Source organism: Staurois parvus, unplaced genomic scaffold (assembly GCF_062004578.1).
Source record: "Staurois parvus isolate SC_StPar_1 unplaced genomic scaffold, SC_StPar_1.0 ptg000118l, whole genome shotgun sequence".
NCBI lineage: Eukaryota > Metazoa > Chordata > Amphibia > Anura > Ranidae > Staurois > Staurois parvus.
Window position 1 is genome coordinate 5031439 of NW_028317914.1, and position 72089 is coordinate 5103527.

The 72089-nt window shown below is 42.1% G+C and overlaps 1 protein-coding gene across 2 annotated transcripts; it reads left to right on the forward strand.

Moving 5' to 3' along the window:
- The first annotated feature begins 759 nt into the window (after positions 1–759).
- On the forward strand, positions 760–48175 carry GRHL1 (grainyhead like transcription factor 1). 2 transcript variants are annotated; one of them, XM_089672033.1, is made up of 16 exons: positions 760–867; positions 14341–14527; positions 17283–17353; positions 19149–19536; positions 20328–20404; positions 21143–21299; positions 21826–21937; positions 23489–23583; positions 32433–32591; positions 32758–32845; positions 38739–38878; positions 40181–40218; positions 40941–41029; positions 42994–43079; positions 44183–44247; positions 45739–48175. In XM_089672033.1, exons 1-16 carry the CDS (start codon positions 848–850, stop codon positions 45851–45853), a joined length of 1887 nt encoding a protein of 628 aa, XP_089528159.1. In that variant the 5' UTR covers positions 760–847; the 3' UTR covers positions 45854–48175. The 2 variants fall into 2 exon arrangements, with proteins under 2 accessions (XP_089528159.1, XP_089528160.1); XM_089672034.1 differs by having other exon boundaries at positions 32758–32809.
- Positions 48176–72089: the final 23914 nt, after the last annotated feature.

Sequence of the window (72089 nt, forward strand, 5' to 3'; positions counted from 1 at the left end):
AGGATGTCAGGGTGACAGACAGCTAGCAGTTCCAATAGAAGAGATCAGCAATGGCAGGAGCTTTGACAGGTGAAGACAAAGTGATTGCAGTAAGCAGCCCCAGCATGATCACAATCTGTGCCACCCTTGATCACTGTCACCCCTGGACAGCTTGGTCTGCATGTAATGGTGGGAAAACAGAAATCAATCCAAGAGAAATAAAAAAGCAAAGGAATGAACATGTATGATGTGAATACAGTTCTCAGAATACAGTGGTGGTCCTCTGATGGCAGTGCCAGTCCTGCAGAAGACACAAGGAGCAGATCCTTCCATTCATCCCCTTGTGCTGAGCTGTGATCCAGGAGCAGTGACAGTCATGATGCCAGCATTGTAATAATACTCCTGATGCCATGGCACCCAGGAGGAGAGCCACCATTCCAAGCCAGGGGCCATGTGATGCCAGGCGGAGTAGTCATCCCCAGGAGCAGATGATTGCAGGGGCCGGCTGTGCTGTCCTTCCTTGGGATAGGGAGCTCCATGATATCACAGGTACCCCAGACTTCCCTCCATCCCCGATCACCCCGATCTCTCTGCAACTTTCTGACACCTTCTACCCCAAGACCAGTCCTCCCTGCAACGGCTCACCCTTCTACCTGCCCGGCCCGCCCAATCAGAGCGCGGCGCTACCTCCCCGCCCCCCGGCAGGGGGAAGTGAACGGCCAATCGCAGCCTTCCGAGCACCTAAACCTCCCTCTCAATCACAGCCAAGCTCAAAAAGCGAGAAAAGCCGACTAAACCCGTTTGTGCGCCCGGGCTCCCCAGACCCAGGAGACAGATCTGTCCCAACTAGAAAGTCCAGTTCACCGACATGACACAGGACTACGACAAGTAAGTCAGCCCGGACCGGGGGGCCCTCACTCATCAACATCGGGGGGCCCCTAGGAGCAGGGGGTCATCAGCTGGGGGGGGGGGGGCGAGGAGCGGAGCCCTGAGCTGGAGGAGAGATCGGGACATAGGAAGGGGGGTTCCTAGACTGTATATGGGACATCTGTCTGCAAAGGTGTGTGGATGTGTGTGTGTATATATTTATATGTATTAGAGGGCAATCTCTCTGCACAGGTGCATATCTAACTTTTGTGGATATATTTACTATTTATTATACTGTGATCCTTCTGCACAGGTGTGTGTAATCAATATAAATATAATACTATATATCATTGTGTGTATAAAACACACACAGGTGCATCTCCCATTAAGTCCTAAAAAAAACACATTTTATGAAATATATTCACATTAGTAGTAGTATTTATTATTAGTAGTGGTATTATTTTTATTATTTGTAGTAGTGGTATTAGTAGTATTGATGGACCAGATCCAATGTTCCATAGGTGAGACGTTTGTTCCTAAGCCTCGATCGCCTCTAGTACTTGGCTCAGTGTTGTGTAATAGTCAGGTGGGGGTCCCAGCAAGTGTCTGGTGGAGCTTCCTCAATGATGGTTGGTAGACTCTGGTGGATCCTGCACAGTAGGGGTAATGTAGGTCTCTTCCTAACGTCTCTGGATGTGACACATGGTGGCAGCTGGTGGAGTTCTTTTTATACAGACATGAAGAAGGATTGGAGGGTTGATGTGGCAGAAGAATGTATCTAGACCTCTTGCTGGTTCTACAAGGTTTTTTTTTTTTTTTAGTATTTTTTTTGCTGGTCATCAAAGTTTGACCATGTTTCTGAATTTACACACTGCTACATTGTATTACACCTGACTCCTGATCTCCATCAACAAGTGTTCCTGTAGGGTTGTAGATTTCCATATTGCAACAATAGCTTCTAAACAGGGTTGGCCAAGTGTGATCCTTTTTATTAGACATTGATTTCCTAAAGGAGTTGATGGTTCCCTTCCATGGTGTAGTGATTATTTATTTCATCTGCACATGATTGGATGATTGAACTGTATGTTCTCCTTTTCTTGACACCTTTAGTAAGTCAGCCTAATTGTGTGTATGTGTATAGATAGATATATAATATAGTGTGTGTGTGTATATGAATGTACAGGGGGGACTGACAACTCATGGGGCCCCCGGGCAATAGGGGATCATGGGGCCCCTGTGTCCTTGCCCAAAATCAAAAAAGCCTATGAAAAAGGTACCAGGGGCATCTCATGGGGCCCCCTACTGCCCCTGGGCCATATATATATATATATATATATATATATATATATATATATATATATAATTTCGTTAGTGTGCTTTATATGTGTAACCTAGATTTGTGACATCAAAAAGAAGACCAAGTGGTCCATCCAGTTGGCTCCGTTTTTGTTTTGTGTTTTTTTGTTTTTGTTTTTTTTCTGGTTGCGTTTTTAGTCTGAGTTTACAGTAGATTTATGTTTGTCCCGAGCATGTTTGAATCCATTTACTGTTGACTGACATACCACCTCTGCTGGAAGTCTATTCCAAGCATCAACTACTCTTTTAGTAAAATAATACTTTCCAAGATTAGTTTTGAACTTTCTTCCTGCTAGTTTGAGGTCATGTCCCTGTTTTCTTGATCTTCTCTTCATATTGAAAATACATCCCTCTTGAAACTTGTTCACTCCCTTGATGTATTAAAGTGTCATTATGTGCCCCATCCCTTCTTTCCTCAAGACTCTACATTAATATTGTTTGCTGAGAAATATGTACTTTTTTTTTTTTTTAATTATAATTATTCATTATTATTATTATTATTATTATTATTAATACATTATTTGATTTATTTTAGAAAATCTGTTAAGGTTACAAGGCCACTGTCTGCCTTATTAGCCATTCACCTTTACATTTTTATTGATGTATCATTAAGTCTGATTCCTTTTAGATCTCCTTCACTATTTCTTGGTGCTGATTTTTTTTTTTTTTTAATCCATATTAAAAACTTGTTAAAGGAAAATCAAGTTTCCTTGAACTCCGCTTCTAAGTTGATGAAAAAAGGCAGCAAGACAGTTGAAGGTGGATGAAACCTGAGCCCTGCAAGGCGTTGGTCATGGTGAAAAGAATTGTAGTTGAACAATTAGTGTCTGCCATCAGTCCTCTGTCCCCCAAATCCTTAGAAACTGATACAAACACAAGCTGGGAGTTGAAGGGCTCCTTTCAGCGAGAAGCCACCCTCCACTCGGCTTGGTGTGTGAATTCTGCGGAGGCTGTATGGGCAGAGAGGGGACTTTCCCCCATCCACATATCCTGACCCAACACCGGCAGATAGATGTGATTAGACCACAGCTACACCTACTCCACTTATAAAGGATCCGGTCCTCCCAGCCCATCTTCTGACTCACTCCTTGGATGGATGTCATATGTGGCAACTTGCACCAATGTAGAATAAAAGCTCCCAGTCCATCAGTTTTAGTGGCTGTAAAAGGTTTACAGATTCTCAGTGGTGGATCATTTAATTGCAATAAACCTCAGACAACAATGGCAAAACAAACTTGTGTGTTACAAGCGCCATGCCTGAGAAAATATATATAGATCCTGTATATGGAAGAGAATGTTTCCCCTGTAGAACATCACATTGACAGGAAGCTAGACTTTTGTAACCTGACTTTTTTCTTCATGCGCTGCCATATTGATAACTTTCTATGGCCAACTATAGAGCGTTGTTAAGAAATACAGCTCCCTATATGTTGCATTAATAAAGTGTTAAAGATTTAGACTACACTCACATGGCCATAAAAAATGTACTGATCGTTTGGCAAGGAACAAAAGTTCCTGCATAAATTATCTGTAAATAGATGCGTTTTTTTAATGAGAATAAAATAAAAACTTTTTTTTTTATTATCTCTCAATGGTATATGTGTATACGTATGTCCTCGGAAGCAGATTTTTAGTTGCAAACCTGAACGCAGTGTGTTTATGCACCTGTGTGAATGCTGAATGCAATTGAAGACAATGCAGCTCCATTCTGATCCATAAATAGAAAAATGGTTGTAACTGCATTTTTTTTTTTTTTTTTTTTACGGCCTTCAGTAAAATCCTTCAAATCACATTTTTCCATTGCTGATTACTCGGCAATGACCGTATCCATTTTAAAAGTAGGTGTTTATCACTGCCTGATGTGCACACGGGTGACCATGGCACAAATGTGCTTTAACATAGCATAATTTAACCTAAGAAAAAAAATCAGCATGTGAGGTGTCTTTTCATTTGTATACAGACGGTACTTGATCATGGAGGAAAAAACACCAAAATTTACTTTGGGTGTTCTGTGAAGTTAACTGTTTCAGGCTTGCCGTTGTGGCCGCAGTATCCTCTTCTTCTTTTTTTTTTTTTTTTTTTTTTTTTTCATTTTTAGGCTCCAGTAAATGTAATATTTTTTTCTTATACATACACAGGACCAGCAGGCTCATCTGGGGTGTCTTAAGATCTGTTTTTTTTTTTGTGAATGGACACCAAGTCATTTAGAGGAAAGCCGCAAATTGGGAGATATGATGTTAGTACATAGTAGTTGTCTTCTTCAGTTTTTTTTGTACATAGCAGTCTTCTTTTTTTACCCTTCAGTTTTTATTTGTACATAGCAGCCTTAAAAAAAAATTTTTATACTTGGCAGTGGTTTTTTTTTTTCTTATTTATACAGCTACAGAGGCTAAAATCCAATGAGACAGCAGTTTTTTGTTTAATACACAAAGAAAATAAATATATAAACCCAGCATTGTAGACCATCTTACCCATGGCACAGTTCCAGATAATCTCCTAGGTAAACAAGAAAGTTGAGGTTAGTATCTGGATAATGCAAATAACGCATTCCTTTATGAAAAACATTCAATAGTTTATGTATAAAAGTTTTTCAGATGCTTCTTGGCACAATAAGTTTTTCTATTTATATAGAGCTGGTCCTTTAAATCTCATAACCCCAGCGGTGTGTTTTGTGGGAAGGGAGTTTCTGCCAAGCCGTAGTCTGAGTTCAGCTCTTGAAATGATCGTTCTGTCTTCATGTACGCCTTTTAAGACAGCAGATTACCTCCAAGGCATTTATGCATTTCAACTGCCTGTTCCAATGGGAGGGACCATTGCACAAACACCTGTTGTCTCGGGAGCACTTACAACCTCTTGTTCAGTCTACAGCAGCAATGAAGTCTGCTTAGAAAGGTGCTCTGTACTGTGTCTCAACCTGAGCTACGAGCACTTCTCACAGGTGTCACACTGTTTCCAGTGAGTGACTCACAACAGTTTGAGGTGTATGTACAGCCAAAACATTTTTTAGTTGTGGATAGTGTATGTCAGCCCATAGGCGAGTCAGTTCATCCAGAAAGTTGAGCAAAAAAAAAAAAGTGACTCCATTCTCCCATCCACACGTTGGATTTAGATAGGGGTATCCTCCCCGCTGAGCTATTGTAGTCTGACAGTGGAGGGACTTACCTGCCATCAGAACAACTCTGATCAGTGTTACCAGCTACAGCCTGCAGCGCTGATCGAGCAGGAGAAAAATCTGGCAAGTTGTACAGATGTCAACCAGAAGATCGACTTCTGTACAACCTCCGTGCCCATACATGCTGCTGAACTGGTCGAATTTTTCGTTCCATGTTATGGCTGGTTTTAGAAAAGGTTAGAACCCCTGTCATTTCTTCCTATCTGTGTACTATAGGGGAAATTTCCCGACACTCCGGTACTAGAAATGCAACAGAAGGTTAGGGGACATCTGTCAAAGGGAATCTCAACTTGGACAGTTGTTCCTAGTGGAAGATTTCCCCTTCCTTCTTCCTCCTTCTTCTTCTTCTTCTTCTTCCTCCTTCTTCTTCTTCTTCTTCTTCTTCTTCTTCTTCTTCTTCCTCCTTCTTCCTTCTTCTCCTTCTCCTTCTTCTCCTTCTCCTCCTTTTTTTTTTTTTTTTTTTTTTTTTTTTTTTTTTTTTGGGGGGGGGGAGGGGGGCAGCTCTAAAATGTTGGGGTTCTTTGTAATTTTTTTTTTTTTTTTGTCTGTGACCAAGATCACCAGTATAAATAGAGGAGCACATCTCCCCAATGTGGGTACAGACAGAAATAAGACTTGACAGAAGGTCTTACTCCATCCAAAAGTGAAAAAAAAAAGTTTGGTCTAGAGATACACTTTTTGCTACAATTGTACAAATATAGTGTATGCAAAACCCTATTTTTAGTATATTTAAATGTTGTAGAACCACTTTAAAATGGACCTCCAGACAACCTCTTTCTTCAACCCTGACAGAAAAACAAAAATGTGCTGGGTTTTTTTTGTTTTTTTTATTGTGAAGGCTAGGAACTTGGCCAGCTATGGGTTTTGCCACAGTTGCAGATTTCTCTTAAATTCCTATCTGGTGGAATCCTTGTTAGCAGGACACGACGTGAGGGGAAATATTTCTAAAGCAGGTCAGAAGAAAAGTAACAACCCAACAGAGGTTCAAACCCTTCCTCCACTCCATTCAAAACTATAAAGAAAAGTTTTGGATGGACAGACACTTTAAAGTAGTAGTGTGTTTTTTTTTTTTTTGTTTTCTTTTTCTAGTTTTGTCACATAGACCACAATAAAATGTACATTCCCCAGTAAACTATTTTTGTTAAAATTCTTACCAACACACTTGCAGTTTACAATTTCAAAACTGTTGGCTCCTGCTCTCTGTGCTTCTTTCCTGAACTTTCAGGATTCACAGGAAAGAGTTAGCAATGGATAATGCAGTCTGGAGTTGGCCTGTTAGCTTGGAGAGGACAGGAGGAAGGAGAAGCAGGGGAGTGCCTTGGCATCCTAGTCTATGGGGCTGTGTGTTTCTATTGATGCACACAGTGTAGGGAGACACAACTCTAGTCCCTGCATGGAAGGGTGACTCCATAGGACACTGCAAGACAGAGCCATCCTGAAACAGGAAACCTGGGACAGCGGTTATGGTATCGGCTTAAACTAAAACATGGGCAAAAATTGAAAGGTAAAGAATCTGCATACTTAGTAGGTGATTAAATCAGCTGCTGGAAGTGATTATAAAAACTGAGGGTTGAATATTATTATTATAGAATTATGGGGGCTGTTTCAGGAAAACATTGGAAGGCACTTAGTTAACATTAAATGTCATAAAGACAAAGATTCTCCCCACAAAAACAATTGTCACAGAAGCTTGTTACAAAAAAAAATCCCACAATGACTTATTTTTATTTGGTTTTAACGTTTTCCAACCTTTGATATTGTTCAGTGGTAAGATGGCAATTTTGGCCTTTACCCAAGGAAATGCATGGGTTAGTGTTGGTGGGTCCCTAGTTATTTTTAACTGGAGCTCTAAAGCAGACCTAAAATATGCAAATGATTTGCAGCTCTGTAATCCTTTTTTTCTTTTTTTTAAAAGGTGTTTATTTTGCATTTATGAAACACAAACAAAAAAAGAACAAGGAAGAGACAAATAATAGCAAGAGTTCAAACAAAAAATAAGGGTACATAATACAGAAAAGGGGGATCCAAAACAAACAAACCTCAAACTATCGTAGGCAAGAAACCCAATACATATGGCAAAAAATAATCACAAGACAGCATAATAACATAACAGGTAAGCAGTCAGAAACACACCAAAGCAGCCAAACGCATACAACAGTTACAAACAAGCACAAACACCCCCACCACATACAACAGTCACAAACCAGCACAAACACCCGTACCACATACAACAGTTACAAACAAGCACAAACACCCCCACCACATACAACAGTCACAAACCAGCACAAACACCCGTACCACATACAACAGTTACAAACAAGCACAAACACCCCCACCACATACAACAGTCACAAACCAGCACAAACACCCGTACCACATACAACAGTCACAAACAAGCACAAACACCCGCACCACATACAACAGTCACAAACAAGCACAAACACCCCCACCACATACAACAGTCACAAACAAGCACAAACACCCGCACCACATACAACAGTCACAAACAAGCACAAACACCCGCACCACATACAACAGTTACAAACAAGCACAAACACCCGCACCACATACAACAGTCACAAACAAGCACAAACACCCGCACCACATACAACAGTTACAAACAAGCACAAACACCCGTACCACATACAACAGTCACAAACAAGCACAAACACCCCCACCACATACAACAGTTACAAACAAGCACAAACACCCCCACCACATACAACAGTTACAAACAAGCACAAACACCCGCACCATCAACTCCATTACGAATCAGAGGAAATCATTAGCATGTAAAATCTGTCCACTCAAACCATAGAACCCTGTGAGAAGAGAACATCTCCCCAAAAAGAATCCGCTATATCTCTGCCAAAGCTGCCAGATTTTTGTAAATTTTTTGGTACAGGCCTGTCCTTTATAGATGAGCTTATAATGGGGCAGTGCCAGATTAACCATGTGATAAAATCGGTGTATAGAGGGCGGAGTACCACCCTTCCAATTCAACAAAACAAGTTTTGTAGCATAAAACAGGAGCAAAGGTATCAATAACCTAGAGTGAGTGTGAGGTACAAAATCATTCAATATACCCAACAGGCCAACTTCTGGGGTATGTGGCACTGACAAATTCAAGGTTACGTAAAAAAAAAAACAGAGGTTCTGCCAGTATGAAGCAAGGTCCGGACAGGCCCATGTGCAATAGACCAGTACCCTCGAGGCCACAATGGGGACACGAGGATGCAGATCCAAAGCCCATACAGGCCAGCCGGGCCGGGAGCTCTGTAATCTTTAATATGTCACTAATGTATTTTTTTTTTTTTCTTCATATGCAAGCAGTGTAAGTACCTGACTTTGACCTGGACTCTGCCTCTTGCAGTTCCCACACAGCAAAGCTGGAATGTAAAAGGAAGAAGCAATACCAGGAGCCAATGAGTTTCTGTACTGATAGGAGGAGAGAGCTGAGTGAAATATATGAGCTCATCGCTGTTCTGCTTCTCCTTTCACTCTCCAGTCACAGACTGAGGTGGGTCCAGGACATGGGCTCAGAGGAGTTGGAGTCAATGATGCTGGTCATCAGACTGAGGACCTCTAGTGGAAGGAAAAATGTACAGCAGGGAAAAATTTAATGTAAATAATGCAGCAAAAGTATTTTTTTGTCCTCTTTTAATGGCCTATTTATTTTTATCTTGTTTTTGGCTGGGGTTCTGCTTTATGTAAACTAAATATCTATATTGTGGTCTCTCGGTCCCTCAAAGGCTGACTTCTGTCTGTTCAGAATACCCTCAGAAATCAAGAATGAAAAACAAGATCCTTTCCAAATGAAAATCACCTGTATGAAAAGCCTCTGTTATAAGCTGACATTCTCCAAACTTTTGTGCCACATGCAGACTGTGAGATGGTATAGCTGGACTGCAAGAAAAACATAGAAATATTGCACAGCAAAAGCAATTTTCATATGAAACGTGTCCGTCTCACTAATGAAGGATTCCCCTTTAAGAGAATATGTGAGATTCATTTTCCTATACTGATGTAAATTCAGTGGAGTGTATAAAATTCCCTTCTATTGTGCTACTAAAAACTAAGATTTCAGGAGCGAAATTGCATTACGTCAGAAAAGCCTGGGGTCGTTCCCTGAAAAACAGAACAAACCTTTTTTTATTTTTATCGTGGGATCACTTTCTCTAACGTGTAAGGTATACCAGTAGCTTGTTTAGGCAGGAGACAATAGATCTTGGATTGGATTGCCATTGTAGGAATCCTCTACATTATATGCTGGGAAAGTAGACGTATTCCAGTATATATTTAGGGGATTTCACTGCTTAAAGCCTGGAAAAATGAGCAAAGGAATAATTCTACAGCAGTTTCAGGGTTCGGATTTATTCTCTGGTATCTTTGTTTCCTGCGAAATGTCATGTGAACTAATCCGGCTTACTAGGGTCCATTTTATACCAGCCCTATAGAGGCTCTTAAATTGCATGGAGGATTCTGTATTGTTTACAATAATATTGTGTTCATCAGTAAATTTTTCAATCTGTAAAATGTTTTTAAGTTTTTTTTTGTTTTTTTTTCTGACTTTGGGTTAGTAGAAAGGGTGGCCTTCCATATGAATAGGTAGGATGCAGGGGCGGAATGACAACTCATGGGGCCCCCGGGCAATAGGGGATCATGGGGCCCCTGTGTCCTTGCCCAAACTCAAAAAAGCCTATGAAAAAGGTACCAGGGGCATCTCATGGGTTTCTAAATGGTCAGTCCGCCCCTGGTAGGATGTTTCTACTCTATGGCAAGCCCTTACAGAAAACCCATTACAACTCACAGCAATTGTTTTAAAAGCAGAAGTGTAAAAATGGACTGTAAACATGTGTAAATGGAACAAATTCGATTCGGTGCACTTCTTCTCTCTTTTTTTTTTTTTTTTTTTTTTAATCGCTTTGTAACTAAATGTGAAATTTTAACCTACAAAATGTACAACAGCAATGGTCATCTGCTTGTTGGGTCATTGGCATCAAACAGGCAATTGTGAAAAGGTTTCCAGCATTCTTTCAAATGGTATTTCCTTGTTTGAATTTTTTTAGGTTGCTGATTGGTTGACTGTGGTTCCTATCAGTGTACTTATTATTTAGGCCTGTGCACACCTATGTGTTTTGCAGAAACCCGCTACAGTCCATTTAACATGTTTTCCTATGGATCTAGCAACTAGTTCACATCTGTGCATTTTTTTGGAAAGGGTCAGGGACTTTTTTTTTTTTTTTTTTTTCCCCTGCAGCAGATTGCGTTTTGCATGTAATAGACTTCAATGGACCCACACCAATAACACAAATGTTGCATTTTTGATGCGTTTTATTTGGCGAATAGTAAAGTATGACAGTTCTGTTCATGTAGTGTGACTTTATTGCTAGTTGAATGCCAAAGGCATATCCGTTGCACTACATGAACGGAACTGTCATACTTTCCTATTCGCCCAAAAAAAAAAAAAAAAAAAATGCATGTTCAAAAATGAAAAATGCACTGGAAAAAAGCATCAACCGCAACCTGCATAGATGTGAATCAAGCCCTATTGTTTTTTTCTGAACATCACAAACTGCTCCACATCTAAAGGCAAGTCAGGGATGCAGCTTTTCTTATTGCGACATTGTTGACTTCTGTGTAGTTTGCAGATCCCCAGTATGGATGTCATAAATTTTTTTTTTTTTATTTTGCAATCAGATTCAGAATCTTTTAGCAGAATACATTGGTGAGACTATCAGCTAATGGTGGTCACAGACAATTGAGGGTGCAGATCCAAGCTGGCACACTCCAACCTCCTCCAGGTATCTGAAAGCATATCCCTAAATCAGAATGGGTGTTTCAGGTAATGGTGGTGTTTATGCCTATACTGGTGTGCCACAGACACTCTCTGCTGGCTGATCAAGGGGAGATTCATCATAAGACTCTCTAGCCTGTCTGGCTGCTCTGTCTCTTGAGCTGCCTCAGCTATTCGATAAAGAATAAACAGGTGGCGCGCACACCTAGTGCATTATCCAAGATTTATTCAAAGGTATAAAGGATAAAAACATACTCAGATGAAGCATGTATCTAAAAAGCATTTGCATTATGAAGATGGCCGCAACGGCAAGCAAGGTGTTCCAACTGTCAGTGCGGTCAAATGGCTGACGCATTTTGGGGACGAGTCCCTTTCCTCAGAGCTGCTGACCAGCCTCTTAGACTGGTGCAGATGTGTAGTGGATGGATGGTAGGAGCCTTGCTGCTGATGCCTGCCTCAGCTATTGGGGTCTGTAGCCAGATAGAGGCTGTCATCTGATGTCTGTGGATTTGGTTGGCAGTGGTGCTGAATCTGAGGGGCTTCTTGAGTCCTGATAATGTAGATTTAGTAGTGTTGATATAACTGACTGCTCTTAAACCAGGGTTTCTGTTAACACCGAGATGGACTAGTCTAGTGAGTATAGATTTTAAAGCTTGTAGAACATTTTCACAAAAAAGACTATTTGATAATGCAGAGTTATAAGTTATTCTTTTATTATATATGATAGTCAATGCATTTCGGAGGTAAGATTCCCATTTCTCTGGGCTAACATTTCAGCCTCAATGAAGGTTTCATTTACCCTTGAATAGATCCAATGTCCATGGGCAACTTAATGCTGCCGGGTAATGTGTGTACCAATTTTCAGATAAGCCACTGGTGTACTGGTGCCAGCCTCTTTGGCCAATGGTGACAAATAATCATTGATGGAATACTCTCGCTTACATGGAGGCGTAAAGAGACATTTTGAAAATCTCCACATGCAGGAGTTGTACCTCCAAAAGGTCAAAGTGGGATGAAATAGCCTCATTGTTCCTATGTTGAGCATTGTTTGTGTGTAAAATCCACACTGTTTAGGACCACCCTAAGTGTGGAGATGTTCCAGTGGTAATGTAAGTTAATTGGAGAATGCTAGATAGCCCACAAAAAGACAAAACTGTTGTGTAAACAGATGTCAATTGTTGCTTAGAAATGCATGATTGTTGTGTTGCTCTTTTGTAATGACATGAGTTTCTGTTGTCCTTATACTCCTAGATTTTTATGATAATTAATGAAATTAAGATACTAGGCTACTTTTGAGGTCTGAGGCACAGAGGCCTACAATCTATTGTTCTGACCACAGTCATGCAGAGATCCAATCAAGAGCTCATTTACACAGAGGCCAATCATTCTACCAGTATGTTTTCAGATACGGTAGGGTCAACTGGAACCCCTTGCCAAAAGCACAATCTCAAAAATAGCTTAAAAACAATATAGTGTCCCTTCAGGAACTGAACAGAGGACCCCAGAACTTCACAGCTCTATCTACTATGTCCCATTACTTTAAAGTAGTATTAAACCCCAAAACAAAAATCTACTTTATTGCAGCTTACCAATACTTTTGGTGAAAGCATTTGTTTTCTTTTGACAGTAGTATTTTTTTTTTTCCACCCAGTGATTTGGCAAAACTCTTCCCAGCTTGGGAAGTCTCCACTCTGGAAGGGGGAAAAGTAGAACCTTTAGACAGCAGCTTTGTCAGTCTGGTGATAGGGTAGTGTTCAATGCAATAGCAGATTTAGATGGGCACTTTTTAAAACTGGACTCTAGCTAACACCTTTTTTTTTTTTATCAGTTCCAGCAATGCCCCCCCCCCCCATTTCTGACATTTCACATGCATAAAAGCTGATCATTGTAAGCAGCCCAGTCAGTGGTAAATATTTTTTTCTCAACACTCGAACTGCCACTTACTACATCTAAATCTGCAGTAATTACATTTTTTTGTTTTGGGGTTTAACACCACTTTTTAAGGTCTGTAAGGTCAGTAGGCCATACAACAGATTTGCTACACAAACCAGTTTTTTGTGATTAATGAGAAGCTTATTGGGGGAATGCAATGCCAAAAATCTGCTGGGCTGAGCAAACGGATTGGGGATTTGTATTGGCTTAGAATTCTTTACCTGGACAACTGATAACTGGGTACTGACCAAAAACCTTCACAATTCTGCTTCATCAGTGCTGGTTCTTCTTGTGGGATGCTAACAGTGAATAAGAACCTATTTTATGTGATGGAGAAAGTCATGTTCCTGCAAAGACACATCAATATGTCAAGTGCATACCACACCCCATGCGCCTCAGTGGCAGCACTGACAGAAAAGACAATGAGTTTGGGGAGTAGCCTGAAACCAGGAGTACCTTTTATAACATGGAATGTAAAGAATAAATTTATTCAGCACAGCATGTTTATTAGCTGGTGATCTGGGATAAGACAATGAAACCCTCCTTGCTAGGGCTGTAGAAGCTTTCTGGTGCTTATTTAGTGAAAAAATCGACAAAAGGGATAACAAGAACATTGGTTTTGCCCAAAGAACACTTTTTATTATTGCTGTATTTTTTTTAAATTTTGCTTCATCCCTTTTTTTTTGTTTTTTTGTACATTTTTACTAATTTTAGTAGCATTGTTTCAATTTGCTAGACCGCAAACCTAATACTTTTATTACCAAAGTAGATAGAAATTGCTTATCGATGAATCTATTGGCTAAGGAATCCTGCTTCCGTATTGAATATAAAAATCAATTTAACTGCGGCTAGCACAGAGAACTGGAAAGTTGGCCTTGCTTGTGAATGGCAGCAAGTGTGCATTATTTTTGGTTATAGTAAACTAAAGTCTGTGACCCAATATCTAGGAAGCCATCAAAAGGTGCTAAATGTTATCAGCGGGTGCCTGCAGGGTAAACCATTTTGATGTCTATCAATCAGAGCATGATATAAAATACAATTTGCTAAAATCTTTAATGTGCGGAACATAGAACTGTTGCAAATGGTTAGCTCTTTTACATGACTGCTAGAAATGATTTGTGTTCTTAAAATGAAATTTGGTTCTGCAACTTTTTTCACTGTAATCCTTTGTTTTAATTTAATTTGTTTAAAAATCTATATATTAAGATTCTGACAGCAGCCTTTTTTTTTGTTTTAGTAAGCGGCCTGTGTTAGTACTTCAGAATGATCCCCTGTATCAGCAGAGGCGATCGTACACCAGTGAGGACGAGGCGTGGAAAACCTTTTTGGAAAACCCCTTGACAGCAGCAACTAAGGCCATGATGAGCATCAATGGTGATGAAGACAGTGCTGCAGCACTTGGCCTCCTCTATGACTACTACAAGGTTCATGTTCTCCCTTTTTACCCAACCCCCCCCCCCCCCAATATTTATATAGTCTCAGCATATAGCTATGACCAGTTTAGTAGATTGATTCAAACAAAAAGAGCTGGATGCATTCCTAAATGCTCAAAATATAACTGAATACTAACATTTATAGGTAATAACACCAAGGATTGTTGTTCCAGGGAATATCCAATTGCCTTCAGGGTATCCGAAATATATATATTTTTTTTTCCTCCCCACCAGAGCAAATTGGATCATGCTTTATTGGGTTTTTTGCCTTGCTCTGGATCACCTGTGGGTATGGTTATCTAACTATCTCTAGACAGACTTGTGTTTTTCAACTTGACAAACTATGTAACCATCACGCAGTACTTTACAGAGTAAATTGTGGGAGCTCAGTCTAATGTCCTGGCTGTTTTTGCATGTAATAGAGCAAATTAACGTTCCAATGTGTTTTGGCATGTAGGAGTCACTGGAGCAGTTGGGGTAACCCATGTAAACACACTGAGAACATACAGTCAGGTCCATAAATATTGGGACATCGACACAATTCTAACATTTTTGGCTCTATACACCACCCAGGGGCGGACTGAAAACTCATGGGGCCCCCGGACAAAAGGGGGATCATGGGGCCCCTGTGTCCTTGCACACACTCAAAAAAGCCTATAAAAAAGGTACCAGGGGCATTTCATGGGGCCCCCTACTGACCCCGAGCCCTCGGGCAGTGCCCGAGTGCTCGAATGGTCAGTCCGCCCCTGACACCACCACAATGGATTTGAAATGAAACAAACAAGATGTGCTTTAACTGCACACTTTCAGCTTTAATTTGAGGGTATTTATATCCAAATCAGGTGAATGGTGTAGGAATTACAACAGTTTGCATATGTGCCTCCCACTTGTTAAGGGACCAAAAGTAATGGGACAGAATAATAATCATACATCAAACTTTCACTTTTTAATACTTGGTTGCAAATCCTTTGCAGTCAATTACAGCCTGAAGTCTGGAACGCATAGACATCACCAGACGCTGGGTTTCATCCCTGGTGATGCTCTGCCAGGCCTCTACTGCAACGGTCTTCAGTTCCTGCTTGTTCTTGGGGCATTTTCCCTTCAGTTTTGTCTTCAGCAAGTGAAATGCATGCTCAATCGGATTCAGGTCAGGTGATTGACTTGGCCATTGTATAACATTCCACTTCTTTCCCTTAAAAAAACTCTTTGGTTGCTTTTGCAGTATGCTTTGGGTCATTGTCCATCTGCACTGTGAAGCGGCGTCCAATGAGTTCTGAAGCATTTGGCTGAATATGAGCAGATAATATTGCCCGAAACACTTCAGAATTCATCCTGCTGCTTTTGTCAGCAGTCGCATCATCAATAAATACAAGAGAACCAGTTCCATTGGCAGCCATACATGCCCACGCCATGACACTACCACCACCATGCTTCACTGATGAGGTGGTATGCTTAGGATCATGAGCAGTTCCTTTCCTTCTCCATACTTTTCTCTTCCCATCACTCTGGTACAAGTTGATCTTGGTCTCCTCTGTCCATAGGATGTTGTTCCAGAACTGTGAAGGCTTTTTTAGATGTCGTTTGGCAAACTCTAATCTGGCCTTCCTGTTTTTGAGGCTCACCAATGGTTTATATCTTGTGGTGAACCCTCTGTATTCACTCTGGTGAAGTCTTCTCTTGATTGTTGACTTTGACACACATACACCTACCTCCTGGAGAGTGTTCTTGATCTGGCCAACTGTTGTGAAGAGTGTTTTCTTCACCAGGGAAAGAATTCTTCAGTCATCCACCACAGTTGTTTTGCGTGGTCTTCCGGGTCTTTTGGTGTTGCTGAGCTCACCAGTGCGTTCCTTCTTTTTAAGAATGTTCCAAACAGTTGTTTTGGCCACGCCTAATGTTTTTGCTATCTCTCTGATGGGTTTGTTTTGTTTTTTCAGCCTAATGATGGCTTGCTTCATTGAAAGTGACAGCTCTTTGGATCTCATCTTAAGAGTTGACGGCAACAGATTCCAAACGCAAATAGCACACTTGAAATGAACTCTGGACCTTTTATCTGCTCATTGTAATTGGGATAATGAGGGAATAACACACACCTGGCCATGGAACAGCTGAAAAGCCATTTGTCCCATTACTTTTGGTCCCTTAACAAGTGGGAGGCACATATGCAAACTGTTGTAATTCCTACACCGTTCACCTGATTTAGATGTAAATACCCTCAAATTAAAGCTGACAGTCTGCAGTTAAAGCACATCTTGTTCGTTTCATTTCAAATCCACTGTGGTGGTGTATAGAGCCAAAAATGTTAGAATTGTGTTGATGTCCCAATATTTATGGACCTGACTGTATAAACTCAAAACAGATCAATTTAATTATTGATGCTGAGCCCACTCCATTCAAAATTACTGTGACATTTATGAATTTGTGAGTTGGTTATACTTAAAACACAATATGGCCTGACAACTATACAAAGCTGGGGCAGCTTTGTATGACCTAAAACAATATCCACCAGCAATAATCAGATGGCCTCTTGGGAAATTGAGTTTTGAGACATGTAGTTTACTTTTTAGTGGGAATACGAAGTTCATTGTTAATGAACAGTCTGGGAACATTGATAAAAGCAAAAGTATCTCTCTTCAGGCAAGGAAGAACTATACTGTAAAATTTGCATTCATAACTGCATTGTCACTGCCTTTCCGTTAATAACTTTGCATAAATACTTGTGTATTTTTTTTTTTTTTTCCTTCAGGTTCCTAGAGATAGAAGACTGTCAGCCAACAAACAAGATCATGATCAGGCTGAAGTCGAACACAATAAAAGGTTAGTTATGTGGAGGTGTTTAGTTTACATGTACACCCAATCTATTTAACACTCTGTAAGATTCCATGTTTTTTACCAGCATAAATTCACGTAAGCTAAAACCTGGCCGGCTGTTGTAGGTGGCAAGCTTATTTGATGGTTGGCTCCAGTTTACATCCATAACTAACAATGTGTTCACATGCTATTTACTACAATCTTACGTCATTTTTAGGCTTCTTCAACCAGGCTTGGTACACATTGCAGTAACCAACAGAGACCAGTTAGAATTCTTTTTTTCAATGATCTGTAAAGCTGCATTCACACTTCAGTGTTTTGTAGCTTGAAGCTCTAAAAACACTCAAAATTAAAAATTAATTTGTTCTCTATGGTGCATGATGAGGTGTGAACAGGCATCATAGAGAACAATCGATTTTTATCTATTTTTATTTTTTTATACGTTTTGAGATTTTTTGGACCTTTGAGCTTCAAGCTACAAAACGTTCAAGTGTGAATGCAGTCGAAATGGGATTTTGGTCTTTGTGGATTAATGCAGTTTGCACTACAGATTTGTCTTTTACATGTCCTATTGAAGAAACCCAGACATTATTTTGATTTTTGTGTGTTTCACAATATTTCTAAAGTTTGTAATGGACATAGAAACAATAAAGCATTTATATAAACAGATAATAAAAAGTAGGGAAGGCCCTGCCCTTACTGGAGCTTACTTTCTGTAAATATTTTAAATACATCTCCTGAGAACATAAGTGACCCCCCCCCCCCACACACTCACACACTCACACACTCACACACTCACACACTCACACACTCACACACTCACACACTCACACTCTCTCACTCTCCTCATGGGCTATCGCTGCTGCCTCAGCCAATGAGGAGGAAAATCCCCCAGACAGCAGAGGCTGTTGAATGTCACTTGATCAGGAGAGGGGGGGTAAAAAAAACTTGAGCCTTTTAGAACCACTTTAAAGTATAACTACAGGTAAAACCTTTTTTTTTTTTTTTTTAGTTTTTGGACAGAGTGGAGATGGATTAGAACAACTATCAGGTTTTTATTGCTGTATGTTGGCCCTCTCTATTTGTTCTGTTTTTTTTTTTTTTTTTACCTTTTTTCATCGAAAGTGGAAGTAAAAGAAACCCCAAATTTTGGGTTGTCCCCAGAAATGTAATATTGGAAAAATCTTACAATGGGGACACTGGTTTTGGTCCCTTAGGGTCCCAAGGAATTCCCTTAATTTTGTAGGGATTTCCTCTCACTTTCTGTTTGGCTATGGGACAAAGCAAAGGGAAATCTCCACAATGGAACACCGATGACAGAAAAATCTGGCAGGGGCTATAACGCTCCCTTGCGCTGATCCAGAAGTGGGGGAAAAAGTTTTTGCCTTTTAGTTCTACTTTAATGGACAAATAGAAGGTTTTTGTATGATATAAAACCTGTAACCTGCTGATGATTTTTGTGTAAAACTTACATTTACTGTGAATGTTACAAGCAGAATAAAAAGTCTTTATGGTGACAAATTTGTTACTTGCACTTTGAATGATCCTTTTAGTTGTGAGGCAGACGATGGTACTTCTTTACACTTGCCATAAGGATATTATCATATGCCAATGAGGGCATTATCATGTAAAGCAGCACATTGAGCAAAATGTAATGGCTCTGGGCTTTAAGCTGCATCATAAACACCTTTGATATATGCACATGGAGGCTGAACTGGTCACACAGTCCTATTAGGATCTCTATCTCTGTGTGGAATTTTATTTCTAATTTTAATCAAATTTTTGTTTTTCTTTTTCAAAGGAATAGCCTGTTACACTTAAATGAGCAGCCCTTAATTTGTACTGGAGACAACAGAGTCCAAGTTCTAAAGACCAATGTGCCTTTTAATATTGTCCTCCCAATTGGCAACCACCTAGACAAAAGAGGACATCTGAGCTCCCCAGATACCACCGCCACAGTCTCCATTACATCAATGCCAGCCCATGGCATCAAGACAGAATCCACAAGCCATGGCTTCACTGTGGACATCCCAGCAAGTGTCTACCATGCTGAGCCCGCGGAACGCATTGTGTCCTTTGATCGCAATGTTACCCCTGACCACTACAGCTCCAGCAGCCAACCACCCAGCTCTCAGAGGCGGACTCCAGACACGACTTTCTCAGAGACTTTCAAAGATGATGTTCCAGGGGTAAATTTTATTTCTTTGTTTTCATGAATTCTTTATTGTGTCCAAGGGGAGATGTTCAGACTTTGGCTGTTGCAGTGGGGAAATCTTAGTTTTTTTTGGAATGCTGCTCTCTGTACAGAAATTCTGATTGTCTTTCAGCCTGATTGATCCTGCCCCATCCCCAAGATCAGTCAGCCAGGGGTGTGAAATAGACCACCATCTCCTTTCTGTAAACTGGCTTAGAAGCCTTTCTCCCTGCTAAGATTGGTGACACAAAAAAACCCTACATTCCTGATCATTTTTTGTTTTGATCATTATTTATTTAATTTTATTTTTTGTTCATTATTATTTATTATTATTATACAGGATTTATATAGCGCCAACAGTTTGCTCAGCGCTTTACACTCTAACGGGAGACAATACAGCAACAATACAAGAGGGATAGGAGGGCCCTGCTCCTTGGAGCTTACAATCTAGGAGGGAGGGGCTAGTGGTACAAAAGGTAGTAACTGTGGGGGATGGACTGGTTGGAAGAGAAGAAGATTCCAGTATTAGCTGAGGGCAGGATAGGTTTTCAGAGATAGCCTAAAAGTGAGCAGAGTAGGCGATAGTCTGATAAATTGGGGTAGAGAGTTCCAGAGGATGGGGGAAGCTCTGGCTAAGACCTGGAGACGAGCATGGGAGGAGGAGACAAGGAAGCTAAAGAGTAGGAGGTCTTGCGAGGAGCAGAGAGTACGGTTTGGGTGATATTTAGAGACAAGATCGGTGATGTAAATCATATTTTAGTTGAAATTTTTGATTTGTTTTCTCAGGTTTTCTTTCCACCTGACCTCAATTTACGGATTAGTAGTGTCGGCTCTGAAGACTACGTTTTTGATTCTGTTGCTGGGTAATTTAGACGCTTTTTCTGCATTTCCATTATACTGCGGGAAGGGGGGGGATATTATTAAATTTTTTCACTTCCATGATTTAGGTTCCTGTTCCCAAAACTCTGAAACTCTTATGATCAACAGCTGGGTTAAAATTTGGCTATTTGGGTAAAAATATAGACCATGGTGTTACAGAATGACATTGTGTTTTAACTAGCAGAACTACCAGAATTTTGCATAGTTACAGCCAGGTCCAATTTATAATTGTAACTCCTGTTTCAGGTAAAAACCAATGGCTTAGATGAAAGGAATTGTGGGTATATCATGTTTGTTAAATAACTAAACCCAGATCAAAAATGTAATACATTGCAGCTTACTAGTCATTGGATCTAATGGTTTCAATACTTTTTTTTTTTTTTTTTTATTGAGGCCAAGAATATTTTCAATAGGTACTACTCATCTCCCTATCCCCAATGTGATGAACAAAAGCAGGTACGTTTGAAGTCCAGCCTAGGTGGCAACATAGCTCCCTCTGTAGATACAGTGGAATGTAGCCACCCAGGGACATGAAGCATGTTATTTATATGGCTGGCAATTGAAAATGGGAAACTGTTTATAAAAATAGGACTAATGCAGACAACACATCTAAGGACTGATAAGCTGCATAATCGTTTTTTGTTTCTGAGTTTAGGGATGTGTTTAATGTGTACATTCTGTTATAACTTTCTTACAGTCTTGTAATCTGTTTTGTTTTCTAGAAATAATTTTGAATATACACTTGAAGCCTCAAAATCTTTGCGACCAAAGCCTGGAGACAGCACAATGACCTATCTGAACAAAGGTCAATTTTACCCCATAACACTGAAAGAGATTGGCAGCAACAAAGGGATACACCATCCAATCAGCAAAGTCCGGGTAAGTCTTTATCACTGACAATACAGTAAAGCTCCTCACCCTAAAATGTTTACTTCTGTAGCAAAATGATCTCTTAACACAAGTGCAAGTCTTTGACAACCATTTCCTGTGTTCATTTCACAGGATCATATCCTACATAATGTTTTGGAATTGCCAGTATCCGTTTGCCAATAAAACATTTATGGGAAGGGGAAGCCCCAAAGCAGCAAATATAAAACTAAAAAAAATCTGTTTCTAAGGGAAAAGTCTAATAAATTATTTATTTGAACTACAGAAAATTTTCCTTGGCACCCCTACTTCTCTTGAGTTGTACTGTTAAGCTTACTCAAAAGTTGTCAACGACAAGGAAAACAAATCTGTTTGGGATCAGTGTGTAAATGTGGGCTTCGGCCATATTCCCATGGGTTTTTCATATAAAAATACAGCCCTGTTTGCCCTGATGCCAGCTGCCCAGCCACAGATGTATAGCTATATAACTATCTCTTCTGGATGCTCATTTCATTGTACTCTTTGCTGTTTCTTCCAGAGTGTTATCATGGTTGTGTTTGCTGATGACAAAAGTCGAGAAGACCAACTTCGTCACTGGAAATACTGGCATTCCAGGCAGCACACTGCCAAACAGAGATGCATTGATATAGGTAAGCTTTTAGTGGGCAACAACCATTGAGATTAGTTGCTTTTACATTCAAGCTGAGTCAAGATTGTCTAGAAGTTTGTTACATTGTGTGAAGCATGTTAGGGTTGATAATAAGGTTTTGTGGAACTGTGGATCCTGCTTTGCTATAGAGTCCAAAATTTAGTGTTGAATATGTTTTTTGTCAATCTTTAAGAAAGAATGCAGAAATGTATTTTACAAGGCAATTGCATTATCAATAACACAATAAAGTAAATGCATAGTAATGCAGAGAATGAATGTCCATATCACACAAATGTTCAGGAACACCAACTATGTTTCCTGCTAATAATATCCCAAAGCTTGGGAATCATCAGTATTAAAGAAAGGAATTCTCTTGCCAAGAAGATAGTTTTGAAGAGAAGTTGAAAGAAAATGAACGGATAAGGATATGGAAATAGCAGGGTAAGTATAGGTATAGGCATCCTGGTCTGGGAATCCTAAGGTGAAAAACCAAGAAATATGTTGGGATGTGACCACTAGTTAAAAAGGAATTATCACATGACTGACATATCCTGAGCTCAATGGCTGAGTGAACGAAAAATATTGAGTTAAAGTCTTCTTTTCAGAGCATCAGAAAAAGGGAAAAAAGAACTCACACTGTCCATTTAGTGAAAAAATTATCGAGTATCTGTGTCAAAAGTGAATCAGTTCTCTGTTCTTTTAATGTTGTTTACCAGGTTAACCCACCTTGTCAAGGGGGGCGTTACAGATGTTTTCTAGAAAGAGAGTATCGATTGCCTATTGACATGGAGAAAATGTCTCAAAAGTTTTTTTGGTTTTTTTTTATGGCAACTGAATCCGATAAATTACAGGGCAAGTTCAGGGGAAATAAATAAATATTCACCAAACAGTTCATAATATAAATATACCTCCAAGATAATCTACTAAAAAAGAATAATCTTACAACATTCCCACCATATGTGGATATAGATACCTCTTGAACGGTTGCATCTCCAGCACTCCTATGACCCATTTATAGAGCCTGAATTTCACTTGGGCCCGAGCAAAGCTTCTGGACCCAAGTGATTATTACTATATTTATGCCTTGGGGCGCAGTAATGCAGGAAATGCTCCCAATGACAGGTCTGTGTAATTTTAAAATACATTTTTAATAGTTCCATTTAACCAAGTGACTGCTGAATTTTTTCTCCATATACATCCGTACTTCTGCTCTTTTCTGCCTATCTTTGGTAGCCACTACCTACTCTTCTGTAGTATTTTTCACGTAACATTATGAAGGATACAGCTAAAGAAATGGGACTTCATGATGTGGGGAGGCAGAAAAAAAAAACTCTGAAGGTCGATCTTGCCAATTAAAGAATTGATAGTCCACCCATGGTTTAATCATCCGATCCTATAACGTTTTGCTGAAAAGCTTTTGGTTCCTCCACTTGTTAATCTGCCACATAATCCTTTTGGTGCACTGTGCAGCATTTTGAAGTTGGATCAGTCACTCTACAGTAGAGTTGTCAAAAATTCTACATTTGACCTGACTTCTGTGATTGTTTTACAGCTGACTACAAAGAGAGTTTCAACACCATCAGTAACATTGAGGAGATTGCCTATAATGCTATTTCCTTCACCTGGGACCTCAACGATGAAGGCAAGGTATGTGCAGACACCATGGATTTCTTTTCCTTGGTACCTTTTATTAAACTGGGTGTGTTGAATTTATTACCAACCTAAGCTGTAATTACAGGTGAGCACTCCTGAATCTGTAGTGTGATTTACTACTGTAGCTACTTAAGGTTTTTTTTTTTTCCTGCAGACTATTATTTTGTCTTTATTTTCTTACTTGCAGACTATAGAATATAGACTCTTAACCAGTGGTAGCTTACCCACAGGGGCATCTCTGAGTGGGTCAAGGGGTACTTTTTTTTCTTGCTTTTAGTTTTATTTACACTAAAAGATAGGAAAACCATGGTGGCTGCCATAGCTGATATAGATATATATATATATATATATATATATATTTTTTTTTTTTTTTTAATATTCTGCTTGGTTGTAATAGTGAACCTCCATTTTGTTTGATACTTAAGCCACTGACCTGAAAAAAATTCAAATAACGACTGACTTTCTTGTTATTTTACATATTAAATAGCCAGGAACATAATTTGGTTTCCTTGTTCAGCTTTAACGCTGCCTGAGTCATCTATATGCTCATTGGACACAGGTAGAGATGCTAAGGGATTTATCAACTGAACAGGCTAGAGGTGCAAGGGTGACCTGTAAAGCTAAATGCATGTTACTTGGCAAGTAATGGTGATGAGGATGTGTGAATCATAAACTTGCTAAATAGATTTTCAAATTAATTTGCCAGTAAAAGTGTGTGTATGTAAGTGTAATATATATTACAAAAAGTGTGTGTGTGTGTGTGTGTGTGTGTGTGTGTGTGTGTGTGTGTGTATTATATATAAAACCAATAGGTGAGAGAAAATCTCAAAGTGAAGTGTATTCACCTCCTAATTGTCACCAGAACAGGTGTCCTCATAGGACGATTTTTCTTCAACTCCTTGTTCTGGTGGCAACTGGAAAATTTGGATTTTTTTTATCACTTTGTGCATTGGTGACAAATGGTTCTTGGAACAAATAGAGGTAGTTTATTTCCCTAGTAGAAATAGACGGTGATGAATCTAAAAATACTAACCTAAAAACAAATTTGGCTTTACATACCGTTTTTTTAAACAGGTTGCATATAAGCATTTAAATTGCCTACCTGGAGTTCTGCTTTAAATGTTTTTGTTGTACTACAATACTCCACAAAATGTACTGAAAGGTGGATTTATACTTTAAACACCGCATTTATGGCTGCCTCCATTAATCAACACACAGCTGCCTTGCCTTAGGAGTGGAAGTTTTTGATCCTGGGCTGTGTTTTTTATAGCCTTGCTCCCCCCCAGTCTGCTAATAACTAACTTAATCTGTTCTAGTAAACTGGTGACTTGTCTTGACAAGAGACTGTACACGCTGCTTGTATGTAAACACATCCATCTAATGGAAAGTTTCACTTAAGGGCTGTTATTTTTCTTCATATTCTTTGATATGGAAATCATTTGTTTGGGATAATATCTACCATTATACCACAAAGTGGTTATGTACACAGGGGAAAGGGGAGTTTTGATCTTCTTGGATTGAAATGGGGCCATGCTGGCTGGGAAAGGCCAGGACAATGGACCATATAATGGTAGATGAAGGGTTTTGGTCCTAAAAGAAACTGCTCCATCTTTTTACTCCTTCTCTGGCAGTGGATTGTTGCACTTGTTCAGCTGCACTCTGTGCTATTGTAAAGGGGCCAACAGGCTGCTTGGAAGGAACCGATGAGGTGAATGTCTGGGAGAGTTCATAAACAAACACTGCGCGGATTGTTGAACTTTCTTTCTCATCAGTTCACCAAATACAAAGACAAGGGGAAAGGAAAGGAAACATATGCTGAGTTCGGGATGCTTAACCCATGCTTTGACAGAGAGCCTTAAGCTTTTTACAGAAAATGGGAGCACAGGGATCGTGAGTAGAGGTGGTGTCCCCGGTGGGACCAATTGGATTCTAGATGTTGGTTTTGTTATACAGGCTTAGGAAAAAAGCCGGATTCTGATTGGATGTTTCTGACAGCATTTGCTTCAGTAGATTAAAACATTATTCAGATGGGCATATTCAGTGCACAGCGCAAAATGCAATAATAGGCAGTATTGCCCAATGAGAATGTTGGCTAGTGTAAGATTCTGGCTGGGTACTATGGTTCCTTGCACTGGTAAAGCTTAAAGACTAGTGTACATGGACTTTTCAGTTGTGTTGAGGCAGTTTTAAGACCATGTGATGCTTTGCTTTTATTCGCCCATACAAGATAGATATATAGATAGATATATATATATATATATATATATATTTTTTTTATCAGCATAAAGGACAGTACTTACATTTGACAAGTGTCCCTTGTGCTGGTGGCTGCTGTTTTTTTTGTTGAAATCTTCTATCCTTTCTATCCCCTCCATAACCCCGCAGTAGTAATCTTGTGGTGCTATGGGGTTTAATATGGCAGGGTGGAACACCTGATTTTAATTGCTAAAAGTACACTTCTACTATTTATTCTATCTGAAATTTTCTTTGTTCTGTCAAGTGTGTTGACTATGCTCACCCTTTCCGTCCTGCTCCTATTCATGGAAGCTTTACTATAGCTTCCATCAATGGAAAGTATGCCTCCTCCATTCACAGAGCACTTTACATTACTTGAAGCTACAGCACAGCTTCTATGAATGGAGGAGGGAGGCAAAAAGGGTGCAGGAATAGTTGATACTGTTGACAAGTCCCTATGACAGACCAGTTTCACCCTTTTTGCCTCCCTCCTCCATTCATAGAAGCTGTGCTGTAGCTTCAATTAATGTAAAGTGCTCTGTGAATGGAGGAGGCATACTTTCCATTGATGGAAGCTATAGTACAGCTTCCATGAATAGAGGGGGACGGAAAGGGTGAGCACAGTCAACACTCTTGACTGAGCAAAGAATATTTCAGATAGAATAAATAGTAGAAGTGTACTTTTAGCAATTAAAATCAGGTATTCCACCCTGCCAGACAGCACTGTGGTATGTGACAGAGCTATGTAAATCTCAGAACTGGATAGACAGAAATAATTTAGTAGGTAACATGGCTGTCATTTGTATTTTATCCTTGTATTTAGTAGTTTGTCAGAAGTTCAGCTTGAAGATTTGTGGGATTTTCAGCTATAGCCCGTAATCCTTTCTGAATCCGTATAATTTATACCAGGCAGTACCTTATGCCTTATGTGTCTGGCAAGGAACCTGTAACATCACTGATGTTTCATGCATCAGGTAGGCAGATTTAAAGGCTTTTTAGGCCACAGCCCCATGTCCTCCATTGCACAATTGGTGACCTGTCTAAGTCGCTCACTTATACTGTTACTTCAGAACTATATGTCCCCATTTACATTCCAGTATAAAGATATGATGAGCAGCGGTGATGATCCCTTGTCATGTAGATGACTCCTCTACATTTATTTTCTAAGGTGGTGACACACGTCATTTGTGGAAGTATATTTAGCATGTCATTAATTTTGAAATATGTGGTACTCCCAGTGATCCAGCACAGGCTTCTGGAGCTGTGAAAGGGTTAATTGCAGTGTTTATTTACTGATGTATCATTTTTTTTAAATTGCTAATTGGCTTGGTACCGTGACTGAACATCAAGGCGTGTAATTTTAAAGGGATACCACATCAATGATACACCCTTTCTTATAATAAGGCGTTGCCTGTTTTTTTTTTTTTTTTTTTTTTCTTCCTCCATAGTAGTTATGTAGATCATATTGTGAAACAGAATAGGATAGACTTAAAGTCAGTGTTGGTCATGGAATCCTATGGAGACAAGGGGCATCCTTGAGGATTAGTAGCCAATTAATGCAGAAATATTTGCATACCGTACACAAATGAGCAGTAATTTTGCATCTGATACTTATGTTTTGATCTTACGGTAATTTAAAGATTGTCCTAAAGTGGAAGAAAAGTCTAACTATTCTTAAAAAATGGTTCCTCCCACCTCCCCCCCCCCCCCCCTACTTATCCTGCCTAACCTGTATAAAAAGATGTATTTTTAATCTGCTCCGGATTAGCTGTATGATCCTGCATTACCAGCTTGAGGAGTGCTTAATTACGGCTGGGAATTCTGGAAGCCTTGTTATCATTTATAGATCTCCATGGCCCAGCCATTGTTGGCGTTTTCCTCCTTTCTCCTGCAGTAGCAGTTTACTGACAGAGGAGATTAAAAATAAGTAAATACACAGATCCCTTCTTCTTTTTTCTTATTCCTTCTTTCTTTTTCTTTTTTCTTTTTTTTTTTTTCTTTTTTATATACAGGGTACACAAGATGGACAGGAGGAGTGGGGAGTTAAAGGTCAAACCTATGCTTTTCTTCCACTTTAAAGTCCAAAAGAATTAAAATATAATAATTTTGTAGTTGACCCTGAATATTTTTTTCTTTCCCTAAAACCAGACACAGATCCTGAAAACCTCATTCTGTCCCTAAAATTGGGTACAGTTGTGATGCCTTGTGAGAGTATTTCATGTGCTCTTTCCTTTTCTCTCAATTTTTTTTTTTTTTGCTGAAGAGCCTGTGATGATGGCTTCACTTTGACATCAGTTAGAGACACTGCAGAAATGTATTCACTGGTAAATTTAACCTGAAGTTGATTTCCTATTGACCTGCTTTTAGGCAGTTTTTTTTTTTCAATTTTCATGTGTGTGAATGCAAAACCCATGAAGAGATTCCATCCAGTTGACAAAGACCCCCAAAGGTTTTTGTTGGCACATACTGCCATCTGTCTGTAGGATAACGGAGCATTGATGTATGTCCAGCCAAATGTTTTAGATAGCATGGGAAAGCATTGGAGGCTGTATTGGAATCTTTCTATCTTTCTGGGCTATGTTGGTGAGATTTAGAGATTTCTCCTAACTTTCTGTCATGTTTGGTTTGGATTATGTGGAGATGAGTTTGAAACCTTTGCTAATTTTTTTTTTTTTTTTTTAATTGTGATTTCCTTGTTACTGAGACAGAAAGTGGTGGTGTGGGAGGAGAAATTCCTCCTTCTCTTCTGACTTTTCTAGTAGGACAGAAGACTTAATTTTCCTCTGCTGCAGTTCAGTAACCTTTACAAATCTTGTCCTTCTGCCAGTCTGTGACTGGACAGTGAAGGGAGAAGCAGAGAGACTGATGGGCTCATCTGTCACTCTGCTCTCTCCTCCTGTTGGCAAGTTACTTGTTATCACATGACCTTTGCAGCATAACTGCTGTTCCTCCTCCCTCAGTCTACTAGGTACTGACATTGAAATCCATAAAAAAATAAATAATATATATATATATATATATATATATATATATATATAAACAATTTACTAATGAATACAAAGCTGAATTAACGGAAATGTATGAATAGCTCAGGTATATTTAGTAAATCTGTGTGCTTCACTGGATAGGTTTGATTACTTTATCTTTTTATAGCAGTAGTGAAACGTACGCTTTTTTTTTTTCTTCTCAATTCAAACCGAATGAACTTTCCTAACATGACAGGGCCAACTACAAATGCACAAGTTTTGTTTACTTCACTATGCAGGAGGAATGAGGATGAACCGGGTTTTTGCGCTTTTGCTTTGCATTTTGCTTTTGTTGCCTTTCCAAGGAAGAATCTTGCTAAACAAGCTGAAGATGCTTTGAGGATTGTTTCTTGGGGTTGGGCCTGGAGTTGGCCAATGGCTTGTTACCTAGTAATGTCACTTGCAGATGACTTCACTAACCAGTTTTACCACTTCTTCAAAGCTGTCCACAAAGTAGCTTGCTTGATCTTCAGAACTATCATTGTTTTTTTCCAGGTCTCTTCTTGGTAAATCTCTGCTTTTCGAATTCTTCACCAAAAGGTTGTTGTTTGCAGTACAGGGGCGGGCTGACCATTTGGAAACTCGGGCACTGCCTGAAGGCCCGGGGTCAGAAGGGGGCCCCATGAGATGCCCCTGGTACCTTTTTTCTTAGGCTTTTTGGAGTTTGGGCAAGGACACACGGGCCCCATGATCCCCTATTGCCCGGGGCCCCATGTAGTCAGTCCGCCCCTGTTGCAGTATTTTTTATTTTATTTTTTAACACTTTAAAGTATCAGCCTTCTTAATGTCATTTATTGTGGACAGTCGAGCAATCTACTAACATCAACGATCATGGGTTGGGTTAAGTTAAAGTGTTACATTGGTCACAAAAAAAGCACATTTTAAAACTTTCTTAATTTTAAAATATTTTCTTGCTGAGTCAAGCTGGCAAAACTATCTTTACATCTGATATACTGAGTTTCTCAGATGCCTGCTTCCTGTGGTTCCTCCTGCTGGCCCCTGTATCTGTACAGGACATGCTAAGCGACTTAGGGGCCACTGAGAAAAAAACAAAACTTTTTTGATTTTTCACTTCATGAGTGATTGTGGAATGCAATAAGTGAATGGAAAGCATATGTGAGCCCTGATATTTAAAGTGAATCTTGCATTGGGATAAAAAAAACTTACCATGGCCTAGCTTCTGACACAGGTTTGCGTGACATCACTCTGCCTCCTGTGAGAGCCAGGTACTTGAAACCCCCATGAAAGGTGCTCCTGCAATAGTTTGGCACTTAATCATTCATTTTCTTGGGAAGCACTGCTATGGAAACTGAAGGTCAATTTACATTGACTGTGACAACACTAGCAAGATGAGTCCAGCGATCGACAAGTGGTAATTGGCAAATGTTAGAGTTATAAAAACTGTTAAATAAAACTGTCTTAGTGGGAAAAAAACCTGTTTCTCTTGGCAGTGGGCAATGCTATTCCTTCCTTCCTCCCCTCTAAGAAGAGCATACATGTTACTTGTTTCAGGATCATCTGCTTGCCTACAGTCTTGTGATTCATAAAACTAACTTTGGTCATTTTTGATGTAGACTGATGGACTGTGATGGAGCCTAATCAGTAATTCTAATATTTTGTAGCTGCTGTGATCTTGTAAGTCATGGCTGCTTTATAGTAAATATCCACCAGGTGGCAATACATTCCTACCAGAGCTTTGCTGTAATACTGTCACCTAGAGATGACTATAGAACATACATACAGTATATCCAAACTGTTGCCTAAGGCTTATGCGGGACATTCAATTTTAAGGCTGCAAAAGCATAAAAGAATTTATTAACATTGAATCGGCACATTATGCATAAAAGACCAAAAAAATGTGAAAATGATGGTTTTCCTAATAGAGGCATTTAGGAAGAAATCCAATATAAAATCTCTAAAGCAAATACCTTGGTTAAGTAATTTTTGCCTATTTTTGGTTCTGAGAAACTATGTAAAAACAAACAAAAAACCCCCCACAATACCTTCTGGTTTTAAAGTCGATCTAAAATGCCATGCTGCAGTATATAAAAAGAATTTGAGTATAGCTTAACTCAAAAGTAAAAATTATAATGCCTTGCAGCTTACCTATCTTTTAGATTTGTTGGCTGCATTCATTTTATTTCAGGCTTATTTTTCTTATTTTCAGAAAGTGCAGCAATTTACCTGCTGATTCTGGTAGAAATACTGTGTTCTTGTAACTTTCTGTGTACTGAACTAAAATCTCAATGTTATCCGCTTTCCCAGAACTACAGAACAGCTCTCTATGTAACAGATGGGGAAAGGGGGGTGTAGTGTATTCACTGCCACATTGAACTCTGTGGAGGTCCCTAGGCTGTCAAAACCTTGAGGGGGGGCTTCGCAGGTTTCTGGAGGTTTCAGCCGCTAGATGGAGATGACCATCACTACTATATATTAGACGTATGTTGGTTGCACCAAAATCTTTTACAAACTGACAGCTGAAAGATGATGAGCTTTTCAGAGACTAACTGCAATGTGAACCTGATGTCTATGGTTTATGTACTTTATTTCAGGTACTTATATAGCACCATCAGTTTATGCAGTGCTTTACATATTTATTGTACATTCATATCAGTCCCAAACCCTCAAGGGGTGTACAATCTGAGGTTCCTAACTTATATTCATACATACACATACTAGGGCCAATATAGACAGGAGCCAATTAAGCTACCAGCATGTCTTTGGAGTGTGGAAGGAAACCAGAGTACACGGAGGAAACCCATGCAGGCACAGGGAGAATATGCAAACTCCAGGCAGGTGGTGCCATGGTTGGGATTTGAACCAACAACCCTAGTACTGCCAGGCGAAAGTGCTAACCATTTAGCCACTGTGCTGCCCATAACTTTAAGTTGCTTTTATTGTACAGTACATTAATACAGTATGTTCGCTATGGAGTCTTTTAGCTTTTTTTTTTGTTTCTTTGAGTTGATTCATTTTCTTTCCCTATTAACCATTTTAAGAAAACTGCACTGTAACATTCTTTCAAAATCAAATCCAATATTTTGATCTGTTGTTGCCGGGCCCTTAAATGGCGTAGGGCCCATAGACTGGAGCTTACTCTGCCTATTTGGTAATCCATCACTGGGTGTATTTGTAGTCCAAAGTCCTAGGATGACAACACTGCTCCTCTATAAATACAGTATGGTGAGTGAGTGTTGTCATGCTAGGACAGGAAGCGTATTACTGGCATGATCACCAGGTTAAAATTGAAGCGTATTACTGGCATGATCACCAGGTTAAAATTGAAGCGTATTACTGGCATGATCACCAGGTTAAAATTAAGGAGACAATCTGAAAAAAACAATCTAATGCATCTAAAGACTAATGAGATGCAATATATTCTTTGTTTTGGGGTTAAACACACTTTTAAAGGTGATATTGGAATTCTCCTAGTGTATATGGAGGTTTTTTTATTTTGTTTTTTGTATTTTTTTTTTTGTATGATGGGAATAAGGAATACCTACTACAAATAACTTGAATTGAGTGTATCTTCAGAAGGCCTTCCATAAATGATTACTGACATATATCTGTCCTTGTCTGCAGGTGTTCATATCTGTGAACTGTCTGAGTACAGACTTCTCCTCCCAGAAAGGGGTGAAGGGGCTGCCGCTCAACATCCAGATCGATACATACAGCTACAACAACAGAAGTAACAAACCCATCCATCGGGCCTACTGCCAGATCAAAGTCTTCTGTGATAAGGTGAGATCTATCTGTCGGTGTGATGGAAGTGCCTCCAGCACACAGCCTTTTTTCAACAAAGACTAGACCTATAGAGCAGATTTGTCTATTCCAGTGCTATGATTCATCTGTCTAGCATTTCTAGTCAATTTGCAAAAACAATTAAAATATCGTTTGTCTGTTGTAGGGCGCCGAACGTAAAATCAGAGATGAAGAACGTAAGCAGAGCAAGAGAAAAGGCAAGTGTACTGAGCCCAGCTCCCAGATCAATGCTTGTAAGTAGAAATGATATAATTGTCCCAATATGTCTCATTGACCTGTTAAGGCCTCTTGCACCTCCTAGGTGTAGTGCGTCCTTCCTGGCATTTTAGTGCGCCCAAGAGGGTTAGGTGCAGTGTCCGGCCCCACTGCCTACAGCCTGTCAAAGTCTATATCAGGCAGAAAAGGACACTTTGCCTATCCCTCCTGGATGCAATAAAATACCAGGAGGGAGGTACTGCACCTAGATTGCGCAAGGGGCCTGAAAAGGAAACTCCAGGCATTGACAAATTCTCAAACTGCATAGCAAAGGACTTTTAAGCGCATATCAAATTCTAATGCTCCCAAAATACATACAATTAAAAACCTACATTTATTTGTACAAAAGAGATATATTATGTATATGGCCTTCTTTCCTTCTTTCCTTCTTTCCTTCTTTCCTTCTTTCCTTCTTTCCTTCTTTCCTTCTTTCCTTCTTTCCTTCTTCCTTCTTCCTTCCTTCTTTCTTCTTTCGTCCTTCTTCTTCTGTCTTCTTTCGTCCTTCTTCTTTTTCTGTCTTCTTTCGTCCTTCTTCTTTTTCTGTCTTCTTTCGTCCTTCTTTTTCTGTCTTCTTTCGTCCTTCTTCTTCTTCTTCTTCTGTCTTCTTTCGTTCTTCTTCTTCTTCTGTCTTCTTTCGTTCTTCTTCTTCTTCTGTCTTCTTTCGTTCTTCTTCTTCTGTCTTCTGTCTTCTTTCGTCCTTCTTCTTCTTCTTCTGTCGTCCTTCTTCTTCTTCTGTCTTCTTTCGTCCTTCTTCTTCTTCTTCTGTCTTCTTTCGTCCTTCTTCTTCTTCTTCTGTCTTCTTTCGTCCTTCTTCTTCTTCTTCTGTCTTCTTTCGTCCTTCTTCTTCTTCTTCTGTCTTCTTTCGTCCTTCTTCTTCTTCTTCTGTCTTCTTTCGTCCTTCTTCTTCTTCTTCTGTCTTCTTTCGTCCTTCTTCTTCTTCTTCTGTCTTCTTTCGTCCTTCTTCTTCTTCTTCTGTCTTCTTTCGTCCTTCTTCTTCTTCTTCTGTCTTCTTTCGTCCTTCTTCTTCTTCTTCTTCTTCTTCTTCTTCTTCTGTCTTCTTTCGTCCTTCTTCTTCTGTCTTCTTTCGTCCTTCTTCTTCTTCTTCTGTCTTCTTCTTCTGTCTTCTTTCGTCCTTCTTCTTCTTCTTCTTCTGTCTTCTTTCGTCCTTCTTCTTCTTCTTCTTCTTTCGTCCTTCTTCTTCTTCTTCTGTCTTCTTTCGTCCTTCTTCTTCTTCTTCTTCTGTCTTCTTTCGTCCTTCTTCTTCTTCTGTCTTCTTTCGTCCTTCTTCTTCTTCTTCTGTCTTCTTTCGTCCTTCTTCTTCTTCTTCTGTCTTCTTTCGTCCTTCTTCTTCTTCTTCTGTCTTCTTTCGTCCTTCTTCTTCTTCTTCTGTCTTCTTTCGTCCTTCTTCTTCTTCTTCTTCTGTCTTCTTTCGTCCTTCTTCTTCTTCTTCTTCTGTCTTCTTTCGTCCTTCTTCTTCTTCTTCTTCTGTCTTCTTTCGTCCTTCTTCTTCTTCTTCTTCTGTCTTCTTTCGTCCTTCTTCTTCTTCTGTCTTCTTTCGTCCTTCTTCTTCTTCTTCTTCTTCTTCTTCTTCTGTCTTCTTTCGTCCTTCTTCTTCTTCTGTCTTCTTTCGTCCTTCTTCTTCTTCTTCTGTCTTCTTTCGTCCTTCTTCTTCTTCTTCTGTCTTCTTTCGTCCTTCTTCTTCTTCTTCTGTCTTCTTTCGTCCTTCTTCTTCTTCTTCTTCTGTCTTCTTTCGTCCTTCTTCTTCTTCTTCTTCTGTCTTCTTTCGTCCTTCTTCTTCTTCTTCTTCTGTCTTCTTTCGTCCTTCTTCTTCTTCTTCTTCTTCTGTCTTCTTTCGTCCTTCTTCTTCTTCTTCTTCTTCTGTCTTCTTCTTCTTCTTCTTCTTCTGTCTTCTTTCGTCCTTCTTCTTCTTCTTCTGTCTTCTTTCGTCCTTCTTCTTCTTCTTCTTCTGTCTTCTTTCGTCCTTCTTCTTCTTCTGTCTTCTTTCGTCCTTCTTCTTCTTCTTCTTCTTCTTCTTCTTCTGTCTTCTTTCGTCCTTCTTCTTCTTCTTCTTCTTCTGTCTTCTTTCGTCCTTCTTCTTCTTCTTCTTCTTCTGTCTTCTTTCGTCCTTCTTCTTCTTCTTCTTCTTCTGTCTTCTTTCGTCCTTCTTCTTCTTCTTCTTCTTCTTCTTCTGTCTTCTTTCGTCCTTCTTCTTCTTCTTCTTCTTCTGTCTTCTTTCGTCCTTCTTCTTCTTCTTCTTCTGTCTTCTTTCGTCCTTCTTCTTCTTCTTCTTCTGTCTTCTTTCGTCCTTCTTCTTCTTCTTCTTCTGTCTTCTTTCGTCCTTCTTCTTCTTCTTCTTCTGTCTTCTTTCGTCCTTCTTCTTCTTCTTCTTCTGTCTTCTTTCGTCCTTCTTCTTCTTCTTCTGTCTTCTTTCGTCCTTCTTCTTCTTCTTCTTCTGTCTTCTTTCGTCCTTCTTCTTCTTCTTCTTCTGTCTTCTTTCGTCCTTCTTCTTCTTCTTCTTCTTCTGTCTTCTTTCGTCCTTCTTCTTCTTCTTCTTCTGTCTTCTTTCGTCCTTCTTCTTCTTCTTCTTCTTCTTCTGTCTTCTTTCGTCCTTCTTCTTCTTCTTCTTCTTCTGTCTTCTTTCGTCCTTCTTCTTCTTCTTCTTCTTCTTCTGTCTTCTTTCGTCCTTCTTCTTCTTCTTCTTCTTCTTCTGTCTTCTTCTTCTTCTTCTTCTTCTTCTGTCTTCTTCTTCTGTCTTCTTTCGTCCTTCTTCTTCTTCTTCTTCTTCTGTCTTCTTTCGTCCTTCTTCTTCTTCTTCTTCTTCTGTCTTCTTTCGTCCTTCTTCTTCTTCTTCTTCTTCTGTCTTCTTTCGTCCTTCTTCTTCTTCTTCTTCTTCTTCTGTCTTCTTTCGTCCTTCTTCTTCTTCTTCTTCTTCTGTCTTCTTTCGTCCTTCTTCTTCTTCTTCTTCTTCTGTCTTCTTTCGTCCTTCTTCTTCTTCTTCTTCTTCTGTCTTCTTTCGTCCTTCTTCTTCTTCTTCTTCTGTCTTCTTCTTCTTCTTCTTCTTCTTCTTCTGTCTTCTTTCGTCCTTCTTCTTCTTCTTCTTCTTCTGTCTTCTTCTTCTTCTTCTTCTTCTTCTGTCTTCTTTCGTCCTTCTTCTTCTTCTTCTGTCTTCTTCTTCTGTCTTCTTCTGTCTTCTTCTTCTGTCTTCTTTCGTCCTTCTTCTTCTTCTTCTTCTTCTTCTGTCTTCTTTCGTCCTTCTTCTTCTTCTTCTTCTTCTGTCTTCTTCTTCTGTCTTCTTCTGTCTTCTTCTTCTGTCTTCTTTCGTCCTTCTTCTTCTTCTTCTTCTTCTGTCTTCTTTCGTCCTTCTTCTTCTTCTTCTTCTGTCTTCTTTCGTCCTTCTTCTTCTTCTTCTTCTTCTTCTGTCTTCTTTCGTCCTTCTTCTTCTTCTGTCTTCTTTCGTCCTTCTTCTTCTTCTTCTTCTGTCTTCTTCTTCTTCTTCTTCTTCTGTCTTCTTTCGTCCTTCTTCTTCTTCTTCTGTCTTCTTCTTCTGTCTTCTTCTGTCTTCTTCTTCTGTCTTCTTTCGTCCTTCTTCTTCGTCTTCTTCTTCTGTCTTCTTTCGTCCTTCTTCTTCTTCTTCTTCTGTCTTCTTTCGTCCTTCTTCTTCTTCTTCTTCTGTCTTCTTTCGTCCTTCTTCTTCTTCTTCTTCTGTCTTCTTCTTCTGTCTTCTTCTTCTGTCTTCTTCTTCTGTCTTCTTTCGTCCTTCTTCTTCTTCTTCTTCTTCTGTCTTCTTTCGTCCTTCTTCTTCTTCTTCTTCTTCTGTCTTCTTTCGTCCTTCTTCTTCTTCTTCTTCTTCTGTCTTCTTTCGTCCTTCTTCTTCTTCTTCTTCTTCTGTCTTCTTCTTCTTCTTCTTCTTCTGTCTTCTTCTTCTGTCTTCTTTCGTCCTTCTTCTTCTTCTTCTTCTTCTGTCTTCTTTCGTCCTTCTTCTTCTTCTTCTTCTTCTGTCTTCTTTCGTCCTTCTTCTTCTTCTTCTTCTGTCTTCTTTCGTCCTTCTTCTTCTTCTTCTTCTTCTGTCTTCTTTCGTCCTTCTTCTTCTTCTTCTTCTGTCTTCTTCTTCTTCTGTCTTCTTCTTCTTCTGTCTTCTTCTGTCTTCTGTCTTCTTCTTCTTCTGTCTTCTTTCGTCGTCGTCTTCTTCTTCTGTCTTCTTTCGTCCTTCTTCTTCTTCTGTCTTCTTTCGTCTTCTTCTTCTTCTGTCTTCTTTCGTCTTCTTCTTCTGTCTTCTTTCGTCGTCTTCTTCTGTCTTCTTTCGTCGTCTTCTTCTTCTTCTGTCTTCTTCTTCTTCTTCTGTCGTCTTTCGTCGTCTTCTTCTTCTGTCGTCTTTCGTCGTCTTCTTCTTCTGTCTTCTTTCGTCTTCTTCTTCTTCTTCTGTCTTATTTCGTCTTCCCTTCTTCTTTTTTTTTTTTTTTTTTTGTAATATAAATCAAGTAGAGCAGGCCACATGAAATTTTTTTTTCATGTATAGTGTGCTACTTGATTTATAAAATGGCTATGTACATAATATATTTTGTAAGCCTGTTGCTGGAACATACGGACATGGTTATGTATAGGTTTTTTTATATTTTGTACAAATGTAAATATTAGATTGTATGTATTTTTGTGGTCTTGGAGTTTTTTTGATAATTTTAAAAGTAATTTGCTACACAGCTTGAGATTTTGTCTATGGTATATAGGATGTTGGCATATGCGGACGGAGAAGTTTCTCCTTTTTGATTAGACTCCAGGTGTAATTCTTTGATCACATATGTGTCCTACACTATGCATGGCTGCATTCTGAAGTCATTGTAATTATTACTTTGTAATTGAATGGGTGACTATTTAAATAAAGTAGAGCATTCGTTGCCAGTTCTTTTTCCTCTTCCGTTTTTTTTTTTTCCCTTTATTTTTAGTTTGAGGTTCTGCTTTTAAGGGCCAGTACACAACACATGCAGTCCAGTGCGTTTTTTTTTTTTTATTTTCTTTATTTCTGCATGAACATTGCATGGATAGTTGGTTATATAGTTTTCTATGGCATAGTTCACACCAGTGCGGTCAGTTCCAGTGCATTCCAGTTCCAGAAAAGTAGAATATGCTGCCTTTTTCTGCACTGTACTGGAATGAGGTAAAATGCACCAAAATGTCATTTAAGGGGGGAAAAATGCACCGGAATGCAGCAAAAATGCATCAAACGGTACATGCAGAAACGCATCTGGAAAGCATCCAGACTATGTTTTTATGATGTGAACTGGCCCTAAAGGAAATTTTTCTTCTGAAAAACATGGAGTCTGCCATTTCTGACATCTCCTTTTGCAAATGCTACATTTCTGCCTGGGTCATACAGACCCTTCTGATCCAGGACTTAAGTGACTAACCCTAACCAGCCTGCAGATAAGGGCTCCTGACTTTACTCTGACTTTCATAGTCTCCATAATTGTTCTGAGGAATTATGAGACTTTTTTTGCTTTTACCTTCCAACACACTCATTTTGAGGGTTTTATGTGATATTTTTAATCTAGGTGAAAAGAGAACTCCAGCTGAAACTTCTCTTGGGTCATGAATATAGTGGGGAAGGGGTAGAACATTTGTTGGATTTCTGTCTGTTTTCATTGGGGATTTCCACTTGCTCTCCAACATGGACATATAGCAATAATTAATTTTATATTTATAATTTTTTTTTTTTTAGCAGAGAGGCTGAATGGATCTGAGGTTTTTAATATGGTCTGTGTCATAGTCCAGCATATTTTGTGTTTTTGGCTTGTTGGTTAGAAAACTTTTGCTATAAACCAGTTCTGGCTTACACGATTGTGTAGATGAATCATTTCCTTTTATTTTCTTGTATAGTTACAGATGTTAAAGGAGCACTGCTTCCCTCTCACAAGAGGACAGACATCACGGTGTTCAAACCCATGCAAGACTTGGACACACAGCCTGTCCTGTTCATCCCCGATGTACACTTTGCCAATCTCCAGCGCACCACTCATGTAAGTATTTCTGTTCTCCTATAAGGTTCCCTCTTTAAAGTTGTAGTAAACCTCAGACTTGAAATATGAATAAAACCTATCGCTTTATAGTGTGTACTTGTCTCTATCCAGAGCATGAAGTGTCATTTCTGTCTGCTGCCTTGTTCCTCTGCCATCAGCATGAATCGCTTCTGACAAGTTTTACCAGGGCTGCGGATAAGGGGGCACCACTAGTCCTCCTATACAGGGCCCCAGCCAGCAAGGGGATGCAGGCAGCTGGGCGAATCAGATGTGAACAGGGAGGGTGATTGGCACAGCGGGAAGGGAGGGGAGAGCAATACAGGGGATCAGTTCCAGTAATTGCCCCCCCCCCTTTCCCCCACCGCCTCCTCACCCATCCCTCTCCCTTACACCATACATGTCCCCACCCCCTTAGTGCTGCCAGCTTTCCTCCTCTCCTTAACTCTAGCATCTGTAAGCACACAACAGGATCCTTTAGGATGGAGGGTGGGGAAGGGTTTGGTAAATATGTCACATTTACCAGCCCCTTCCTTTCCTTAATGATAACTATGAGCGATCAGTAGCAGCCACTCACTGTGTTCTTTCATAACTGAAGCATAGTAAACTGTGGGTTTTTGTTTTTTTTGGAGGGGGACCTGTTAAGTTGGCTGTATGGGGCCCTGTGGTTTTTTAACAGCAACCCTGAGTTTTACTGACACCAAGAGAAAAATAGGGAGGGACCTTCTGGCAGATTGACAGCCTCAGCTCTGGTCAGTGAGCTGTGTGTAGGGGGGGGGGGCTGTCTCTCCACTCCAATCAGCTCTCCTCACTGGGCTCTGCAGACTGCAATTGCAGCTCTCTGCCCCCCTTCCTTGTCATGACCGGATGGAATAGGAGGCTGCTGTAGATAACTATGCTTTATACCTGGGGCATTTTTTTTTTTTGGATGAGTATTTCAAGTCTGTGTTTGTGTGTGTACACACTGGAGGCTTTGAGACAGACTTATTTTCCTGCTACAGGTTTTAAACTGTGTTTATTGTTACTTGATCAATATATCAGGACAAAAAGCAGCCCCAGAAAAATTGATATTCTCATTGTAAGTGTAGTAGAAGGGCAAGGTCCCATCTTTCATGGGTACTGAAGATAAAATATAAAGAATAGCTTAACAGTACACCATTTATACGCCACTGAATAAACAAATCGCAAGATTACATAGGCTTTTTTTTTTTATTTTCAAATCATAGTGAAGTCCTATAATGCAAGTTTTGGAAAGCAAAATAAATATTTTAACAATTGATGATTTATTGTTCCATTGTCTTCCAGGTGCTCCCCCTTTCACCAGAGGAGATGGATGGGGAAAGGTAATTGATCCTTTTTTTTTTTTTTTTTGAGGGGGGGGGTTTGTCTTTTAATGATTTGGAAATTAGGTCTGACAGTGCTAAGTGCAATTGCTATGTAATTGAAGTATCCTATAGTGATTAGGCATTCCCTTCTTTTTTGATAATACATCGATATATATATATATATATATATATATATATATATATATATATATATAGCAAATGAAAACTGATTGGACTATAACATATCAAAAAAGCACTGTGGAAGACCTTGACTTAAAAAAAATCCCTTAACTTCAGCCAACACTAAGACCACTGGGTGTTGTAAATATCTCTCGGTTGCTTTGACCTTCTACTGGCCAGTTACCACTTCTGGGTCTAAACTGCAACTAGGTTCTGATGGTAAGCAGAGGCTCTGGTTGGCAGCCTCTTCAGCAATCAACCAATCAGCTCTTTTGCCTGTGCACAGATCTTGGGCAAGGCTGAGACATGGAAGTAGTGATCCACTTCTCAGCAGAAGATTAAAGCTCCCAAAAGTACTTGTAATGCTCCAAGCAATCATCATGCTAATTTTAGGGTATGGGTTAGCAGGGATATGGTTATATATTTGTAATTATTTGGCTAGTTGGAAACAACATTAAATCCAGTTTATAATAAATGCATATGATGTAGACCTGCTCTTGTACAGTCTGCACATGTATATACAACATGAAAGATTTAGATTTCCTCTGTTTTATGTTTAGCTCTGGTATGAAGAGAGTGCCGTTCAGTCCTGAGGAAGACTTTGGAACGCCTCCTGCTAAGATACCAAGAATAGATGAACCAAAGAGAGGTATTTATGGTCTACTTCATCTGCGTCTGATAAAAATCCAATAGGCATTCATTCATTTATTTTTTGTTTCTTTACTGGTTGTCTTGGTATTTTTAACTGGAAGAATAATTTTTTGTAGGCCACGTATTTAGCTGGTGGAAGAATGGAGGCTCTAGGGAAGGCATATAAATGGAATGGCTTACACTAGTTCACAAAAACTGAAATTTCTTGATTGCCCTTCACTTTTCTTCTGTAATTTAAAAGGGGAAAGAGTACCTGTGCATTATAAGAGGGTTACTGGGAGAGCTGCACAGTGAAGTCCATTGTTCAGGGTGAAAGACCTGTCCTTGCACTGTAACAATCAGCTTCTCTCAACGTCTCCTTTTTTTTGTATGTTAAATTCTATCATTGGAAGCCTTTTGACATACCTTCTTGATAAGTGCAATAAAATATCCCTTGATCCTACCAGATATTCAGTCAGCTGATAACCTCCAGTGCTCCTGTCTCTGCCTAGTGGCATCTGTGAGCATTGTTCAAAGTTGTGTTTTTTGTTTTTTTTTGTTTTTTTTGTGAACTACAGAACACCCCTCTACATTATATGGGATAAGTGTTCTGCAGTCTTGTAATATGGTGACAGCACTGCTGTTCATATGTGTACAGTAAGGCAGTGTTGTCACCCTCAGATAGGAAGTATGTTACTGGCGGCATCACCAGGTAAATATTAAGGCAAAAAGCCTGTAAAAATGTTGGGTACAATACATACCTTACTGTTAGGAGCTTGTTTAAAGGTACCCTTGTAGGCTGATCAATACCTGAGCATGGGTACCTTAAAGGAAACTTGCAGTGTGGAAATGTGAATGCTGCCCCTGCTAAGCTTTCGGAAAAGGCTGTTGGCTGCTTTAGTACTTTTTCATACACTGACCAGGGATAAGTATGCAAATTGGGAATGCTGACTTGCTAATCTGCATGCTTGTTCCAGGATGGTGAGGGGAAAAAAATGCTGAAGCCAGAGACAACTGGGAAACTGGTATTCCAAGAACAGAATTTGCAGCAATATTTGTCTCGGTAAAGATTACCTTTTTTATAGTGAATCTGTGTTTAAAGAGTTATGCAGACCAGCCATTCTCATCCTTACCCTGGAGCAACCATTTACAATTTTTAGGTCTCGGGGAACCCCTGATGATATTGAAAATTTTTAATTTGCACGATCAGTAAGTTGTAGATTTTAGAATGAAAGAATACATAATGTGACATACCTAGAGTTTTTTTGTTTTTTTTTTTGTACCCAAATTTAAACCAATAATACTGAATGGAAAAGAAATGCATCATTTAAAGGATGGTCCCCTTACATTGATGGCCAGTGAAGAAGGGCTTTCTTACACTGGTGGTCAGTGGGAAGGAAGAATGCTTCCATTCCAGACCGATAAAAAGAGCATTGGTGTCAGTGGTTGCTTACCTGTGAGATGAGGACTTCTGCACTGGACCTAACCTGATGGCTCTGCTGGGTGGTGTCAGCCCAGAACTATGCAGACACCATCAGGTGGGAGGTCAGTCTGCCCCTGCTCAAGCAACCCCAGGAAAACCCTGAAGGAAGCCTAGGGCTCCATGGAACCTTGGTTGGGACGGGCTGATGTAGACCTTCTTTCTTGAGACTTTGTTGCCTAGCTTTAATGCTTATGCTTTGGTTTCACCTCCTTTCTGAGGCATTAAAGATAAACTTTTCTGAAACTCATTTACAGCATATTCGTTCAAGTCTGTGATTCACATGTACTTGTCAGATTGTGGCAGGCTGCTTGTCTGCACATGACCTTGGATGTATTGGGACAATTATGTCCAATCACAATGCATTTTCCACATTGCCTAATAATGCAACAAGTATTCTTATGTGGAATGAATTTGCACTTTTCATGCTAAGTATATTCGGTAGGTGATTGGGAAGATGTCTATTGGCAATGTGACAGTTTGTTTTTCCTCTGCTGTTGCAGTGCTGCTGTATGTGCGGAGGGAGACGGAAGAAGTTTTTGATGCTCTTATGCTGAAGTCTCCATCATTGAAAGGACTAATAGAAGCTGTAAGTATCCTTTTTTTTTTTTTATATCCCTTCGGAAGGATTAGTGGTGGTTTCAGCTTGAGTTTTGTTTCCTGTCTAGGAAATGCAATTTTTTAGAATAGGATGACTTTGATAGTCTTTTTGTCTTTAAATGGTTCTTAAGGGGTAGTCCACCAAAAAATGTATAGGTGTGGCCTGATGGGTTGACTCTTGCTACTTCTGGTATCTTTTGTTAGGATGAGCTGTTTACACCTAACATACTTTTAAGCTTGCTAAGCTCTCATGTGATAACCAACCTAAGCTCGGTTAGGGAGGGTTGGTTAGATGGGTAGAGTTAAAAGCTTTAGCATTAGCGTACAGTTTGCTGTAACAGAGATTCAGCAGGGCTCAGATCCCAGATCCTGGGGTTTAAACCTGACCTTGTCACATAGCCTTTGTCAGCTCCCCATTGTTGGCACCGACACTGGCAGTATCTTTCTTCATCTGCTGGAGCTGACTTCAGTGCTTGGCTGCCGTGGCATCAGGCCACATGACCTGGAGCAAGAGCACCCCAGGAGGATGTCCTTGCTGCAGCAGATACGTTTCTGATTAATTGAATCCCTCCTAACTCCCTTTTTGTTTAAGTTGTACCTACATTTTGAATTTAGGACATCCCTTAACTTGCAATATAATTGGATTCTTTTAGCATTAACCGTAAAACAGAGCAGAGAGTACTCTTTTTGTTGGTCAAAGTAAAAGTGACTTTTGTTGGTCAAAATAAAACCAGTAAATGTGGAGCAATACCAGGACTGGAAATCAATCACTGGGGCCTGTAGACACCCAGTCTTTGGTGCCATTGCAACACCCTTTGCTGGGATCACATATAATAAAAAGTTTCAACCTTTTTTATAAAAAATGTGACCGTGTAAAAAACATATGAGATGAATGTTGGGGAAAATGGGAGAGGGGGGTTAGTAGCACTAAGCTGCCCCTGTTACCATTAGATACAGTAGGCTTGTGCCTACAGGCGTCCGGTAAGTTTGTGTATGCTGTTACTCTAACTTTTACGGTTTGTATTTACAAAAATACAACCAGACTATGTATGTGTCAGTAGTAAATTTTTTTTTTTTTTTTTTTTTTTTTAGGTCTCTGAAAAATATGAAGTTCCCTTTGAGAAAATTGGAAAAATCTTTAAGAAATGTAAAAAAGGGTAAGTTATTTTCTACTCCTTTTCTGAAAGTATGTAATCTTTAGCTTTTCATTACTCACATGTGTTGGAGGCAGTAAGTCTGTTGATTTGGCTTTTTTGTGTGACAATTTTTAATTGTAGACTACTAATTTCCCATATGTCTGTAGCAAATTGTATAAATATGTGAGAAGAACAACATATTCTTCAGTGCTTTTGAAAGCCCGTAAATCCTTCACGTTAGTTGCTGCCCCAGTGGAGCCCACAATATGTTGTCCCTGCCACAGTCATACAGAGACATACAGTTTAAGGATAAGGTTTGCCAAAATCAGGTTTTAATCTAGCTGTGTGTTTTTTGGATTGTGAAATTTGAAACACCAGTTTTCAAGCTCAAGTGGAAAATAAAGATGTCTTTCAGTGGGATTTTGAATCCCTTTTATTTAATTTTGATTTTTGAGTTAGGTTTGGGTCCCCTCTCTAGTTCTGTGGATCCCTGCCACCATGTCAAATCCTTACATGGCGAACATGCCATCATGTCCAATCCTTACTGGACCTGTGGAATGCTATTTAAAGTTAAGTTATCATGATTAAAAAAGGGTGCGGTTTGTCAGGCTGTCATGCTCATCTGCTGCCTTCACAAATTAGAAAGTGGTCTATGGTTTTAAGATTTCACTGGATCAAAAATATTTTGGTTACTGAGCATGAAGGAAAATTGCTTATATTTCTACCATAACCGGCTTTTTTTTTTTCAGTAAGAAAAAAAATCTTGTTGCTTTAGCAGCCCAACTAGGGGTAAGAGGGGAACAGTACAATGGTGTCCCCAAGACCCTGCCACCTTCCTCCTCTTCTACTCTGTGATCCCCTGTGGAACAACTGCTGAGATTTCGGGACAGACCACCCAGAGTGTTTTCATTTATTCTGAGCAGGGTTATTTACATTGATGGAGAGGAACTGTAAAACTAATTGCAGCACCGCTAGGCAGAAAGTCCAGATTCTATTAAGGAAAGTTGGCCCATGTGATAGTTTCTCATCTTTTGGGAGCTCTACTTTTATTACATAAGTACACCTGCTGTGGCCAATATGAGCAGCTCCCTTTCAGCTTCTCCTGTTACATAAAATAAAAAAAGCCAAGAAGGGCGAAAACAAATGGTGGCAGGAACCTTCAAAATATCAATGTGGACATGAAACAAGTTGGCAAATATGGCAGGAAGCTCTCATTGTGGGGCTTACCTAGATGTATATAAGAAACAGGGTCTGACTTTGCCCACCAGACTCTACCAGCAGCTGAAATATCACTTTTGACTTGACTGACCCTTTAACGCAAATTAAGGTTTTCCCCTTCTTTAGAGCAAGCTGGAAATCTTGTATAGCTCAAAGCGTGTTTGTAATGCTGCCTGCCTTTAGATCTTTGCCTATTACTGTAATGGTTCCTTCTCTCTAGTCTTGGGTCTGTTTTTGGAAGCTTGCTTTCCATTAAATGATCATCGTTCTAAATCTTTTTCTCCATCTCCCTAGGATCCTGGTCAACATGGATGACAACATCATTCGGCACTATTCAAATGAAGACACTTTTCAGCTTCAGATTGAAGAGACTGGGGGAAGCTACAAGCTGACTCTGACGGAAATCTAACGCACTCTCCCGTGAACACAGACTGTTCAAGGCCAGTGTTCACCACTTGCCTTGCAAGAAGACGGGTCAGCTTCCAAGGAGGAAAATCAGACTGCTGTTACAATCCTTCAGAATATCTGAGCAAACTGTTACCTACAATCTGTACGGGTGGCACAACACTGCAGGGAAAACACTCTGCTCCGCATGACCTGAAGTGCCTTGCAGGTTATTTTGAACACTACAAAATTCTCATGGGTTCTTTAGCAAGCTGAAGAATTGCTTTTTTTTTTCTTGTCTGCCAGCAGAAAAAGTGAAATCGAAACACAAAACAGTCAACATTTTAGCAGAAAACTACAGCAGGTTGGAGGATGGTGGTTTTCTAACCAAATGGTGGGGCAGACTAAAGAACCTGAGTGGGGCCTGCAATGCAATTAAACATGGGCAACAAAGGGCTTTATATATTTACCACTTGTTAAAACTGCCTTGCATATGAAGAAACATATGGGTCTTGTTGTTAAATCCCGAACCCACGAAGCTGCAATGTATATAAGAAGTGCAATATATTTTTTATAACTTTACTTTTGTAAATGTGTATACATGAGCTTATTACGTATATAATATATAGTTACAGTATGCGTGTGTATATATGGTAAGGATTTATCAGAGGTGCCAAATCTGGGATTAGCAAATGAGAATGTGACAAACAAGCACAGGTTAGAAGAAGCATATTATAACACTTTTTTTTTTTTTTTCCCCTCTGTCCGGAAATAGCGAAGCCATGTTTCTTTTTATTCGATGCACTATAAGTTCAGCTGGAAGGACAGTGAAAATGGGATGACCAGAAGTAGAATTGTGACGGAAATAACCATGCAGGCTTATTCAGCTAGGCAGCAGGGATAGGACAATAACCTAGAACAACCAATTCTATTTCTTGTCCGACCCATCAGAAATGAGTCGTGATGAAGGTTTTAGAGCACTCTTAACACTATTTTGATGATAAAATTTGATTTGAAGTTTTTGTTTTTGATGCCTTTAGCAAAGAAATGCTTGAGAGAGTTTTTGAGATTTTTTTTCTTTAATTTATGTGGCCTTTACATTATACTTATGTAGTTTTGAATTGTGTTGACTGACTGTGTTTTGTAACCAGTGTAACACACTTATCTTATTTTTGAAAAGATTACTTAATACAACAAGTATTTTGACTGTGCATGGTAACCAAGCAGACCTAAAACCTGTAATTTTTAAAGCACAAGGAAACTAGCTTCTAACTGGTTGGTATTGCAAACACGGACACGTTTTGTGCTTTCAGCCTTTTTAACCATAAGGTCTAAATAGAAAAAAAAACATTCCAGCAATACCCTAGTAGCAGCCATATATTATCACGGGGGTCTCAGGGTAAGGGCACATTTTATCTCAATTTTTTTTTTATCCCAATGTCTGTATATGTTGGCTACATTTTTATGTAAATGCTCAATATAGGTTTAAGATCATTTTTTAACTTTTTCATCATATCCTCATTTTCCCCCTTTTATTTATACATTTACAGCATCTTTTTTTATATTAAAAAACCGTCGGCAAACTATAAACCCTGTCCAAAACAGAAATAGCAACTTACAATATCTCTATCTTAATGTTTTGGGGTTTTTTTCATATACCATATTGCATTAATGTTTAATCCAAGTTGTCTCTAAAAACAGTTGCAGATTTTCCCTAGACAACAATCGGTAAAACCATAAAAGTTGCTTTTGTGTTGGGTTTCGTGACCGACTGTCACAGTCTCCTCTTGCTAGAGACAGATGGCCATCTGTATGGATGAACAAAGTTGTGGTAGTCTAAACCACAGTGACAACTTCCATGGGATGATTTGCACCTGTTTTCAGACACCTCTGCAATATGAGTAGAATGAGCTTGTATTAAAATCTCTAAATACATGTTAAGCTAAGGAGCAGGATTTCTCTCTTCTAATTCATGACATGGAAACCTCAGTTATTCCGGTTTTGCACAGATTCTGTGCTTGAATGTGTATAGACTCTGGTGTTTTTTGTATATAAATTTATATATTTGGTCTTAGTTTTTATTGGTCTGCTTGACAGAACAACGGAGAAAAGGGTTATTTTTTTCAACTTCAGGGATGTAACTTTAAAATCATGTGTAAAGATGTAAATTATGTTTGTTAAATATATAATGAAGTCCAGCAGAAGGATTTGGTTGGAAGTGATATAGTGAATCATGGTGTATAGTCATAGCAGTATATATTGAAGGGGGGAGCCTTGTGCCTACTGTTACATCTGTATGTATGCTTTTTAAAGAGAGAAAATACATTTTATATAACTTTTTCTGAAATCCAGTGTTTTTTTTCTTTTTTCTTCCTTAAATCATGGGCTAATAAGGCCAGCATATCATGGGAGTCATTTGATATTTTACTTACAAAAATGACTTTCCAGATCTAGGGCCATATTTGCCACCCAGGCCTAGGGTGTCATTGCCACTAGAGGCAGCATCAAACCGATAAAGAAATTACCTAGATCTTTAAGGGCTGTCTGGATCCAGGACACTCTGAAGAGCATAAACGTTTCAGCACTAGGCACTGCTAAAGCTAGCATCATAGGGAGGCATTGACAATCTATGCCTGCCATTAAGCACAGCAAAGCAACCTCAGACAGACTTCCTCTCACAAAAGTATTTGGCACCCCTAAACCTTTGCCCTGTGCCCCCACCTTCCCCAGCCTTTTTAAAGTATAACTAAAGGCAAAATATATTTTTAGTTTTGGAAAAGAGTGGAGAGGGATTAGAACTCTTGTCTGTTTTTATTGCTGTCTTTCCATGTTAAGGAGATTCACCCTCTCTATTTGTACTGTTTTACTATTTTTGTTATTGAAAGTGAAAGTAAAAGAAAACCCTGAATTTTGGGAAATCTTCCAATGGGGGCACTAGTTCTGTTGACCCGAGGGTCCCCAAGAAATTATTTTAATTTGAAAGGATTTCCTTTTTACTTCATTGTTTGGCTATGGGACAGGAAGTGAAGGGAAGCCTCCACAATGGGACACAGATGGAGGGAAAAAAAAATCTCACAGGTTATAACCCTCCCTTGCTCTATTAAAAATTTTTTTGCCTGTAGGTCTACTTTCAGTGCTACTAGCCACCTCCACAAGCTCTCTGTGGTTTCCGACCCAGCCACCTTTAGTGCACCGAAGGCATAGAGATTCCTCTCCACCTTCACAGCCCCCTAACCCCCTCCATTGGGGAAGACATAACCTGGAGGAAAAACATTGAAAAAGTTGGCCCTGATAATATCAAAATGGGAACAAATCAGGTGACCTCATAGACCATACCCTTTTTTTTTTTTTTTTTAAATCTTTTATGATGTTCTTGCCTACTGATGGCTGCTGTCTTGCTGAAAAATGTAGTGGCAAGTTTATAGTTCTGTTGGGAAGCCTGAAACTTCACACGCTGTTATTGACCCGTTCTATTATATACTGGAGACTGTATAAAAGAGAAGAGGAAAGAAAAGTGTATTCAAGTAAAATTACTTTCCGAGGCTTATAAGTTCAGGGCAACTGCACGTTTAAAGTCCCATAAAGATTCTAACATTGTGCATGCATGAACACGTAAATGATATGTTGCTGGCCCTAAAACCCAAGGTTACCGAACAAGCTCCAGAACTGTAATGCAGGTACTAAACTAAGCCTGCCCTGAACTGAGCCTGCACATAACTTTAGATGTTCTTTTCTGTAGCCTGGAAGCCCCTAATTTTCTAGACTACCAAAAAATGTCAAACCATGCAGATTACAGCAGAGTCCAGTGCTGACCCCACTGCCTTCCACAAATTCTTTTTGATCCACCAATAAATCTAACTGGTGCTTTCACTGATGAACTGAAACATTAGGGAAGTGGCGGGGTAGTTTAACAACCTTGAATTTGCACGATACAATGTGGTTGGAAACCACCACTTCCGTAGAAATATATACATGGACTAGACCAGGGGCGGACTGACCATTCGAGCACTCGGGCACTGCCCGAGGGCCCGGGGTCAGTAGGGGGCCCCATGAAATGCCCCTGGTACCTCCCCTTCTTCTTTTTTTTTTTTTTTTTTTTTTTTTATAGGCTTTTTTTGGGTGTGCTTTGAGTGTGGGCAAGGACACAGGGGCCCCATGATCCCCTATTGCCCGGGGGCCCCATGAGTTGTCAGTCCGCCCCTGGACTAGACTCTTCCAACAACACGGACTGCCTCTGTCTGTTCAATCTGCCAAAAGGTAATGTTTTTGCACAGACATTAACATTTATTATAGGACAGGCCTCAATTTCATTCAGATTTGGTGAATTTTAAATAGATCAATAGTTTCCCACATCTTTCAGACGTAACCTAATGCGCTCAGGTGTGGTGATTAGGGGTAGGATGGACTCTCCTCTTGGCTAATCTTGCAAGTACAGCATGGAAAAGTTCTTGCTGCTCTCTTAGAACCGTGGGCATCCTTTATCACAAGCTACAAAACTAAGAAAGTGGGTGCACTGACCTAGTGCATTACCATAACTAACTTTTTTTTCATTAAAATGTATAAAAACAAGTGGGTACTCACAAACACATGTTGTACATGAGCATATCAAAAGATAGACAAAACCACCTCCAAGTCCACCATACATGGTTGATGGCATGGGAAGACCTCTAAACATTCATAGATGGCTAACGTATTTTAACAGCAAGGCCCTCTTCAAAGCCATCAATCATGTATGGTGGACTTGGAGGTGGTCTTGTCTGTAGCTTTTGATATGCTCGTATACAACATGTGTTTTGTGAGTACCCACTTTATATATTTTAATAACAATTGAGTTATTGTAATGTACTAGGTTAGTGCACCCTTTCTTATTTTTCCCCACATCTTTTTCTGAGAGGACCCAAAGCAATATCTCTACATTTTAACTTCTTTTAATTTTCACTACTTCCAAGATGTATTCTTCACAACACATGCATCCAATCCACTTCTTTTTTGTGTTTTGGTATAAGGAATCTTCTTTGGAAATGTTTGATCAGTTTAATTATATAGGACAACTTAGTGTTACTACAACCAGCACCCTGCATTCACCATATCTGGTCTCCCACAGTATACAGAACATGAAAATGCAATTATTTTATTAAATATAAACTGCTAAATACCTTTTCCCATCAGCAGTTAGAGCAGTCTTGTGACTTCTATCAGTGTCCAGCAGAGCTCTGGTTAAAGCTTGTAGGAGGAGTTTTCATTCTCCTCTGATTGTCTTATAAGGGTTCAGGACCTCTGACCCTCTGGACAGTACTGATTGGCCCTGTGCTGATCACATGCACTCTCCAAGAAAAAAACAAAACTATAGCAATACACACCAAACTGAGCATGTGCAGTTTGCCCCCAAGACTCTGCTCTATCAGAAGATGGATTGAGGACAGTATAAGAATGGGAGGATCAAAGAAGACAGGGTCAAACATCCATTTTACACAATGCGGAGGATTAACCCCTTGGGTTCCGCAGTGAGTATAATAAGCAGGCTTTACTGCATATACAGACGGATTTTATTGTTGTGAGTTTAGTAACACTTTAAAGGGTCTGCGTTTACCTACATGTGTATTGTACAATTCATCCTTGCACCTCCTTGGTTGTCTGGTTGAATGATAACCAAAATCCTGGTAAAGCAGTTGTAAAAAAGCAACAATTTAAGCCTTAATGGTAAATGAATTTTATGTAGCAATTATCACTTGTAGCTGGACAAGGGTGCATGTCCTTATGCACAAAAGGCCAACTGATTTAAAATATAACTTTTATTCAGAATGAATATAAAATGGTTTGTTTTTGGCTATAACTCTGTGTATATGCCTATAGGATTAGGGAAAGAGAAAAACACTCTTCCACAAACATACAGTTGCAAGAAAAAGTATGTGAACCCCTTGGGATTACGTGGAGTATTGCATGAATTGGGCATAAAATGTGCTCTGAACATCTTCTAAGTCACAACAATAGAAGAGCACAGTCTGCTGAACATAATACTACACAAACATTAGATGTTGCCATGGTTTAATTGCACATAACATGTAAACATTCACAGTGCAGGGAGGAAAAAGTATGTGAACCTTTGGACTTAATAACTGGTTGACCCTCCTTTGGCAGCAATAACCTCAACCAAACGTTTCCTGTAGTTACAGATCAGACCTGTACAACGATGTGGAGTAATTTTGGACCACTCCTTTTCACAAAACTGTTTCAGTGTAGCAATATTCTTGGGATGTCTGGTGTGAATCGCTCTCTTAAGGTCATGCCACAGCATTTCAATCGGGTTGAGGTCAGGACTCTGACTGAGCCACTCCAGAAGGCGTATTCTGTGCTGTTGCAGCCATTGTTTTGTTGAATTACTTGTATGCTTTGGGTCATTGTCCTGTTGCATCACCCATCCCCTGCGGAGCTTCAGTTAGCGGACAGATGGTCGTACGTTTTCCTGCAAAATGTCTTGATAAACTCTGGAATTCATTTTCCCATCAATGACAACAATCCGTCCAGGCCCTGAGGCAGCAAAGCAGCCCCAAACCATGATGCTCCCTCCGCCATGTTTTACAGTGGGGATGAGGTTTTGATGTTGGTGTGCTGTGTCTTTTTTTTTCTCCACACATAGTGTTGTGTGTTCTTCCCAAACAACTCAATCTTGGTTTCATCTGTCCACAGTATATTTTGCCAGTAGTGCTGTGGAACATCCAGGTGCTCTTTTGCAAACTTCAAACGTGCTGCAATATTCTTTTTGGACAGCAATGGCTTCCTCTGTGGTGTCCTCCCATGTACTCCATTCTTGTTTAATGTTTTCCTTATTGTAGATGTGTCAACAAAAATGTTAGCTAAAGACCTACAGAAATCTCTGGCACATGCTGACACTCTGGGATTCTTCTTTACCTCATGCAGCATTCTGCGCTGTGCTCTTGCAGTCATTTTTACAGGACGACCACGCCTAGGGAGAGTAGCAACAGTGCTAAACTTTCTCCATTTGTAGACTGTCTTACTGTGGACACATGAACATCAAGGCTTTTGGAGAAACTTTTGTAACCCTTTCCAGCTTCACGCAAGTCAACAATTCTTGATCGTAGGTCTTCTGAGAGCTCTTTTCTGCGAGGCATGGTTCACATCAGACAGTGCTACTTGAAACCAGTAAACCCAAAACAGGTGTGTGTTTTTTAAGGGCAGGACAGCTGTCAGCAACACATCCAATATCATCACACTGATTGGAGTCAAGGTTGGCTCACTCCTGGCTCCAATTAGCTCTGGGAGAAGTCATTAAGCTAGGGCCTCACACACTTTTTCCTCCCTGCACTGTGAATGTTTACATGTTATGTGCAATTAAACCATGGCAACATCTAATGTTTGTGTAGTATTATGTTCAGCAGACTGTGTTCTATTGTTGTGACTTAGATGACGTTCAGAGCACATTTTATGCCCAATTCATGCAAAACTCCATGTAATCCCAAGGGGTTCACATACTTTTTCTTGCAACTGTAAGTGATCCCCACACAATATATTGTACATTAAGCCAGTCAACACCTACATGTATGACTGTCAACATATGTGACATGTCATACAGCAAAATGATGAACAGGTCCCTGTCATCTGAGATGACCTACACTTGTGAGAGACCATAGGGTATAGAGGAACAGGTATACTGATAGAATATAACATATTGGTGGTGGTAATATTAACAGTTTAGAGCAATCTCGCAGCATATCTGTCCGTCTCAAAACTGCCTTGTTCCATTAAACTCTTTCCTAGATGTAATTAAATACATAGCCTGTTTCACTATGTAATACGGGTACACTTATCCATGTGGCCATCAATCATACTACTAATGGACGAGCCCCATATGTCACCATTTCCACATAAAAATGGTTCTATCTGGCTAAAGGGATCACTGACATTGCACCAGTGTGTTTGGTACATTTCCTCCCTTACTGCTAGCTGGCGGCTGCTGATTACTGTGGAGTTTTGTAACTCTGTCTTTTTTATTTTTTCTCTGTCTGGTTGGTTAACCACTTGCCCTCCTGAGGATTTACCCCCCTTCCTGATCAGGCCATTTTTTGCGATACGGCGGTGCGTTGCTTTAACTGACAATTGCACGGTCATGCAATGCTGCACCCAAATTAAATTTTACGTCTTTTTTTTTTTCCCCCACGAATTGAGCTTTCTTTCAGTGGTATTTGCTCACCTGTGCAGTTTTTAATTTTTTGCGTTATAAAAAAAAAGAATTTTGAGAGAAAAAACTGTTTTTTTGCTATTAAACATGTCCAGTATAAAAATGTAAAGAAATCAAATTTCGTCATAAATTTAGGCCAAAATATATTCTGCTACATGTCTTTGCTAGACAGAAAATCCCTGACATCCCCAGTGACAACAATACAGTGATCAGTGCTAATAAAAAGCACTGACACTGTTCTAATGACACTGGGCAAGAAGGAGTTAACATCTGAGGCAATCAAAGGGTTAACTGTGTGCTGTTTTACTATGGGGGCTGTGTGTGGTTTTCACTGTAAGCACACTACTTTGTATGGCTCTATGCAGAGCCATACAAAGCAGTGTACAGGATGTGATGGGAGAGGTCTATATTGTTTACATGCAGGTCTCTCCCCTGTTGGAAATCCTCGGAGATCGCCGGGTGCCGGCAAGGAATTGCCGGCTGGGACCTGATGATTGGCAGCCTAGGCGGCAAATGGTGGCATAGGTAGGGCGCGTGTGCCCCCTACCTGGAACTGAAACATCACATGTGTATATATATACATGATTTTGAGCAACTGTGTAAGCAGTATTATTGCTATAGGGTGACACAGAAGCAGTTAATACAGTTAATTTATATTTGGTTAATATATATTTTGTTTTTAATATTGGTGCTGGTGGCAACTAGAGATGAGCGAATCGAAGTAGGCGAAGTGGAATTCGAGTCGAATATTGGAAAATTTTTGATTCGCGCCGAATCCGAAAAATAGCCTACTTCGGACGCGCGAATCAAAATTTTTCCTAAAATGGCGGCGGACATGTGCGGCGACGGAGCGGGGATGTCTGGGAAGGCGCGCAGACAAGGCGCGCTGACCCATAATGCATTCCTTAATGACATGTGATCGCATTAGCCAATCAGCAGCCAGGCAGCCAGCACTGTGTAATGGTCGAGCTATAAATAGCGGCCATTTTAGAATTCTTCATTTGCCTCCAGTCATTCAAGAGAGGCAGACCGCTCTGTATTAGGGACAGAGTTAGGGCCACAGAAACGTAACTTGGGGACAGAGAAACGTTACTCAGGGACACAGAATTGTTAATGAGGGCCACAGAATCGTTACTTAGGGCCAAAGAAACGCTAGTTAGGGCCACAGAATTGTTACTCAGGGACAGACAGAATTGTTACTGAGTGCCAGAGAATTGTTACTTAGGGCCACAGAAACGTTAGTTAGGGCCACAGAATTGTTACTCAGGGACAGACACAGAATTGTTATTGAGGGCCACAGAACTGTTACTTAGGGCCACAGAAACGTTAGTTAGGGCCACAGAATTGTTACTCAGGGACAGACACAGAATTGTTACTGAGGGACACAGAATTGTTACTGAGGGACACAGAACCGTTACTTAGGGCCACAGAATTGTTACTCAGGGACAGACACAGAATTGTTACTCAGGGACACAGAACCGTTACTTAGGGCCACAGAATTGTTACTCAGGGCCACAGAACCGTTACTTAGGGCCACAGAATTGTTACTCAGGGACAGACACAGAATTGTTACTGAGGGCCACAGAATTGTTACTGAGGGCCACAGAATTGTTACTGAGGGCCACAGAATTGTTACTGAGGGCCACAGAACCGTTACTTAGGGCCACAGAACCGTTACTTAGGGCCACAGAATTGTTACTCAGGGACACAGAATTGTTACTGAGGGCCACAGAACCGTTACTTAGGGCCACAGAATTGTTACTCAGGGACACAGAATTGTTACTTAGGGCCACAGAAACGTTACTTAGGGCCACAGAAACGTTACTCAGGGACACAGAATTGTTACTGAGGGCCACAGAACTGTTACTTAGGGCCACAGAAACGTTACTCAGGGCCACAGAATTGTTACTGAGGGCCACAGAACCGTAACTTAGGGCCACAGAATTGTTACTCAGGGACAGACACAGAATTGTTACTGAGGGACACAGAATTGTTACTGAGGGACACAGAATTGTTACTGAGGGACACAGAATTGTTACTGAGGGACACAGAATTGTTACTGAGGGACACAGAACTGTTACTTAGGGCCACATAATTGTTACTCGGGGACACAGAATTGTTACTGAGGGCCACAGAACCGTTACTTAGGGCCACAGAATTGTTACTCAGGGACACAGAATTGTTACTGAGGGCCACAAAACTGTTACTTAGGGCCACAGAAACATTAGTTAGGGCCACAGAATTGTTACTCGGACAGACACAGAATTGTTACTGAGGGCCACAGAATTGTTACTGAGGGCCACAGAACCGTTTCTTAGGGCCACAGAATTGTTACTCAGGGACACAGAATTGTTACTGAGGGCCACAGAACCGTTACTTAGGGCCACAGAATTGTTACTCAGGGACAGACACAGAATTGTTACTCAGGGACAGACACAGAATTGTTACTGAGGGACACAGAATTGTTACTCAGGGACAGACACAGAATTGTTACTGAGGGCCACAGAACCGTTACTTAGGGCCACAGAATTGTTACTCAGGGACAGACACAGAATTGTTACTGAGGGCCACAGAATTGTTACTTAGGGCCACAGAAACGTTACTCAGGGACACAGAATTGTTACTCAGGGACAGACACAGAATTGTTACTGAGGGCCACAGAATTGTTACTTAGGGCCACAGAAACGTTACTCAGGGACACAGAATTGTTACTCAGGGACAGACACAGAATTGTTACTGAGGGCCACAGAATTGTTACTTAGGGCCACAGAAACGTTACTCAGGGACACAGAATTGTTACTCAGGGACAGACACAGAATTGTTACTGAGGGCCACAGAATTGTTACTTAGGGCCACAGAAACGTTACTCAGGGACACAGAATTGTTACTCAGGGACAGACACAGAATTGTTACTGAGGGACACAGAATTGTTACTGAGGGCCACAGAAACGTTACTCAGGGACACAGAATTGTTACTCAGGGACAGACACAGAATTGTTACTCAGGGACAGACACAGAATTGTTACTGAGGGACACAGAATTGTTACTGAGGGCCACAGAACAGTTACTTAGGGCCACAGAAACGTTACTCAGGGACAGACACAGAATTGTTACTCAGGGACAGACACAGAATTGTTACTGAGGGACACAGAATTGTTACTGAGGGCCACAGAACCATTACTTAGGGCCACAGAAACGTTACTCAGGGACAGACACAGAATTGTTACTCAGGGACAGACACAGAATTGTTACTGAGGGCCACAGAATTGTTACTTAGGGCCACAGAAACGTTAATTAGGGCCACAGAATTGTTACTCAGGGACAGACACAGAATTGTTACTGAGGGCCACAGAATTGTTACTTAGGGCCACAGAAACGTTACTCAGGGACACAGAATTGTTACTCAGGGACAGACACAGAATTGTTACTCAGGGACAGACACAGAATTGTTACTCAGGGACAGACACAGAATTGTTACTTAGGGCCACAGAAACGTTACTCAGGGACACAGAATTGTTACTCAGGGACAGACACAGAATTGTTACTCAGGGACAGACACAGAATTGTTACTCAGGGACAGACACAGAATTGTTACTCAGGGACAGACACAGAATTGTTACTCAGGGACAGACACAGAATTGTTACTCAGGGAAAGACACAGAATTGTTACTCAGGGACAGACACAGAATTGTTACTTAGGGCCACAGAAACGTTACTCAGGGACAGACACAGAATTGTTACTCAGGGACAGACACAGAATTGTTACTGAGGGCCACAGAAACGTTACTCAGGGACACAGAATTGTTACTCAGGGACAGACACAGAATTGTTACTCAGGGACAGACACAGAATTGTTACTGAGGGCCACAGAATTGTTACTTAGGGCCACAGAAACGTTACTCAGGGACACAGAATTGTTACTCAGGGACAGACACAGAATTGTTACTCAGGGACAGACACAGAATTGTTACTCAGGGACAGACACAAAATTGTTACTCAGGGACAGACACAGAATTGTTACTCAGGGACAGACACAGAATTGTTACTGAGGGACACAGAATTGTTACTGAGGGCCACAGAACCGTTACTTAGGGCCACAGAAACGTTACTCAGGGACAGACACAGAATTGTTACTCAGGGACAGACACAGAATTGTTACTCAGGGACAGACACAGAATTGTTACTGAGGGACACAGAATTGTTACTGAGGGCCACAGAACCGTTACTTAGGGCCACAGAAACGTTACTCAGGGACAGACACAGAATTGTTACTGAGGGCCACAGAATTGTTACTTAGGGCCACAGAAACGTTACTCAGGGACACAGAATTGTTACTCAGGGACAGACACAGAATTGTTACTCAGGGACAGACACAGAATTGTTACTGAGGGACACAGAATTGTTACTGAGGGCCACAGAACCGTTACTTAGGGCCACAGAAACGTTACTCAGGGACAGACACAGAATTGTTACTCAGGGACAGAGACAGAATTGTTACTGAGGGACACAGAATTGTTACTGAGGGACACAGAATTGTTACTGAGGGACACAGAATTGTTACTCAGGGACACAGAATTGTTACTGAGGGCCACAGAACCGTTACTTAGGGCCACAGAAACGTTACTCAGGGACAGACACAGAATTGTTACTCAGGGACAGACACAGAATTGTTACTGAGGGCCACAGAATTGTTACTGAGGGCCACAGAATTGTTACTGAGGGCCACAGAATTGTTACTGAGGGCCACAGAATTGTTACTCAGGGACAGACACAGAATTGTTACTCAGGGACAGACACAGAATTGTTACTCAGGGACAGACACAGAATTGTTACTCAGGGACACAGAACATTTACTTAGGGCCACAGAAACGTTACTCAGGGACAGACACAGAATTGTTACTCAGGGACAGACACAGAATTGTTACTCAGGGACACAGAATTGTTACTGAGGGACACAGAATTGTTACCGAGGGCCAAAAATTGTTACTCAGGGACACAGAATTGTTACTGAGGGACACAGAATTGTTACTGAGGGACACAGAATTGTTACTGAGGGACACAGAATTGTTACTGAGGGACACAGAATTGTTACTCAGGGACAGACACAGAATTGTTACTGAGGGCCACAGAACTGTTACTTAGGGCCACAGAACTGTTACTTAGGGCCACAGAACTGTTACGGCCACAGAACTGTTACTTAGGGCCACAGAACTGTTACTTAGGGCCACAGAACTGTTACTTAGGGCCACAGAACTGTTACTTAGGGCCACAGAACTGTTACTTAGGGCCACAGAAACGTTACTCAGGGACACAGAATTGTTACTCAGGGACACAGAATCGTTTAATTAAAGAGTATGTCAGACAACATGCAGAGGAGTGGCAGAGGAGGCAATGTTTTAGGAACGAGCAGACGTGGCAGCAGAGGAAGGGGTCGAGGCAGCACTATTCGCAGCCAGAGGCTAGTGCTCCCGTTGTCATCCAGTACAGTGAGGAAGAGCTAACAGAGGGCGGTCAGGAACGGGGGGAGACATCCGCCTCTTCAGCAGCCAGGCGAAGAAGTAGTGGCGAGGAGAGTGGCTTGGTAGCCGGTGTAGAGACAGGTCTGTCTCCTGACCCACACGCAGCCGAGGGGGCTAGTAGTGAGGCGGAGACCCTAATTGATGATGATGAGGCTGATCGCACTTGGCAGCCTCGTCGTCATCAGGCTATTGCTTCCGCATCATCAGGAGAAGAGGGTGGCAGCTTGGCAGCGAGCAAAACAGTCGGTGGGTTGTCTCCATCACCACACTCTGCCATGTGCCACTTTCAGGTCTCCTCACACACTGCTGGTGTGTTGAATTTTTTGACATAGGGTGCTGGCAGATTACGGGCCTCCCATAGCTGCTGCCAGGCCCCTAATCTGCCATAGGCCCCTATATACCGCCTCCTCATGCTGCTGCCAAGTCCAGAGTCTGTCATGGGTCCCTGTACGGCCTCCCATTGCTGCTGTCTCCATCGCCACACTCTGCCATGTGCCACTTTCAGGTCTCCTCACACTGCTGGTGTGTTGAATTTTTTGACATAGGGTGCTGGCAGATTACGGGCCTCCTATAGCTGCTGCCAGGCCCCTAATCTGCCATAGGCCCCTATATACCGCCTCCTCATGCTGCTGCCAAGTCCAGAGTCTGTCATGGGTCCTTGTACGGCCTCCCATTGCTGCTGTCTCCATCGCCACACTCTGCCTTGTGCCACTTTCAGGTCTCCTCACACACTGCTGGTGTGTAGAATTTTTTGACATAGGGTGCTGGCAGATTACGGGCCTCCCATAGCTGCTGCCAGGCCCCTAATCTGCCATAGGCCCCTATATACCGCCTCCTCATGCTGCTGCCAGGTCCAGAGTCTGTCATGGGTCCCTGTACGGCCTCCCATTGCTGCTGTCTCCATCGCCACACTCTGCCATGTGCCACTTTCAGGTCTCCTCACACACTGCTGGTGTGTAGAATTTTTTGACATAGGGTGCTGGCAGATTACGGGCCTCCCATAGCTGCTGCCAGGCCCCTAATCTGCCATAGGCCCCTATATACCGCCTCCTCATGCTGCTGCCAGGTCCAGAGTCTGTCATGGGTCCCTGTACGGCCTCCCATTGCTGCTGTCTCCATCGCCACACTCTGCCATGTGCCACTTTCAGGTCTCCTCACACACTGCTGGTGTGTAGAATTTTTTGACATAGGGTGCTGGCAGATTACGGGCCTCCCATAGCTGCTGCCAGGCCCCTAATCTGCCATAGGCCCCTATATACCGCCTCCTCATGCTGCTGCCAGGTCCAGAGTCTCTCATGGGTCCCTGTACGGCCTCCCATTGCTGCTGTCTCCATCGCCACACTCTGCCATGTGCCACTTTCAGGTCTCCTCACACACTGCTGGTGTGTTCAGTTTTTTGACATAGGGTGCTGGCAGATTACGGGCCTCCTATAGCTGCTGCCAGGCCCCTAATCTGCCATAGGCCCCTATATACCGCCTCCTCATGCTGCGGCCAGGTCCAGAGTCTGTCATGGGTCCCTGTACGGCCTCCCATTGCTGCTGTCTCCATCGCCACACTCTGCCATGTGCCACTTTCAGGTCTCCTCACACACTGCTGGTGTGTTGAATTTTTTGACATAGGGTGCTGGCAGATTACGGGCCTCCCATAGCTGCTGCCAGGCCCCTAATCTGCCATAGGCCCCTATATACCGCCTCCTCATGCTGCTGCCAAGTCCAGAGTCTGTCATGGGTCCCTGTACGGCCTCCCATTGCTGCTGTCTCCATCGCCACACTCTGCCATGTGCCACTTTCAGGTCTCCTCACACACTGCTGGTGTGTTCAGTTTTTTGACATAGGGTGCTGGCAGATTACGGGCCTCCCATAGCTGCTGCCAGGCCCCTAATCTGCCATAGGCCCCTATATACCGCCTCCTCATGCTGCTGCCAGGTCCAGAGTCTCTCATGGGTCCCTGTACGGCCTCCCATTGCTGCTGTCTCCATCGCCACACTCTGCCATGTGCCACTTTCAGGTCTCCTCACACACTGCTGGTGTGTACAATTTTTTGACATAGGGTGCTGGCAGATTACGGGCCTCCCATAGCTGCTGCCAGGCCCCTAATCTGCCATAGGCCCCTATATACCGCCTCCTCATGCTGCTGCCAGGTCCAGAGTCTCTCATGGGTCCCTGTACGGCCTCCCATTGCTGCTGTCTCCATCGCCACACTCTGCCATGTGCCACTTTCAGGTCTCCTCACACACTGCTGGTGTGTAGAATTTTTTGACATAGGGTGCTGGCAGATTACGGGCCTCCCATAGCTGCTGCCAGGCCCCTAATCTGCCATAGGCCCCTATATACCGCCTCCTCATGCTGCTGCCAGGTCCAGAGTCTCTCATGGGTCCCTGTACGGCCTCTCATTGCTGCTGTCTCCATCGCCACACTCTGCCATGTGCCACTTTCAGGTCTCCTCACACTGCTGGTGTGTTGAATTTTTTGACATAGGGTGCTGGCAGATTACGGGCCTCCCATAGCTGCTGCCAGGCCCCTAATCTGCCATAGGCCCCTATATACCGCCTCCTCATGCTGCTGCCAGGTCCAGGCGAACGTAGTCACACAGGGGAGGAACTTCTCAGTGTAATGAACAGAGAAATCGACAGATGGCTGTCTCCGCGCAAACTGAAAATCGCAACCATGTTGACCGACAACGGAAAGAACATGGTGTCTGCTCTGCGTCAAGTAAGGTTGTGCCATGCGCCATGCATGGCTCACGTGTTCAATCTGGTTGTCAAGCGGTTCCTAAAATCCACCATCCCACTGCAAGACATCCTTAAAATGTCACGTAAACTTTGCATGCATTTCAGCCATTCCTACACCGCAAAGCACACCCTCCTTGAGCTGCAGCGGCAGAACGGAATTGCACAGCATCGCCTGATCTGCGACGTTGCAACAAGGTGGAATTCAACCCTACACATGTTAGACCGCCTTTACGAACAGCGAAAGGCCATCACCGATTTCCTGATGTTACAAGCGGATAAAGGTACTCCCTGTGTAACTTAGATGTCAGCCATTGGCAGCTCATGCGTGACACCTGCGCTTGCTCAGGCCCTTTGAGGAGGCCACGCTATTCGTGAGTCGGCAGGACTATGGGATGAACGGCGTCATTCCTCTGTTGCACGTCCTGGAACAAATGCTGTTAACAATGGCTGGTCAGGGTGCGGTAGACGTGGCGCACAGATCTCAACGCCACATGACCCCTGTAGGGGCAGGACAGGAAGAAGAGGAGGAGGTAGAGGAGGACATTTGTGCTCAGGAATTATTGAGTGAAATGGGTGGTTTTTCCACTCAGCGGACAGGAGTGGAGGAGCAGGAGCATCTGGTAGAGGAGGAGGAGGAGGAGACAGAGGACCCAGACGCACCGTGGCAGTATGCTGTGGAGATGGAGGCAGGGAGTTTCTCGCATTCCTTGGCACAAATGGCCCATAGCATGCTCGCTTGCTTGCGTAGCGACAGCCGAATAATAACCATCAGACAGAGGGATGACTTTTGGCTGTCCACCTTGTTGGACCCTCGCTACCGTTCAAAAATGGTGGCCTTTTTCACACCTGCTGAGAGGGAGGCCAAAATAACGTACTATAAAAACCACCTATGTAGTCAGCTGGTCTCTGCCTGTCTGCGCCAACGTCCATCCTCAGACACTGTGGGCCCTGTGCGCTCGCGTTCCGCTGCCATGGCAGCAGGGGAGGGGTGGGGTGGTAGGAGCAGTGGCAGCTCCACCAGCAGCGGCTGCCTCAGTCTGCAGTCGATGATGAGTAGCTTTCTTCACCAGCGCAGTGAGGAAACTACTAACCAGCCGCAGCAGCAGCAGCAGCAGCAGCAGCAGCATCAGGTGGACCTGGAGCAGGACCTCAAACAACAGGCTTAGGCCTACTTGGACAGCACCCTGCCAACCGAGGTAGACAATCCCCTTGACTACTGGGCAACGAAACTTGACCTTTGGCCCCAACTAGCTGAATTTGCCCTTGAAAGGCTGTCATGCCCGGCCAGTAGCGTGGCATCGGTGCGCGTGTTTAGTGCGGCAGGAGGTATTGCAACTCCGCGGAGGACACGACTGTCCACCCAAAGTGTGGAGAGACTCACGTTTGTGAAAATGAATCAGGCGTGGATTAGTCTGGATTTCAAACCACCAGTTCCTGACACAACTGACTAAATCCGCCATGAATCATGCCTCAAACATGTGCCACTTTCAGGTTTCCTCACACACTGCTGGTGTGTTCCATTTTTTGTCATAGGGTGCTGGCAGATTACGGGCCTCCCATAGCTGCTGCCAGGCCCCTAATCTGCCATAGGCCCCTATATACCGCCTCCTCATGCTGCTGCCAAGTCCAGAGTCTGTCATGGGTCCCTGTACGGCCTCCCATTGCTGCTGTCTCCATCGCCACACTCTGCCATGTGCCACTTTCAGGTCTCCTCACACTGCTGGTGTGTTGAATTTTTTGACATAGGGTGCTGGCAGATTACGGGCCTCCCATAGCTGCTGCCAGGCCCCTAATCTGCCATGGGCCCCTATACCGCCTCCTCATGCTGCTGCCAAGTCCAGAGTCTGTCATGGGTCCCTGTACGGCCTCCCATTGCTGCTGTCTCCATCGCCACACTCTGCCATGTGCCACTTTCAGGTCTCCTCACACACTGCTGGTGTGTTCAATTTTTTGACATAGGGTGCTGGCAGATTACGGGCCTCCCATAGCTGCTGCCAGGCCCCTAATCTGCCATAGGCCCCTATATACCGCCTCCTCATGCTGCTGCCAAGTCCAGAGTCTGTCATGGGTCCCTGTACGGCCTCCCATTGCTGCTGTCTCCATCGCCACACTCTGCCATGTGCCACTTTCAGGTCTCCTCACACTGCTGGTGTGTTGAATTTTTTGACATAGGGTGCTGGCAGATTACGGGCCTCCTATAGCTGCTGCCAGGCCCCTAATCTGCCATAGGCCCCTATATACCGCCTCCTCATGCTGCTGCCAAGTCCAGAGTCTGTCATGGGTCCCTGTACGGCCTCCCATTGCTGCTGTCTCCATCGCCACACTCTGCCATGTGCCACTTTCAGGTCTCCTCACACACTGCTGGTGTGTTGAATTTTTTGACATAGGGTGCTGGCAGATTACGGGCCTCCTATAGCTGCTGCCAGGCCCCTAATCTGCCATAGGCCCCTATATACCGCCTCCTCATGCTGCTGCCAAGTCCAGAGTCTGTCATGGGTCCCTGTACGGCCTCCCATTGCTGCTGTCTCCATCGCCACACTCTGCCATGTGCCACTTTCAGGTCTCCTCACACTGCTGGTGTGTTGAATTTTTTGACATAGGGTGCTGGCAGATTACGGGCCTCCTATTGCTGCTGCCAGGCCCCTAATCTGCCATAGGCCCCTATATACCGCCTCCTCATGCTGCTGCCAAGTCCAGAGTCTGTCATGGGTCCCTGTACGGCCTCCCATTGCTGCTGTCTCCATCGCCACACTCTGCCATGTGCCACTTTCAGGTCTCCTCACACTGCTGGTGTGTTGAATTTTTTGACATAGGGTGCTGGCAGATTACGGGCCTCCCATAGCTGCTGCCAGGCCCCTAATCTGCCATAGGCCCCTATATACCGCCTCCTCATGCTGCTGCCAAGTCCAGAGTCTGTCATGGGTCCCTGTACGGCCTCCCATTGCTGCTGTCTCCATCGCCACACTCTGCCATGTGCCACTTTCAGGTCTCCTCACACTGCTGGTGTGTTGAATTTTTTGACATAGGGTGCTGGCAGATTACGGGCCTCCTATAGCTGCTGCCAGGCCCCTAATCTGCCATAGGCCCCTATATACCGCCTCCTCATGCTGCTGCCAAGTCCAGAGTCTGTCATGGGTCCCTGTACGGCCTCCCATTGCTGCTGTCTCCATCGCCACACTCTGCCATGTGCCACTTTCAGGTCTCCTCACACTGCTGGTGTGTTCCATTTTTTGTCATAGGGTGCTGGCAGATTACGGGCCTCCCATAGCTGCTGCCAGGCCCCTAATCTGCCATGGGCCCCTATACCGACTCCTCATGCTGTGACGTTGCAACAAGGTGGAATTCAACCCTACATATGTTAGACCGCCTTTACGAACAGCAAAAGGCCATCACAGATTTCCTGATGTTAAAAGCGGATAAAGGTACTCCCTGTGTAACTTAGATGTCAGCCATTGGCAGCTCATGCGTGACACCTGCGCTTGCTCAGGCCCTTTGAGGAGGCCACGCTATTCGTGAGTCGGCAGGACTATGGGATGAACGACGTCATTCCTCTGTTGCACGTCCTGGAACAAATGCTGTTAACAATGGCTGGTCAGGGTGCGGTAGACGTGGCGCACAGATCTCAACGCCACATGACCCCTGTGGGGGCAGGACAGGAAGAAGAGGAGGAGGTAGAGGAGGACATTGGTGCTCAGGAATTATTGAGTGAAATGGGTGGTTTTTCCACTCAGCGGACAGGAGTGGAGGAGCAGGAGCATCTGGTAGAGGAGGAGGAAGAGGAGACAGAGGACCCAGACGCACCGTGGCAGTATGCTGTGGAGATGGAGGCAGGGAGTCCCTCGCATTCCTTGGCACAAATGGCCCATAGCATGCTCGCTTGCTTGCGTAGCGACAGCCGAATAATAACCATCAGACAGCGGGATGACTTTTGGCTGTCCACCTTGTTGGACCCTCGCTACCGTTCAAAAATGGTGGCCTTTTTCACACCTGCTGAGAGGGAGGCCAAAATAACGTACTATAAAAACCACCTATGTAGTCAGCTGGTCTCTGCCTGTCTGCGCCAACGTCCATCCTCAGACACTGTGGGCCCTGTGCGCTCGCGTTCCGCTGCCATGGCAGCAGGGGAGGGGTGGGGTGGTAGGAGCAGTGGCAGCTCCACCAGCAGCGGCTGCCTCAGTCTGCAGTCGATGATGAGTAGCTTTCTTCACCAGCGCAGTGAGGAAACTACTAACCAGCCGCAGCAGCAGCAGCAGCATCAGGTGGACCTGGAGCAGGACCTCAAACAACAGGCTTGGGCCTACTTGGACAGCACCCTGCCAACCGAGGTAGACAATCCCCTTGACTACTGGGCAACGAAACTTGACCTTTGGCCCCAACTAGCTGAATTTGCCCTTGAAAGGCTGTCATGCCCGGCCAGTAGCGTGGCATCGGAGCGCGTGTTTAGTGCGGCAGGAGGTATTGCAACTCCGCGGAGGACACGACTGTCCACCCAAAGTGTGGAGAGACTGACGTTTGTGAAAATGAATCAGGCGTGGATTAGTCTGGATTTCAAACCACCAGTTCCTGACACAACTGACTAAATCCGCTATGAATCATGCCCCAAACATGTGCCACTTTCAGGTCTCCTCACACTGCTGGTGTGTTCCATTTTTTGTCATAGGGTGCTGGCAGATTACGGGCCTCCCATAGCTGCTGCCAGGCCCCTAATCTGCCATGGGCCCCTATACCGCCTCCTCATGCTGCTGCCAGGTCCAGAGTCTCTCATGGGTCCCTGTACGGCCTCCCATTGCTGCTGTCTCCATCGCCACACTCTGCCATGTGCCACTTTCAGGTCTCCTCACACTGCTGGTGGGTTCCATTTTTTGTCATAGGGTGCTGGCAGATTACGGGCCCCCCATAGCTGCTGCCAGGCCCCTAATCTGCCATGGGCCCCCGTACCGACTCCTTATGCTGCTGCCAGGCCCGTAATCTGTCATGGGCCCCTGTTGTCGCTTGTTGGCATATTCCGCTCGTTCAGATGCTCCTTCTCCTGCTACTCCTCTTCACGGATTCCGTCAGCAGTCTTTCTTGGAATCCGTTTCCAAGAGACAACAGTTTGCGAGCACGCACCCGACGGTGCAGAAGCTGAACGTCCTCCTGTCCAAGTTGCTGCTGCCAGGCTCGTAATCTGTCATGCGCCCCTGTACCGCCTCCTCATGCTGCTGCCAGGTCCAGAGTGTGTCATGGGCCCCCGTACCGACTCCTCATGCTGCTGCCAGGCCCGTAATCTGTCATGGGCCCCTGTACCGCCTCCCCATGCTGCTGCCAGGTCCAGAGTGTGTCATGGGTCCCTGTACGGCCTCCCATTGCTGCTGCCAGGCCCGTAATCTGCCATGGGCCCCCGTACCGACTCCTCATGCTGCTGCCAGGCCCGTAATCTGTCATGGGCCCCTGTACCGCCTCCTCATGCTGCTGCCAGGTCCAGAGTGTGTCATGGGTCCCTGTACGGCCTCCCATTGCTGCTGTCTCTATCGCCACACTCTGCCATGTGCCACTTTCAGGTCTCCTCACACTGCTGGTGGTTTCCATTTTTGTCATAGGGTGCTGTATGGCCTCCCATTGCTGCTGCCTCCACCGCCACACTGTGGCTCCACACTCTGGTTTTGGCCCCGTGACTGCCCAAATGAGTGAAGTGTGCGGTGATTCTAAGATCGACGGCACTCATCTGCATGTCATACTGACTGACAGTATTATTTCTCTTCCCCAGCAGACTCCAAGGGCATTTAAATTAAAGGTACAGTGTTCTGCACTAATTTTAAGTCTCTCTGAAGCCTAGAAACACTCTTTTTTAAGTTAAATTCACAGCGAATATATTCGACTCGAATCAAAATTTTTCCACGAATTCGCCGAATCAGTCGAATCGAATTTTTGAATACTTCGCTCATCTCTAGTGGCAACTTATGGCAGTTAATTTAGCAAATTAAAAGAAATTTATCAGTTTCACGTTTTGATTTAAGATTTTCTACTGTTTTTCAAAGGTATTTTTTTTTTTTTTTGGGATGGAGGGGGCGCAAGTCCGGTCTTGCCTAGGGCGCAAAATAGTCTAGCACTGGCCCTGTGAAGCTGCACATACAAATTACAACATCCATTGTTTTTTTACACATCTTAATCACAGTAACAAAGTTTACAGGTGTTTCCCAGACAACAAATGCCCCTTCTGGAGTAATCATCGTTTCTTATGACATTATTGCCTCATCAATATAGAAACCTGTATCTTATTCAGCCAGGATGTAAATAACGCAATGTATGGATTATGAAGTACAATTTCAGAGAAGAAAGGAGAGAAGAAAAGAGAAATCAGAAGAGGTGAATGACACTTCCCCAGCCATCCTGTTTGTTCAGCTATTAATACTATATATTAATCTCCTGAGAAGTACAGGTGAAACTCAAAAAATTAGAATATCATGCAAAAGTTCATTTATTTCAGTGAGGCAACTTGAAAGGTGAAACTAATATATGAGATAGACTCATTACATGCAAAGCAAGATAGTTCAAGCCGTGATTTGTCATAATTGTGATGATTATGGCTTACAGCTCAGGAAAACCCCAAATCCACAATCTCAGAAAATTAGAATATTACATGTAATCAATAAAACAAGGATTGTACATAGAACAATATCGGACCTCTGAAAAGTATAAGCATGCATATGTACTCAGTACTTGGTTTGGGCTCCTTTTGCAGCAATTACTGCCTCAATGCGGCGTGGCATGGAAGCTATCAGCCTGTGGCACTGCTGAGGTGTTATGGAAGACCAGGATGCTTCAATAGCGACCTTCAGCTCTTCTGCATTGTTCGGTCTCATGTCTCTCATCTTTCTCTTGGCAATGCCCCATAGATTCTCTATGGGGTTCAGGTCAGGCAAGTTTGCTGGCCAATCAAGCACAGTAATCCCACGGTCATTGAACCAGGTTTTGGTGCTTTTGGCAGTGTGGGCAGGTGCCAAGTACTGCTGGAAAATGAAGTCCGCATCCCCATAAAGCTTGAGTGCGGAAGGAAGCATGAAGTGCTCCAAAATCTCCTGGTAGACAGCTGCGTTGACCCTGGACTTAATGAAGCACAGTGGACCAACGCCAGCAGATGACATAGCTCCCCAAATCAACACAGACTGTGGAAACTTCACACTGGACTTCAAGCATCTTGCAATGTGTGCCTCTCCATTCTTCCTCCATACTCTGGGTCCTTGGTTTCTCTCATCAGAAAAGAGGACTTTGGACCTCTGAGCAACAGTCCAGGTAAGAAGCTTCTGGCGTTGTTTGTTGTTCAGGAGCGGCTTGACAAGAGGAATACGACATTTGAAGCCCATGTCCAGGATCCGTCTGTGTGTGGTGGCTCTTGATGCACTGACTCCAGCCTCAGTCCACTCCTTGCGAAAGTCCCCAACACTTTTGAATGGTCTTTTCCTGACAATCCTCTCCAGGCTGCAGTCATCCCTGTTGCTTGTGCACCTTTTTCTTCCACACGTTTCCCTTCCACATAACTGTCTATTAATGTGCTTTGATACAGCACTTTGGGAACATCCAACTTCTTTTGAAATTACCTTTTGAGGCTTTCTCTCCCTATGGAGGGTGTCAATGATGGTTTTCTGCACAACTGTCAGGTCAGCAGTCTTTCCCATGATTGTGATTCCTACTGAACCAGACTGAGAGACCATTTAAAGGCTCAGGAACCCTTTGCAGGTATTATGGCTTAATTAGCTGATTAGAGTGGGACACTTTGAGCCTAGAATATTGCACCTTTTCACAATATTCTAATTTTCTGAGATTGTGGATTTGGGGTTTTCATGAGCTGTAAGCCATAATCATCACAATTATGACAAATCACGGCTTGAACTATCTTGCTTTGCATGTAATGAGTCTATCTCATATACTAGTTTAACTTTTTAAGTTGCATTACTGAAATAAATGAACTTTTGCACGATCTTCTAATTTTTTGAGTTTCACCTGTAGTATATCCATGGATTCTGTATTTTTTCAAATTCATGCATTTTATTATTCAAAATGGCTGGTAATATTTAATTCACTGTTATCCATGGCAATTTTGTGTTTATCTGTAAATGGGATGGATGAAGACCTCGAAGATTTGGCAATTGCTATGCTAGCTTGGATCCAAAACCTCTTCACTTTTGAGACTGTCCATCAAATGTGATATTCAGTTCCCCAGTTTTTTAAAAATATTTTGTTGTATTTTGTTATACGAAGCATTTTGCACAATAATAATAATAAAAACAGAAAAATCCAGATAGCAACTTTTAGCAGCTGATCTGTTGGAACAAGGAATATCTCCTAAAATGCACTGTTTAGGACAATGTTTCTCAACCTTTTTTCAGTCAAGGCACCCTTTAAAATTATGGACAGTCTTGAGGCACCCTTTAAAATAATGGACAGTCCTGAGGCATCCTTTAAAATAATGGACAGTCCCGAGGCACCCTTTAAAATAATGGACAGTCCCGCGGCACCCTTTAAAATAATGGACAGTCCCGAGGCACCCTTTAAAATAATGGACAGTCCCGAGGCACCCTTTAAAATAATGGACAGTCCCGAGGCACCCTTTACAACTATGGACAGTCCTGAGGCACCCTTTAAAATAATGGACAGTCCCGAGCCACCCTTTAAAATAATGGACAGTCCAGAGCCACCCTTTAAAACTAAGGACAGTCTTGAGGCACCCCATTCTAAAATGTGAAAAACTATCCTAATATTATTCTTCAATTTATTCTTCCAAAGCAAATACAATTTTGCACACTTGTACTGAGTAGTATTCCAGTGTTTCTCTCCTCCCTCAGTTTTTCTCCATCACTGAGCTATTGTGACCCCAGCACTGATGGAGAGGGTCAAACTAGGATGCTGTGCAGGCAGCTGACATCCTCTTTATCAACTGATGAAGTATTTGGTTGTCAGGATTCCGGCGGCTAGAAGGTTGTAATGGAACACAATGAAAACCTGTGGCTTTGTGTAACGAAAAGGCAGGCTTGTTCCACCTGCTGATTTGTATACAAGTTTTGGGCAATTTTTAGACATTTTGCCAAGGCACCCCTGAAGAAACCTCAAGGCACCCCAGGGTGCCTGGGCAGCCTGGTTGAGAAAGGCTGGTTTAGGAGATATTCAGTGTCCCTGCAGCCGATGATATCACTGGTGCATGTGCTCTGAAGGAATAAAAGGAATCAACGGCATACCCGTGCTGTTACTTCAGAGCTCTGTGTTGCGGCTGAGACTCCCATGCGCATGCACGGGAGTGATGTCATTACTGCTTGGCCAATCACATAGCTAGATCCCGCGAACCCAGAAGGAAGACCAGGTGAAGATGGAAGCACTGTCAGAGGTGACAGCACGCTGCTGGAGAGCTTAGTTCTAAGGTAAGTCTTCATAATGTGTTTGAATGCAACGCATACTAGCACATACTGTATACTATTGCAGGGGACATTTATTTGCAGATTTTTTTTGGCTACTACCCCTTTAACTACCTTTTAATAACAAAATACAGCAATTAATATAGAAAAAAAAATTATACAACTATAACGTTTACAATTGTAAGAGGTATTAAGTAGGACAGCTGTTTTTTTTCTTTCTTTTAATAAGCTACATTGCACCTTAAAAAGGTAAAAACCCAGCATCTGCTGCGATGTTCCTCATATTCCTGGTGCTATCCCTTACAGACTTACTGTTCCAAGGTCCATCACTGCTCATCTTCCAGGGTAAAATTTGGCCGCCATCATTTAGCTGAGTTTCTGTGGATTTGGGCTGTCATAGACCCACCCCTGAGGGCTTGTTAACAAA

Excerpts from the sequence above, each read along its gene's own strand:
- GRHL1 (XM_089672033.1), top strand. The coding sequence starts at position 848 with ATGACACAGGACTACGACAA. Across the intron at positions 32,592-32,757 it reads TCAAAGTCTTCTGTGATAAG|GGCGCCGAACGTAAAATCAG; the intron begins GTGAGATCTATC and ends TGTCTGTTGTAG. Across the intron at positions 38,879-40,180 it reads ATCTCCAGCGCACCACTCAT|GTGCTCCCCCTTTCACCAGA; the intron begins GTAAGTATTTCT and ends ATTGTCTTCCAG.